Source organism: Taudactylus pleione, unplaced genomic scaffold, assembly GCF_031769625.1.
Source record: "Taudactylus pleione unplaced genomic scaffold, aTauple2 ptg001117l, whole genome shotgun sequence".
Taxonomy (NCBI): Eukaryota; Metazoa; Chordata; class Amphibia; order Anura; family Myobatrachidae; genus Taudactylus; species Taudactylus pleione.
Window position 1 is genome coordinate 687,534 of NW_028285518.1, and position 61,415 is coordinate 748,948.

Genomic DNA, 61,415 nt, shown 5'->3' on the forward strand with positions numbered 1-61,415 from the left:
TATCTGGTTTGGGTAGAATTCAACAAGGCAGATACTGCATGCGGTGTATAGACAGTTGTATCATGCCCTAATACTACATCCTCACTCTTATTTACCAGAAGAGTTGTTGCAGCTACACTTCTTAAACACATTGGGAGTGATCTTGCTACAGTGTCCATTTGTGCACTGTAGTATGCTACAAGTCTGCTAGCATAACCATGTTTTTGTGTGAGGACACCTGCTGTGCAGCCATCAGCCTCCGTACAAAATAACTCAAAGGGTTTTTTGTAATCTGGTATTCCCAGGGCAGGTACTCTTGTCAGACTATCCTTAATATTAAGGAAAGCCTGCTGTGTTTCCTCAATGTGTATGACACGGTCGGGTTTTGAGGATGAAACTAATTCCTGCAATGGTAAAGCCAAAATAGAAAAACCTGGGATCCACGTCCTGCAGTATCCACACATGCCCAAGAAGGTACGGATTTGCTGTTGGTTTTGCGGCAGTGTCTTCATCTGTATGGCGTGTATTCTGTCTGTTGTTAAGTGTCGTAGCCCCTGTGTTAGACAGTGTCCCAAGTATTGAACCTTAGTCTGGCATGGCTGTAATTTGTCCATTGCAACCTTGTGCCCTGTTTGTGAGAGATGAAGCAACAAAAGTTTAGTATCATTTAAACATGACATAAACAAATCAGAGCACAACAAATCATCTACACATTGCATGAGGACAGACCCATTGCTTGGTTGAAAAGATTGCAAACAGTCAAGTAAGGCCTGAGAGAAATTACCGAGGCTATGAAACCCTGGGGAAATCATGTCCATGTGTGTTGTGCCCCTCTGTAGGAAAATGTAAACAGATATTAACAGTCAAGGTGAAGAGAAACAGAGAAGAATGCAGAACATAAATAAATGACAGTAAAATGAGTACTTGACCCCTAGCATTGACTATCATCCTCCAGCAGAGCATTGGCTGTCACTATGTGAGTGGGTGACCGTTGGAAATTCCCTGAATCTTGTGAGTACCCTCTCTGAGTGTACCTGGGTGTTTCCTTCCTAGGTGGCCCCTGATTTCTCAATTTACAATCCCTTCTCATGTGTCCTACTTTATTACAATTATAACACCTTACCGTATAATTCCGCTGCTGATATGTGTTGTAAGACTGTAGCTGTGGCTGTGATTCCTCTAGAGCCTGAATGATCACTGCCATTAACTTCTCACACAGTGCCTCTTTCTTCCTGCCAATGTTCTTGTCATGTTCTATGGCTGACTCTCTAAGTGCATCTACAGTAATCCCTCTCCAGTTAGGTAGAGAGGTTTGCACTCTGGTTTTTAGATTGTCTTTGAGACCATCCATAAGTACCATAACAGCTACTTCCCTGTGGTGTACATCATCTTTAATATCTGCTACCCCTGTGCACTGGGTTATTGTTAGCAATGCTCTGGCAAAATAATCTGCTGCAGATTCACTATCCTTTTGTTTAATAGTGAAGGATTTACTCCAGTTAACTACCACTGGGAAATGTATAGCCAATTGTGTTATTATACACTTTATATTGTCCTGGTTATCCTCATCAGTTAAGGATTCATCCTCCTCCAGTACACAATCCTTTACAAACTTTTGCACATCAGTATTGGAGGTGAGACAGGCCCTTAACACCACTCGCCAATCCTTATTAGTTGGCTCATGAGCATTACCTAAATCTTTAATAAATTTCTGACATTTGGCTAACTCTTTCCTAGGGTCTGGAAAATCTGACATAATTGAATGTAATTCTGCTCTAGTCCATAGACAATGCATTTCTACATTCCTTATGGGAACTATGCCATCTTTGTCCGGTTTCCCATTGGGAACTGCAATTGTACGGACAGGATGTGTACCTACCACCTCACTTTGTTCAGTATTACCTCTCTTAGGGCCTGATTCAGACCCACTCGCGAGCGGCTGTCCGCTCGCAAGTGGGTCGATGTTATGGACTGAGCATGCGCACGACGGAGGGAGCTCCGTCGTGCGCATGCGCCAGACGCGACGAGCGAAGGAAAGTCCTTCGCTCGTTGTGTCCGATCAAAGGGGGCGTGCTGTCAATGTTGATTGACAGCACGCCCCCTTTGGTGGGCGTGCCGGGGGCGTGCCTCCCTGACGGGGGCGTTCCCACGGGAACGCCTCCCGTCAAAAGCCGGCCCACTGACATCACTAGTGATGTCAGTGGGAGTGATTTTGGCTCTGATAGAGCCAAAATCACTCCGGAGCTTGCGGTTGAAAACCTCAACCGCAGGCTCCGGCTCGCAATTTCGATGGTCGCGATGGTCTCGACCATCGCGGCCATCACAATGCACGCTCGTATAGCCTGTGGGTGGTGACCCACAGCTATACGAGCGTCCAGGAGGACGCTCCATGAAAATGGAGCCCGGCCCTCATTCAGAGCGTGCGCTCTGCTCAGAGCGTACGGCTCTGAATGAGGGCCTTAGTACGGTCTCCACTAGACTCACCCAATACAGCTGCTGGCCCTGCTGGTTGGATCACTGCCTTTGCTCTCTGTGGAACATCTAATATATTAACAGCATGTGTAATGGCTGAAATTATAGTAGGTTCATCATCTTCTACCAAAACATTTTCCTGGAGGGAACTTAAATCAGGATACAAGTTTCTTATTACGATTTTTTAATTATTTTTAGTATCGGCTGCACCTTCACCTACGGTCGCATATGGCAACTGAGGTGCACTTGCGCTGTCTCCTTTATGCATGATGACGCTACCTTGCAGCATGGGTACACTAAAGGGCGGCATCCTGCTTTGCAACATGAGTACGCTGTTTTTCGGCGTGCTACTATGCCATGTGTGTTGCATCATTTTGCAGCACGAACACGCTACTTTGCTGCATGTGCGCGATGCCTAGCGGTGTGCGCGATGCCTAGCGGTGTGCCATAACTTTAAACAGTCATTATACTTTACTCTTTTCTTTAGAGTTTGACTAAACATATGTTATCTCTAACAGTATTCAGTACCTCCAAATTGAAACTGCCAACTTTAGGAAAGGGTTTCACACATCCATTGGTCATTTTGACCCATATGTCACAGTAGGCAGTAGCATACGCGCCATACTTCTCATTTATTATATACCTTGCCGATGCAATCGGCCCATTCATAAGCAGCTCTCCCTCGACCATTCCCTGCGATTGCTTAGCACCCATTTGGGCACAAGCTTTCACCTCTCACTAGGGATTTCAGCATTGGTCAATTAAATAAGATGCGTCCACTCACTTCTTCCCACTGTGCTCAACCAACCGCTAATCGTTATGCCAGTTTTACACAATGAGGAACAGAAAACAGCCTATGATGTTCTCTGCCTTCTGTACAACTTCAACTTACCAAGCTATCAAGCTTCCTACTTTGAGTTACTCCCCACTGGTAGAATTTAAGTATTCCAATGCCACTTACCCTTTCCAGGGATTTCCTCCCACGACCCCCAAGTCACGGTTTCACTACCATGCGGTCCGATCGCATTGCCCAGAGACACTACCACTTATCAATGGACTTTGCGATTACTATTGGGGGTTTGGCTGAGAAACGCCTTCGCTCTCGCTCAGTATACCTGCTGTGTATACCTACCCGGTAGTAGTGGTGCCTCGTCAGACACCTACAGAGTCTCTCCTGTCACGCCCTTGTAAGTGAAGAAAAAACCTTTTTCGTTTTTTTCTTTTCCCTCTTTTCACATCACAAGCATACGTTCACATTCATATACCTTTGTTTTCTGGACAGAAAAATGCTTTCCCTAGTGGCAATACCAATTCAGAGGATTTTAACAAGTGATACAACAAGACTATCTATTACAACGATTGTTTACACATGTGGCATCAATACAGGGAAGACGCATACGCTATTTGTGAATCGCCTATTGCAGCGCAAAAGTGACAATAAAAGAAACAGACTTTTCTCTCTTGTCCCTGGATTTTAATCAGCGCTCCTTAGATCACCCAAAGAACGGATATTCGATTTCACAACACTGAGTACAAAACAGGTTTAAAACACATTGCGTTCTTACCCGTATGTGACGCGTCCAATTGTTGAGGAATCGAGATCTGGTCATCGCTTTGAGTAATTTCCAGTAGCATGACCTCAAGGCCGAGCCCCCATCTATTGATTCCTAATAGTCGCTATTTAGCGCTGCAAGTCGCTTAAGAAAGAATTGCTTTCCAGTCCAATCGTGTGGTTCCAAAGCACAAAAAGTTATTTATGTAAAGAAAAAGTAACAAGGTGAAAGATTAACAACTAGAGTAAAAAGCAATCAATAATAGTACAAGCCGATACAAACGCATGCGCACTGGTCCCAGTATACAGTCATCAATCCAGAAGTCTGTGATCATCAAAGAGGATGTCTGAACACTGGGATCGGTACGCCACTTATATACCTTACAGAGTACTACATTAACAAAGGAACTAGTTTATATAATGAGCGTCCATGTGTGAGTATGTGAGAATGCATATGAGCGTCTGTGTATATAAGTATATATACATTTATATATGTGTGCGTTATGTGCATCAGTGTATGTGTGTGTTGTGGATTCGCAGTTTAGCGCATCAGATTGTGTGACGCAAAATAGCGTCATGGAAACGCATGGTCAGACCATCGATGACCAGATCGTCAGATAACAATTGTGTGTGATCATAACCAATTATTTGACTTCAACAACACAGAATATGGCCCCCTGTTGAGAAAGCCTGACCGGTGAAATGCGCATACAGGACAGGAACTGGGAGAATCAGCGGTGCACAGCTGATCTCCCGGACAGCGTCTGACTATCCCGCTTACCACGTGCACAGTACATTGAGCTGTATCTTCTCGTGTTCCTGTGGCTTCACAGTGCTGACCGAGGTAGCGCTAATCTGCTATCACCAGCACAGGAGTATTACACAGGACGTATCAACAGCAAGTATATCTATCCCTTTCTCCTACCTGGTGTATTCATGCTAATACTACACAGGAGCACCGTTCATTGTTAGTACTAGCCGACTTTAAAACTACTTCAAACCTACAACCTATTAAGGAGAAACTCCCTGAGATTTATTATACTCAGGAAAGAGGCACATGTATAGGTTATCAGCAGGTCGAGTCTTACTAAACTTATTGGATTAAATACTGGGTACTGGACAAATTCTAAAAATGATACACAGTAATCCTTATTTTCCTATATATAGATGTGATGTCACTAATTCAGAAAGAACCTGTAAAGAATTACTACATAGGGAGTTCACATGATTAATTGCGCAATACTAGAACCGTGAACTTTACGAAAATTCCAGATGCTGTGTATATGATATAGCTTGTTATAATTAAGGTTTATTTGTGACACTAATATTGGCTATCTCAGCTACAAGCATATCCAGGTACTTCACCTTATCTTTCCCAAATTGTGTAAGGGGAACCAAAAAATAACAAAGACACTCAACACTATATTGTGAAATTGATACATGTCTGACTTTTTAAAGTAATACTAAATTACTTAATCTGCTGAGGTTAATTATTTGCTACCAAATATCACAGCATTTCAATTGCTCTATTTGTTTGTTTTTGTGTATTGTATGTGGCAAAATGACAACTTTTTTAGAGGTATAGCTAATAAAAGTTACATTTTAAAAGTAATATAATTCTTCCATTTTAACACAAAGAGTTCCCCCACGAAGGAGGTCTTTCTGTTGTCCTGCTATACAGGATAAATACAGGTATTAGATATACTCTACTGTCACTCCTGGGGAGCACCACCAACCGGGTTACTAACAGAGAGAGTTTTCCCTCTGAGTATTAATAATATGTTGGTTGTTACATAACATTAATTATCTATGCTGTCATCCTGTGCGGAGTCCCCCTTTTTCTATTATAATAATAATAATAATAATAATCTCACAGGCTGCGTTTGAAAAATGACAGTTGGGAGCTGGTTGTCTGGCACCTTATCACAGACTTATCACTCTGTCTCCTAACACTGCTTAGTATATAGACCCCCTAAAAGAACCCTCTGGAGTGTATCATTACTCTGCTATCACCATCACCAGTAGTACACCCAAATTCAAAAAGGTAACCCTTACCACTCATGGTTAGTATGTACAATGTCACTGTGTACAGTATTGTCCCAGCCCTGGGTGATACACAGAGAGGATGTTCCTGGCAGTGTGCTATGGGGTGAGTGATTAGATAAGTGACACCAGAGCCATTACTAGACTTTTTGGTGCCCTGTGCCAGAGAGAGCATCGGCGCCCCCCCCCCATTTTTTAAATAGGGTTATAGGATAGTACACCTGTAAAAAGGGTCATGGCCTTATGGGGAAGGGCCAGGGAAGAGATAGGGGAGGCCAGGAGATGCTGGGGATAAATAGGGACATAATATAGTGCACCTGAAAGAGGGCCATGGCTTCATGGGGAAGGGCCAGGGAAGAGATAGGGTAGACCAGGAGATGCTGGTGATAAATAGGGACATAATATAGTGCACATGAGAGAGGACCATGGCCTCATGGGGAAGGGCCAGGGAAGAGATAGGGGAGGCCAGGAGATGCTGGGGATAAATAGAGACATAATATAGTGCACCTGAGAGAGGGCCATGGCCACATGGGGAAGGGCCAGGGAAGAGATAGGGGAGGCCAGGAGATGCTGGGGATTAATAGGGACATAATATAGTGCACCTTAGAGAGGGACATTGCCTCATGGGGAAGGGCCAGGGAAGAGATAGGGGAGGCCAGGAGATGCTGGGGATAAATAGGGACATAATATAGTGCACCTGAGAGAGGGCCATGGCCTCATGGGGAAGGGCCAGGGAAGAGATAGGGGAGGCCAGGAGATGCTGGGGATAAAAGAAGAGGAAGCTACAAGTGAGAATAATAATAAACAGAAAAACTGACAGGTCCAAACAGCGCCCTCTGCCCTGCGGTGCCCTGTGCCATGGCACCGGTCGCACTACCCTAGTTACGGCCCTGAGTGACATAAACACTCTTGTGTTACTCAGTATGTGACAACTTTCTCAGTGACAGCCTCTATCACACCTTCCATTCATTCCTGAGTCCTCTACTGTACACCTCCTCTTGTGTGGCCTCCTCCCTTTTGTCCTCAGGGCATTTCCTCCCTATATATACAGTACAGATAGTGCATCTGTCACAGTGTACCCTCTACTCCTGTAGACAGTGCAGGCACACTATGGCGAGCATTGCTGCTAACCTAGCCAAGGACAAGATTGCAGCCCTGGGTTTTGGAACCAATAAGAACCCAGTAAAATATTTAAACCAGGACTATGAAGAGCTGAGGGCACGTTGTTTGGCATCTGGCACTTTATACGAAGATCTAACCTTCCCTGCCAGCCAGTCATCGCTGGGGGTCAAGGATCTGGGTCCAAATTCAGAAACAGTCCAAGGGCTTGTGTGGAAAAGACCCAAGGTAAGGCTGCGATTATTATTTCAGACAATAATACTAATATAATAATAACTATGATAATATTTCAGACAGCTACTAGTAACTGTAACTGTGCCGTTAAAATTTATACAAATGTTGATAACTGTAGATTGTGCTGTATACAAGCATTTTACTAAGCAGGGCTGGCAAACATGCCCGTACCAGGTGTGCTGTAAACTAAATTGCTCCAACTAATTAGGGGATATTTATCAAAGCCTGGAGAGAGATAAAGTACAAACCAATCAGTACCTGTCATTTTTTAAACCCGTAACATGACAGGTGTTAGCCGATTAGTGGGTATTTTATCTCTCTCCAAGATTTGATAAATCTCAGGTATGGTCTACACAATGATACAATAATGTCGGCTAATTCTTTGGGCTCAATCCATTTAGCAGCGAAGGGGGCGAGTTCCCGTTTTAATGGTGTACTATTAGCCCTCGCTCGCGGCGTTATCTTACCCTCTACGCGCACATTTTTGCTGTGCGAGTGCGGCGGTACCGTAAGTGCGGCATATGGCCTCACTTACTTGTGCTGCAAAGAATTCACTCCAAATAGGATCGAGCCCTATATTTACTAAACCTTTCTTTACATTATTAATTGAATATTTGGGCTTACATCAAGTATTTAAATATATGTTATGTGTGTGTGTATGTATGTATATATATAAATACTGTATGTGTAATCAAATTATTATTAATAATAAATATAATATATAATATTTTAGTGTATTTTAGGTGCTTGATTGGTGTTATAGAACATACTGTATTGCCTTTCAAACACTTTTAGAAACTTTTCGCATCATACAGTCACAATGTTATGGTACCAAATATTAAGACTGCGCAATACTAATCCTGCCAGTGTCGGCATTCTGATAAGTGTCGGGATTCCGGCGATGGTATTCTGATAAGTGTCGGGATTCCGGCGATGGTATTCTGATAAGTGTCGAGATTCTGGCGATGGCATTCTGATAAGTGTCGGGATTCCGGCGCCGGTATTCTAATAAGTGTCGCGATTCCGGCATTGGCATTCTGATAAGTGTCGGGATTCCGGCGCCGGTATTCTAATAAGTGTCGCGATTCCGGCGTTGGCATTCTGATAAGTGTTGGGATTCCAGCGTTGCCATTCTGATAAGTGTTGGGATGCCGGCGTTGTTATTCTGATAAGTGTCGGGATTCCGGCGTCGCCATTCTGATAAGTGTTGGGATGCCGGCGTTGTTATTAGGATAAGTGTCGGGATTCCGGCGTCGCCATTCTGATAAGTGTCGGGATTCCGGTGTCGCCATTCTGATAAGTGTTGCGATTCCGGCGTTGGCATTCTGATAAGTGTTGGGATTCCAGCGTCGCCATTCTGATAAGTGTTGGGATGCCGGCGTTGTTATTCTGATAAGTGTCGGGATTCCGGCGTCGCCATTCTGATAAGTGTCGGGATTCCGGTGTCGCCATTCTGATAAGTGTCGGGATTCTGGTGTCAGCATTCTGATAAGTGTCGGGATTCCGGCGTTGGCATTCTGATAAGTGTCGGGATTCCGGCGCCGGTATTCTGAACGTATCTCGTATTACACCCACCATCCTGACATGCTTACTGAGCCTGGTTATACTTGTTGCCATTTCACATAGCTGTCTTCCAATAAATATATACATAATAAGAAAATAAAAATAGACAGTGAAAGTTGCATAAATTAAACAGAATAATAGGAATTGCATTGTTCGGTTGGCTAATAATTAATATTGTAAACCAGGGACAGTCCTGGGGACATACGTATCTCTAAATCATGGGACTGTCCCTGGAAATCAGAGACACTTGGCAGGGGTGTATAGGCTGGATACTTATTGTCTGTCTTCGTGGTTAATCTCTTGCAGGAAATAAAACCCAATCCACAGTTCATTAACGAGGGCGCAAATCGTGCTGATGTACGGCAAGGATCTCTGGGTAAGTAATAATAGGGCTACTCCAGCCAGATCCAACTGTAATCATAAGGGGTGGGCAATAAGCGCCCCCCTCCACCCAGCAGTTGTAAAACTATAGATCCCAGCATGCCCTGCCACAGTTTTTCTATTTGATCATGTTAAAACTGTTGCAAGACAGCCATTTATTCCTCCCAATTGACCCCATTTAGGTCCCAATTTGGAGGTTTTTTATTTCTATTATCCACATCAGCAAAGCTGGGCAGGAAGGCTGAACTATTCATTTCTTACTGTGTTCCCAATTGTAAAGCATACAGAAATACGCTGGCACTATATAACTAAAGGTTAATAAAAGTAAATAATTTATAGCACTCCTGTTATATCACCCATGTTATATTATATCCCGGTTAGTAGGATAATATATGAAAGTTGGGTCCTTCCTCAGGTAGTGTACACAGGGCAGAGCCTCATTATCACCATTCATCCTGTGCATGAGGGAGGACTCTAGTCCTGATCGATGGCAGAACGGCGTCACCCTGATACCCTGTACTGTCTCTGTGTCCAGGTAACTGCTGGTTCCTGTGCTCTGTTGCGTCGCTCACCCTGAATGAGGACTTGCTGTATCGGGTCGTTCCCAATGATCAGAGCTTTGACACAAACTATGCAGGAATCTTCCACTTCAAGGTAATACGTGTAAGGCTTCCAATGTGCTGCACGTCAGACCTGACCATATCGCTTGCTGCTACATGCATGTTAATGACGAGACCGTTCCGCTGTTCATTACTTTGTTCTCATGTGTACCCAGGATCCAATATGTCAGCCCGTCAGGTCGTGTACCCAGCTTTAACATGCAAATTTGCTACAAAACTGTTTGACAGGACGCATGGCGTGGCTTACTAGCGAAACACCTTCCCCATCCATACAGCACGCCCATATACCTATCCCATCCATACACCCCCCATATACCTGTCCCATCCATACACCCCCCATACACCTGTCCCATTCATACAGCACCCCCCATATACCTATTCCATCCATACACCCCCCATATACCTGTCCCTTCCATACACCCCCCATATACCTGTCCCATCCATACACCCCCCATATATCTATCACATCCATACAGCACCCTCACATACCTGTCCCATCCATACAACACCCTCACATAACTGTCCCATCCATACAACACCCTCACATACCTGTCCCATCCATACAGCATCTCCATATACCTGTCCCATCCATACAGCACCCCCATATACCTGTCCCATCCTTACACCCCCATATACCTGTCCCATCCATACAGCATCCTCACATACCTGTCCCATCCATACAGCACCCCCATATACCTGTCCCATCCATACAGCACCCCCATGTACCTGTCCCATCCATACAGCACCCCCATATACCTGTCCCATCCATACAGCACCCTCACATACCTGTCCCATCCATACACCCCCCCATATACCTGTCCCATCCATACAGCACCCTCACATACCTGTCCCATCCATACTGCACCCCCATATACCTGTCCCATCCATACACCCCCCATATACCTGTCCCATCAAAATATAGCACCCTCATATACCTGTCCCATCACATACCTGTCCCATCCATACACCCCCCCATATACCTGTCCCATCCATACAGCACCCTCACATACCTGTCCCATCCATACTGCACCCCCATATACCTGTCCCATCCATACACCCCCCATATACCTGTCCCATCAAAATATAGCACCCTCATATACCTGTCCCATCCATACAGCACCCCCATATACCTGTCCCAACCATACAGCACCTCATATACCTGTCCCATCCATACAGCATCCCCATATACCTGTCCCATCCATACAGCAATCCAATATGCCTGTCCCATCCATACAGCACCCCCATATACCTGTCCCATCCATACAGCATCCCCATATACCTGTCCCATCCATACAGCATCCCCATATACCTGTCCCATCCATACAGCACCTCATATACCTGTCCCATCCATACAGCTCCCCCATATACCTGTCCCATCCATACAGCACCCCCATATACCTGTCCCATCCATACAGCATCCCCATATACCTGTCCCATCCATACAGCATCCCCATATACCTGTCCCATCCATACAGCATCCCCATATACTTGTCCCATCCATACATCACCCCATATACCTGTCCCATTCATACACCCCCCATATACCTGTCTCATCCATACAGCACTACCCATATACCTGTCCCATCCATACAGCACCCCCCCATATACCTGTCCCATCCATACAGCACCCCCATATATCTGTCCCATCCATACAGCACCCCCATATGCCTGTCCCATCCATACAGCACCCTCATATACCTGTCCCATCCATACAGCACCCTCACATACCTGTTCCATCGATACAGCCCCCCCATATACCTGTCCCATCCATACAGCACCCCCCATATACCTGTCCCATCCATACAGCACCCTCACATACCTGTCCCATCCATACAGCACCCCCATACACCTGTCCCATCCATACAGCTCCCCCATATACCTGTCCCATCCTTACAGCTTCCCCCATATACCTGTCCCATCCATACAGCACCCCCATATACCTGTCCCATCCATACAGCACCCTCACATACCTGTCCCATCCATACACCCCCATATACCTGTCCCATCCATACACCCCCATATACCTGTCCCATTCATACAGCACCCCCCATATACCTGTCCCATCCATACACCCCCCATATATCTATCCCATCCATACAGCACCCTCACATACCTGTCCCATCCATACAGCACCCTCACATACCTGTCCCATCCATACAGCACCTCCATATACCTGTCCCATCCATACAGCACCCCCATATACCTGTCCCATCCATACAGCAACCCCATATATCTATCCCATCCATACAGCACCCCCCCATATACCTGTCCCATCCATACAACACCCCCATATACCTGTCCCATCCATACAGCACCCCCCATATACCTGTCCCATCCATACAGCACCCTCACATACCTGTCCCATCTATACAGCACCCCCATGTACCTGTCCCATCCATACAGCTCCCCCATATACCTGTCCCATCCATACAGCACCCTCACATACCTGTCCCATCCATACAGCACCCTCACATACCTGTCCCATCCATACAGCACCCTCACATACCTGTCCCATCCATACAGCACATACATACAGCACCCTCATATACATACCTGTCCCATACATACAGCACCCTCATATACCTGTCTCATCCATACAGCTCCCACATATACCTGTCCCATCCATACAGCAACCCCATATACCTGTCCCATCCATACAGCACCCCCATATACCTGTCCCATCCTTACACCCCCCATATACCTGTCCCATCCATACAGCACTCCCCATACACCTGTCCCATTCATACAGCACCCTCACATACCTGTCCCATCCATACAGCACCCCATATACCTGTCCAATCCATACAGCAACCCCATATACCTGTCCCATCCATACAGCACCCCCATATACCTGTCCCATCCATACACCCCCCATATACCTGTCCCATCCATACAGCACTCCCCATACACCTGTCCCATTCATACAGCACCCCCATGTACCTGTCCCATCCATACAGCTCCCCCATATACCTGTTTCATCCATACAGCACCCCCACATACCTGTCCCATACAGCACCCCCATATACCTGCCCCATCCATACAGCACCCCCATGTACCTGTCCCATCCATACACCACCATATACCTGTCCCATCCATACAGCACCCCATATTATACCTGTCCCATCCATATAGCACCCCCATATACCTGTCCCATCCATACAGCACCCCCATATACCTCCAAAAATGACGTAGTTACTGGCCAAATTAAGCTAATTAAAGTATCTAATTAATCATTAGGGGGAAAAAAAAGGTATATGCAAAAATAGTGCATTTCTGCCCTTATCCAGAGCGCAGGATGCTTTCATGTCAGCAGCAGCGTCTCCATAGAGACACAATTGTCATATGCCAGGAAGTCGCTATAATAATAACATGTCACCTGCTTCTCCCAGTTCTGGCAGTACGGGGACTGGGTGGACGTGGTTGTGGACGATCGGTTGCCCACCCAGAAGGGGAAGCTGCTGTTTGTGAACTCTACGACTGCGAACGAATTCTGGAGCGCCCTCCTGGAAAAGGCCTACGCCAAGTAAGTCAGCGGAGAACGATGTCTCATTCTTAGAACTGGGGGCCTGATTCAGAGATGGACGCACATCCTGTCGCCACTGCCTCTTGTACGCAGTGGCTGTGCGAAAATATGCAAGCGATGCAGCCGCCGCGATTTGTATTGAGCTTCCCACCGACGCCCCGAGACGCAGCATTGGGCACAGATTAGTTGTTGATAGAAGTTGTGAGTAACCCTGTGGTTACACAGAACGGCCGCCGCAAGTAAGATGGCGGGCCTTCCCAACCGCTTATGAGATCGCAGTCGCAGGCTGAGATACGCCCTGAAAACTGTTGCCTGTGTTTGCGTCGCCACCTCCCCCAAGTGCCCCCTTGCTGTCAATCACTCTGCGTAGAAATCCTCACAGTGAGCGGCGACGGTACATCATTGTGATGCAGACGCAGTGCGAATACGACGCATGCGCAGAACAAAGAAAGCACCACCCTGCTGGAAATATCAGTACTGCACCCGTCTCTGAATCAGGCCCACAATGCTTAGCAAACCGCATCCATACTTGCCTTCACCTAAGCGCATCCCCCTGCGGCCGCCCACTTACAGAGCAAAGTAGGCAATCCGGGGGGGGGTCCAATGATTCAATTTGCGGTGCATCGCGTCACCATAGCACTGTATAGTGCGGGGTGGGGCCTCGATGACGCCATCGTGCCGCCATGTCCCCCACAACGCTCGCTTTCCCGGCTGTCATGCCCCCCTCTCTGCCAGGAGGAGGGGACAGCAAAGTCGGTAAGTATGACCGGATCTGATAGGACAGCAGTACCTGCGCTAGTCTGTGAAGAGCCGAAACTAGGATATCTGTCACCCGGTGCAAGGCAGTAATTTTGCGCCCCCTCCCCTTTCTGTACATGGATTTTATCCTTGCTCCTCCATAAGGCAGTGCACTACTCAGACGTCCCTGGTATAGTGACTTACATTATTCCACACACCATAATGCCCATTACACATTATGCCACACACTGTAATGCCTATTACCAAAGTGCCACTTACATATTTGCCCGACACCATTTTATACCCCACAGTAAGGCTTCCAATTACTTTAAAATTACCTGCTCGTTGTCAGAGGTTTTATGCTCATTACCATTTCCATGCTCGTAGCCAGGGGTTACATGCTAGTTGCCATGGGGTTTCATGCTTGTTGCCATGGGGTTTCATGCTCGTTGCCAGGGGTTACATGCTCGTTTCCAGGGGTTACATGCTCGTTGCCGGGGGTTACATGCTCATTGCCGGGGGTTTCATGCTCATTGCCATGGGGTTTCATGCTCATTGCCAGGGGGGTTTATGCTCATTGCCAGGGGATGTCACGGGAGAAGATGCAGCTTTCAGCATCTTCTCCTGGCAGCTCCAGCGTTCCCCGTGCTGGGAACGCTGTGTGCATTGCGCTGGCCTAACAGACACTATAGGTCCAGTAGGACCTCTAGCATCTGTCTCCTCCTAGTCGGCGGCCATTTTTGGATGGCCGTTTTCAGCAGAGGCCATGCGGATGTCTAGTCTGCATGGAATCTGCTGAAAACAGCCATCCAAAAATGTCCGCCGCCAAGGAGGAGACAGACACAAGAGGGCCAGTAAGGACCTCTATCATTTGTCTCCTCTTTGGCGGCGGCCATTTTTGGATGGCTGTTTTCTGAATCTGCAGCCTCCCAAGCCACCTCGAGTCAGCTTTTTTCACCCCCTGCAATACGGCACCCGGTGCACGTGCAACTCTAGCCCCCCCCTAGTTGCGACCCTGGTCTCTGTATATATATACGTGAACAGAATCAAGAATCAGATTAATTAGCACCTGGGGCGGGGTGCATTACGCATCGCATTCGCCAGTCTTTTCATGCATGCTAGCGTTAATTAATCTCTTGGTAAGAGCTGTGTGTCCTTTGCGAATGAGAGACTTCCGGGTCTATGGCCCAGAAGTCCCTCTGGCGACCATCTGCACATACACAGAAGGATGTGCGCCGCGGGGGGTGCTGGGAGAGATTCCATTGGATCCCTCCCGAGAGGGGGGAGGGGGGGGCGTCACGAATAGAAGCCCATAGACTTCTATTGGGCAAAGCCATTGGAAGATGGCGTTAACCATAGCATCAAAGCCCCGGAAAGTAGTGTATTCCGTTGCTTGATGCATATGAGAATGGAGTTTTCGGGGGTTTGACCGCATGTCTTTCTTTGCTGCTTCCCGCCCCCGGCCTTGTCTTTATACACTCTCAGTATCTGGGCCGCAGTCTGGATGAACCTTTAGCTGATACAGAACAATTAGATACAGTATAGTACGAGCAGCGCGTTTCCTGTAACCGTGCTTTTCTGGCTCCACAATTATATGTAAGGGGAGAACATCATCACAATTATAATGTATGATTTATATTTATATTTACTCACAGATTTAATGGGAATTTAGTGGTTGTTATTTCATGTGGATAAAATGTTCACTGTTTTATCTGTTGGGATAAACGCTCATCAGTGTTCTCAGGTTTACTGACACCCCAAACATGGGTCCCATCTGCTCCAGAGCCCAGCAGCTATGGTGACCCTTTTGCTGAGCCCCGTGTCGCTGCCACCTATGGTTTTCTGGACTCTCACCTCTCTGCCACCTCTTCTGGGCACTGTCCATCACAGGAACCTTTGGGACTTTTGCAACGAGGCCCCCAAAGTTTATTACATTACACCAGTGACTCTAGAATGTGTATTTCCCCACAGGCTCAATGGCTCATATGAAGCATTGAAGGGCGGGATCCCATTAAAGGCTCTGGAGGATTTCACAGGTGGCGTTGGTGAACTGTATAACTCTGGAAAGTGGCCGAATAATCTGTTCCATATAATCCAGAAAGCACTGATAGCGGGGTCCTTGGTCACCTCCTGCACGGTGAGTCATTTGTCATCTTCATTTCCCTCCTGATAGCCAACTTACATAGTATGTCTGAGTATAACTTCCAATAGATAAAAGAGGGTAAACACAATCTTCCAGGTCACATTCATTTAATGGATCTTTACTTTATAGACACAATACCACCAATATTACTGTACAGCTTTCCTAAACTATTCATCTTACAGAGTTATATTATATAGGGATATATTTACAACTAGCTGAAGTACCCGGCATTGCCCAGGTTTAAATCTTCAAGTTATTACGTTTTATTATGTGATGTCATCCAAATCCATCAGTGGAAGGCCCAGAACAGGCTCCCGGGGTCAAAGTTCTGCCCAGCATACACCAACAGGAGGTCTCAACGCCCTAGTATGTTTTTGGGATCCAATATTACCACTCTGTGAAGTTTTGGTCCAAATTATATGCTGTTGTCCAAATCTATCCATTGGTAAGGCCCAGAATAGGCTCACTAGGTCAAAATTCTGGCCAGCATCCCTGGATCAAAGTTCTGCCTAATGTACACCAACGGGTGGTCCGACTGGGGACCTCAACCCCCCTAGTATATCTTCTGAGATCCAATGTTACCACTCTGTGAAGTTTGCATCCAAATCCATCCAGTGGAAGGCTCAGAACAGGCTCCCGGATCAAAGTTCTGCCCAGTGTACACCAGCAGGGGGTCTGACTCGAACCTCAACCCCCTAGTATGTCTTCTGGGATCCAATGTTACCACTCTGTGAAGTTTTGGTCCAAATTATGTGATGTCATCCAAATCCATCCAGTGGAAGGTCCAGAGAAGACTGCCCGGGTAAAAGTTCTGTCCAATGTACACCAATGGGAGGTCCAACCGGGACCCTAACCCCCCTAAAAGGCTGCTAAAATGCCGGCTCCAAATGGCTCATTAGACCATTGTACCTGGTGGGTTCCCAGATAAGGCATTTTCCTCTATGTTTATGCTATAAATCTCCCCTACACCACTCACCTGCACCCCCCAACTACAGATCAGAAAACAATACTTTCTTATCAGACCCTTGTATAGTGGGGAGGCGGTTGAGAGTAGAAAACATTACAGTGGGCTCATGGCCGAATGCTGTTCTAGACCTGCTGTCTCTAACATAAAATGTCTGTATCCAGACATAGAACATACACCATGCTGGTCTGCTGTCCCATAATGTATGAGGGGCTGAAATTTGAGGGGTCCCAATGGACTCCATGGGAGAGTAGGTCACCCTCCTACATCAAGCCCACATCCTCAATCAGCTCCTATATGTCTCTGTTTATCACAAACCGCAATTATATTAATATTTTGATGGGAATTTAGAAAGAGTTAGGGCAGAGTGATAGTTTACAAGACCTCCAACCGCTAATGCGCATTCCGGAAGCTTGGTATAGCCGACAGCACAGCAGCCCTCACAGAGATCTATAGGGTCTACTATGCGGCCAGAATGGGAGACACCTGCTGAGGAGATATCTGCTACAGTCCCTCCATCGTAAATCCTCGGGAATCGGGATGCTGAGATTTTGCAGCAGGGATTTTCCTCAATTTCAACATATATATATATATATATATATATATATACATATATATATATACTAAGGATACTGAATTTGAACCTCTATACACTCCTGCCTGTACCTTCTAAAACCTGCCTATAAACCTCTAAAGTTGACGCTATTTGTGTACACAGACATTCAGTATAATAAAGACTTTAGACCTTGGACATGTGTTTCCGAAGCACAAAGTATTATTTCAAGAAAAGTACAGTCAGTTACACGCTATGATCTAAGTACAATTTAGCGCAAAGGAATTATACAGACCCAAGTACAGTTATACATACGCATGTGCTCTGGACCAGATATAGGCATCAGCAAGAAACCTCCGTCAATCAGCATTCAGCAAGAAGACTCCAGACTGGGGTCACAACATGCACATTTATACCCTCACAGAAACAGACAACACAATAGAGAGGCTTGTCGCTGATGCCCTTGGTTCCCAAGGAGGATGCATCTGTTACAGGCATTTAACAGGTTGATTCAAATGGACACAGAACAGCCTCTAACAGCTTGTTGCCTCTGTTTTCCCGCCTCATGCAAATCTAAACAGTTGGTCATACAATGTACATTCTGGTGCTTTAAGTCTCTGCGGTCCATAAGTTGAGAATGTATGTTGCGATCTTCACACAGATGATACCGGGGAGCTGTTGAGAGAGTGCAGATCAGTATAATACCAAACATGGCTTACTTATCATGTATTGAACCTTAGCTACCAAATATCCTTTAATTCCCAGCAATTATACTAAATGAACAGACTTGAATCTTATACCGAGCCTGCACATCCCTACTTTAAAGCTTATGCAACCTTTTGTGTGAATATGTAATGTGTAAGTATGCGGGGTTCATTAAGCTAATAAACAGCGTTTTCATTCAGGATCTTATGCATTCGCTAATGTGCGACTAGTTAACAGCGCAATTGTGCGTATTTATGTGTATGAGAAATGGTGAAAGATGCAATCGCATGATGCTAAAAGTAATATCACCATATGTACAAAAGTGTGAGTTTAGCTAAAATGGCGCTGAGCGGCCATTCGCAAAATGGCGTCTTGCAGATCTCATTTTCAAGATGGCGTCTTGCGGCCAGTCGCAAGATGGCGTCATTACGATCTAATTTTAAACTGACCTTGTCTCAGCCAATTATCCAGCTTCAAAAGTCCACCCTTTGATAGCGAACAACATGCTATCACACTCTGATTTTAAAAATTACTTTAGTCTTACATTTATATATTATTTAATGTTATTATGGGATGGCACAAGGTGCTTCTTAATCCATCAATAATGTGTCTCTGAGTGGCTACATAAAACTACTATTATACGCACACCGCGGATCTTGGAAGATCATGGGGGTGATGTGGGGATGCATCAATCCTATAAAGGCAGTCTTGAAGGGGAATTGAGACTTTACATTATCTGAGGTGTTTTAAAAGTAACATTTCAATAATACATTCTATGCACGTCTAAATAATACATTAAATGATGGTTGTAATGCAGTTCTATATTTACCTCAGTATTCATATTGTCATTACTTACCACCATCATAATTTCGTTCTTTCGTTTTACTCTATTTTTACATTTTCCACACTTCAACACAATAGGAACACACCGGACGCATATGCCAATTATTATGATGACAATCAGTATAAGGATCAAGAATTTGCCTATGCTGGCGATCACTTCCTGGACCCATTTCCCCTAGACCTGAGAACCATTTCACTGGGTTCAACCATGAGACCCATCCTTCTATCTTCTCCCCTAATTCAGCCACTGAAAGCATTATGGTTTTTACGAAACTCCCATTTTAGCTGCAGAATTTCATCCATCTTCCGGTCTATCACCTCCTTGGGGTTGCTGGTATCATTGGTGACATAGGTGCAACACTTTACTCCAAATTGGGTGGCCAAAGTTACGCAATACCCTCCAGTAACAACAGTTAAATAATTTAACACTAGCCTGTGTTGCACCAGTTCTTTCTTGTACGCTTGCAATTCTCTCCCTGTATACCTGAATGTGTCATCATATATCTCGGTGATATTATCTATCAATTTAGCAAGTTCCTGAATATATCTAAAATTTAATGTACCCCGAGCGATCCTGGTGGGATCCAGTGCGACTAAAACTTGGAAGCCAGTTGTCTCACTAATTAACTGAGTGGCTTTATGCACGTCACCAGGTATCATATTTTGTTTGCCTCTGTGTTCTTATTGCGTGTGAAGGTATGGTGATGGTGTGTTTTTATGGATACCAAGCATTTCAACATGTGTGAGGGTCATAACTTCTGGGACTACTCTTCCCAGATAACACAAACCTTCGGAACTCGGGGAGAGCCACTTATACGCTTTTCTTCCACATATAAAATATACATTATCGGGGAGAACATAAGGAATAGTAGAATAGTATGCATCATTATCATTAAACACATTTCCCTTGCAAACAATCCTATCTCAGGGTCTTCCATCTGGTATATGCAAGTCTCTGGTTGTATTATTTTAGCACAATAACCATGTGGTACCTTATCAATAATTTCTTTGTTGGAACTCAATGTATACCGGTACCTAAAATGTCTCCCACTAGATTTAATTGAGCGTAACAGATCATAATTTACGGACTCATTATCAGCTCTCTGTGAAAAGGTCATCATCAGATTATTCCCCATCACTTTCCAACTCCCGGGTTTATTGGGGTTGGTTATGTTCAAACACAAAAGTGATCTATCTACTTGGAATTGATAGAGTTTGAAATGAGGTGGTTTGGATGAGAGGAATTTTCCATCCAATGTTTTCCCTTTTTGCAATTCTAAAATTTCCGTGATATTCAGCGGAAATGGCACCAACCCTACGTTATGCTCTCCCTGTGGCACATGTGAACACACCCAGCAATCAGTTTGATTTAACACTTTGCCTACTATGCTATGATAATCCTCTAAAGGATACCGACCCCAGTATGGGTTATATTTAGGCTGGCACCGTTGAATACAGTTCTCATCAACTAGGGACCCACAAAGCCCACAAATACAGGAATCTTCAGACGATAAACTTCCACACTGTCCCCGAGTATCCGGAATAACAGCTCTCTTAACAATAACAGTACTAAGATTGGTCAGACACTCCCCTGATTGGCATTGCACTCCTCCTCCAGACTCCACTCCATCAGCACTGCCATCAGCTACCATCTCCTCAATCGGTCCCCCATCACAGAAACCGGATATCCCCGAACCAACCAGAATGGTGAAAACTCTGGAAAAGAATATGAAAATGAACACAGCAGGCCAGTCCATTGTCACAACAAGGACCTGCAAATTTCTTTTAGTTCAGGTATCTCGACAGGTCCACGTTATCAACCTTGTCTCCGACTTGTTTCTCCACTGGTTGATTGACCTTTTTGCAGTGAGTGGAATGGACCCAGGTATCTCTCTCAGCCACCTTCAAAGATGTAGTACTTGTCAGCAGCACCTGGTACGGACCTTCCCATCGATCAGTCAAACAACCTGAACGCAAAAAATGTCTGATCATAACATATTCTCCTGGTTCAACATCATGACAGTTAGTTTCAGACATATCATGGGACAACAATTTCAGTTTCTGCTGCTGCTGTTTTAACTGCTTACTCATTGATATAAGATACCTTACAGTTACCTCGTTGTTACCCTTCAAGTCTTCCTGTGGACTTATAATCAAATGAGGTTGTCTAATGAACAGTATTTCAAAGGGGGACAGATTTAGAGGGGGTCTTGGAGTGGTCCTTATACTATGCAGGACCAAAGGTAATGCTTCTGGCCATCCTAGTCCAGTCTCTGCCATGATTTTACTTAACTTATTTTTAATAGTCCCGTTCATCCTCTCTACCTTGGCGCTGGCTTGCGGTCGGTAGGGGGTGTGAAGTCAGCTATTAATATCCATCAGCTTACACATATTTTGAAAAACATCACCTGTGAAATGAGTACCCCTGTCACTCTCGATGATTTTAGGGATACCGTATCTGTATACAAATTCCTGAACTATTTTCTTGGCAGTAAACGCAGCAGTATTAGTGGCTGCTGGGTAGGCCTCAACCCAGTTGGAAAATACATCAGTGCACACTAACATATACTTAAGATTCCTGCAGGGTGGTAATTGGATGAAATCAATTTGTATTACCTGGAAAGGTCCGTCAGTCGGTGGAATGTGGGATCGCTTTCCCTATGTTCTTCCTCAAGCAGGTCAGACAGGAAATTGCTCTCTTTTCTGCTTGTGAAGAAAAACCTGGTGCACACTAGTATGCGCTCACCAATTTGCACATACCTTGCTTTCCCAGATGAGTCAGACCGTGTGCTGCTTCAGCCAGGCTGGGGTAATATGCCTTGGGGGCTACTGGCTTACCTTGTCCGTCCCTCCAGAGCCCAGAGGACTCTTGCCCACATCCCTTGGACTTCCAGACGGATTTTTCCTGAATTGAACACAAATTTTGCATCTCAATTAATTTCAGCATATCAATTGTTTGAAAAGACATAGGGCCTGATTCAGACCCACTCGCGAGCGGCTGTCCGCTCGCAAGTGGGTCGATGTTATGGACTGAGCATGCGCACGACGGAGGGAGCTCCATCGTGCGCATGCGCCAGACGCGACGAGCGAAGGAAAGTCCTTCGCTTGTTGTGTCCGATCAAAGGGGGCGTGCTGTCAATGTTGATTGACAGCACGCCCCCTTTGGTGGGCGTGCCGGGGGCATGCCTCCCTGACGGGGGCGTTCCCACGGGAACGCCTCCCGTCAAAAGCCGGCCCACTGACATCACTAGTGATGTCAGTGGGAGTGATTTTGGCTCTGATAGAGCCAAAATCACTCCGGAGCTTGCGGTTGAAAACCTCAACCGCAGGCTCCGGCTCGCAATTTCGATGGTCGCGATGGTCTCGACCATCGCGGCCATCACAATGCACGCTCGTATAGCCTGTGGGTGGTGACCCACAGCTATATGAGCCTCCAGGAGGACGCTCCATGAAAATGGAGCCCAGCCCTCATTCAGAGCGTGCGCTCTGCTCAGAGCGTACGGCTCTGAATGAGGGCCATAATTTGTTCAGTTGGGGAAAACATTTTTAACCCTGCTGCCCATTTTGCAGCTTCATCGGCTCTGTGGTTGCCCTGTGACAGATCATCCTCACATGTATGGGCTTTACATTTAATTACTGCCACCGTTTTGGGCAGTTGAATTGCTTTTAATAATTGTTTTATGCGTCTGGAGTGTGCAACTGGTGTGCCTGCTGCTGTCATAAAATTTCTCAGATGCCATAGAGCTCCGAAATCGTGCACCGCCCCGAACGCATACCTAAAGTCAGTGTAAATGTTAGCAGACTTTCCTGCTGCCAGTTCACACGCTCTTGTTAGTGCTACTAACTCTGCCACCTGGGCTGAGTGAGGAGGACCAAGAGGTTCAGCTTCTATGATGTCTGTGTCATTTACAACAGCATAACCTGTACATAATTCACCTGTGTCTGTTTGTCTATGACAACTCCCATCCGTGTAAAATGTCACATCTGCATTCTCTAAAGGTGTGTCACGTATATGTCAGGTCTAGCAGTAAAGGTCTGATTCAGATATTCCATACAATCGTGTGCATCATTATATCCGCTGAACTCACCTCCCGCCAGCAACTCGTCTCCTTCCACCCTTTGTACATCATGTTGTACATATGGTAAATATGTTGCTGGTTTCAGCGTACTGCATCGTTTAACAGTGATGTTTGCGGGTGCAATTAGAGCTAGTTCCCATTTGGTAATCCTACAGAAGAAATGTGTCTGGTTTGGGCAGAGTTCAGCAGAGCAGATACAGCGTGAGGAGTGTAGACAATCATATCATGGCCCAATACTACGTCCTCACTTTTACAATAGAGCAGTAGCTGCTACATTTCTCAAACAGGTGGGGAGTGATCTTGCCACAGTGTACAATTGGGCACTGTAGTATGCTATGGGCCTACTGGCATCACCATATTTTTGTGTGAGGACACCTGCAGCACAACCATCGGCTTCCGTACAATATTCGGGTATTCCCAATGCAGGTGCTTTTGTCAGACTATCCTTAAGATTAAGGAAAGCCTGCTCTGTTTCCTCTGTGTGTATGAAACGATCGGGCTTGGGGGAAGAGACTAAGGATCTTATTCAGAGGCGGCCGTACGGTCTATGACCGCACGGCCGCCTCGATGTTTTGCCAGTGTGCATGCGCACGAGAGAGCCGGCTCCCTTGTGCGCATGCGTGAGACCCGCTATGACCGACAGCGCCAGTCGTAGCGGGTCTCTTACCAAAGGGGGTGAGCTGTCGATGTTGAATGACAGCTCACCCCGTTTGGAAGGCGGGCCGGGGGGGTGGCAGCGCAAACGGAGGTGTTCCCATGGGAACGCCTACCATTTGGGGGAGGCCCCGCTGACATCACTAGTCATGTCAGTGGAGAGCTTCCGGCTCTGACAGAGCCAGAAGCTCTCCGGGGCTTACGACAAGTGAGACCCTACCCTAGGGTCTCGTCGTAAGCCCCGATGGTCGCGATGGTCTATGACCATCACGATCATCACCCGAGCGGTCGTTAGAGCTGTGGGTGTGAACCCACAGCCTAACGATCGAAACAGAGGCGGCCGGTCAGGATGCAAGCGGCCGCCCAGTTTCTGAGCGACCGCTTGCATCCTCCGACCGCCTCTGAATGAGGCCCTAAGGACCTTATTCAGAGGCGGCCGTACGGTCTACGACCACACGGCCGCCTCGATGTTTTGCCAGTGCGCATGCGCATGCGCGCGAGGGAGCCGGCTCCTACGTGCGCATGCGTGAGACCCGCTATGACCGACAGCGCTGGTCGTAGCGGGTCTCTTTCCAAAGGGGGCGAGCTGTCGATGTTGAATGACAGCTCGCCCCGTTTGGAAGGCGGGCCGGGGGGGGTGGCAGCCCAAACGGAGGCGTTCCCATGGGAACGCCTACCATTTGGGGGAGGCCCCACTGACATCACTAGTGATGTCAGTGGAGAGCTTCTGGCTCTGACAGAGCCAGAAGCTCTCCGGGGCTTACGACAAGTGAGACCCTACCCTAGGGTCTCGTCGTAAGCCCCGATGGTCGCGATGGTCTATGACCATCGCGACCATCACCCGAGCGGTCGTTAGAGCTGTGGGTGTTAACCCACAGCCTAACAACCGAAACAGAGGCGGCCAGTCAGGATGCAAGAGGCCACCCAGTTTCTGAGCGACCGCTTGCATCCTCCGACCGCCTCTGAATGAGGCGCTAAGTCCTGTAAAGGTAAGGCCAAAATAGAAAAACCTGGGATCCACATTCTACAGTATCCACACATTCCCAAGAAGGTACGAATTTGCTGTTGGTTCTGCGGCAGTGTCATGTTCTGTATGGCCTGGATTCTGTCATTTGTGAGATGTTAAAATAACCAAGGAAAGGGGGGATTGGAAATTAATCTTGAGCACTGGATAGAAGTTGTATATTGTATGTATTGTTTTAAATAGGATACACTATTTTACAAATACAACCCTCATTGGGTATAAGAATAACGTAATGTGTAGGTGCTCCCCTTGAGAGTAGGAATAATTGCAACGAACAGAGAAGGAAAAAAGAACTCTCACGTTGGGGTCAGACTATAGTAATCTTGATTCAATTAATAAGTAACTTTTAATCAATATGCATTAAAACGTCAGATCTGCCTTATTGTCAATACTGACACACAAAATATAAATATTAAAGACACCAAACAGCACACAACAAAACAATACAATACATAAAAATAAATATCACTGATGCTAAAAGCAGGGTGAAATATTGTTAGCTGGTGACATCAGAGAGTGAGAAATTGATGTGATCATCAAATTGATTCTCTGAGTACACCTCTCTTATAGTCAAAGTACTACATTGGTATTGGAATGTATTCCAACCTTAGCGAATATATAAATATTAAAGGTACAGTGATTCATTTACATACACATCAACACAAATGGAATAATGTGTTGAGAAGTTAATCCAATATGTATAAATAATGTGTTAGATCAAAAAGCAATCAATATTGGATCAATAAGTACAGTGACTAAATGGGTGAAACCGCAGGCACAGAAAGAATCACAGAGGTATTATATAGATATTCTAATAGGATAGAACAAAATTATGTATATGTACGGAACTCCCAATATTATATCCACAAAATTGTATATTTAAAGAGAAGCACAATCGTGCATCTGTCCTGTTAGTCGGATCACACAAGTAACTATGCAGATGTAATAAATGTGCACTTGTTGTTCCGCCAATAGCCGTGTATACAGTGTACTGGCAGGTACCTTGGAAATAGTGAGCTAGAGAAGATACAGATGTATATATGTAGGTGAATCCCTTTATTGGATATCAGAACGGCAGCTGCTGCCTGTCATTATGTAATCCAAACAGTGAATGACAAGTGAGCGTGCGGTTAAGTTTATCCAAGGGTAGGAATAAGTATAATGAGCATCTGCTTTTAGACCCAGTCTGGAAAAGGGACCTGGTATAAATAGCGCAGGAGCCTATTCGGACTGAGCTCTAATGAGAGTGCCCTGAAGAATAGATAATAGTGACATAAATAAGAAATTTATAAATAAATAAAGATTGACTCAAATGAGTGAGAAAAATAATAGAATAAGTAAAATTAACACAGTATAAATTCGAAAATGATGCTGCTGCCTCTCACATGCCACAAGGTATAGGTGAGTGGTGAGAAGCACAGATTCGTATACAGTGATAGAAATAAGATAGGAGGAGTAACACTATGACCCGTATATGGTGAGTAGATGCTCTGTCTACCTAATGGTTGTTGCAGAGAAAACGACTCACTCAAATAAAACGGTCTCTGTGTACACCTAGAAAAAGGGAAGGAAAGGTACCTGCTTGCTCAAAACCGAGCCGGCAAGAGGTGAGCAGGATCTATTGTGTGGGGAGTTCACGCGTGTGCTGCTGTGCGCAGTCCCGCCTGTACACAGCGGGAGTGCCCGGATCCAAGACGCGCGTTTCACAGCCTCCCACCACTCTTCTTCACCGGAAAGATGGGACTGTTGGCTACACTTGCTGTACGAACTAAAATTCCCTGTTGCAATAATCGCTCAATTATTGGAAAAACACCTAATTCTACCTCCTGTTTTAGTGGGTACTGGGGAATTTTTGGAGCTTGCCTACTGCCTTTTAAATTTACCATTACGGGGCTTACGTTTGCCATTAATCCAGTGTCCTGTCCATCCTTAGTCCAAAGGGAATCTGGAATTTGGGACAACATTTGATCTACCTGAGATGGATTTTCATTTAAACTGGTAGAGTGGTACATTATCCTTTGGGGAGTGTCCAACATATCCCGCACCTCGTGTGCGCAACTCTCTCTGGGATATCTAGAGACTAGAAATACACCATCAGGGGTGCAATATATGACACATCCCATCTTACATAACAAATCTCTACCCAGCAGGTTAGTAGGAGCCGCAGCAGCCAGAAGGAAAGAATACCTGGTATGCAACGGCCCAATAGTAACTTCTGTGGACTTTGTTAAAGGATAATGTTGCACTTTACCTGTTACACCCATTGTTGGTACTGTCTCGTTGGTCACCTGTAAATTAACGGGAGATTTTATCACTGACCTGGTCGCCCCTGTGTCTACAAGAAAAGGATATTTAGTACCAGCTACATCAACCATCAAGACCGGTTCTTCCCTAGTACTTCCCGTTAACCTGACTATCTGTAGACTACAGGTATGACCTGACCCCTAGCGTTGGCTTCCATTCTCCAATAAAGCATAACGGCCACAATTGGAGCTGATGCCTGTTGGACATTTGCTGGTCTCTGTGCATGACCTTTATGGGGATATCCAGGTACTCTCTGGTTTGGGGGTCCTACCCTTTTTACCGGACAGTTTCTATTTAAATGTCCTGTTTGTTTACAATTAAAACATGCTCGTGGATCAGATGAAGACACGGGTTGTTGTGAGGTTTGAGCAGGGGGGAAAGGTGATGGATATGGGTAGGGATATGGAGGATAAGGGTATTGTGAGGGGCATGAAGTTTGTGGGTATTATGGGACCTGTGGTTGTGTAGGGTAAGTGGGATAGAGCTGTGTTTGCTGTGGTGTGGGATTAGTGAGGGCGTATAACTGTTCAGGTGTAGGTGTGTGTGTGGGTGCAGGTGTGTCTGCTGGCTGTGATGTTACCGTCATTCCTTCCAGAGCTTGGATACTGACAGCCATTAGTTTCTCGCTCTGGGTCTCTCTCTTCTTCGAGATATTTTATCATGTTCTATGGCAGATTCTATGAGGGTATCCATTGTGACTCCCATCCAGCCAGGCTGTGAGGTCTGAACCCGGGTCTTTAGGTTCTCTTTAAGACCATCCATGAGTATGGTGACTATCATTCCCCTGTGGTGAGTGATATCTTTGATATCTTCTATCCCAGTGTACTGGGTGATAGCCTGCAGAGCCCGGGCGCAATAATCTTCTGCAGATTCACTTTCCTTTTGTTTTATTGTGAAAATTTTGTTCCAGTTAACTACTACTGGAAAATATATACCCAATTGAGTTATGATACGGGAAATGTTACCTTGATTCACTTCATCTGTTAAGGGAACGTCACCATCCAATACACAGTCCGTGATAAATTTTGTCACGTCGATATTGCGTGGTAGACAGACCCTTAACACCACACGCCAATCTTTGTTAGTTGGCTCATGAGAACTACCCAAATTCCTCAAAAATCTTTGACATTTGGCTAGTTCCTACCACTTCCCTAGTGGGCACTACACCGTTCGCATCCGCATTTCCTTTCGGAACAGTTATTGTCTGAATGGGATGCAGACTGGCAGCGCTGCTACCTTTGACCTTGTTACCTGGCTGGGCGGTCCGTCTGTTGCTGCAACGTATGGTATTAACAACTTCCTCTATGGGTGCAGAGGGTGTTAACACTTCCCTTGCTGTTGCCGATGGAGATGGCGGCACCACCCGTGATTGTGGTGATGCAGCATCTATCATCTGCACAGCATGGGAAATGGCAGACATTACAATAGGCTCATCATCCACATCATAAACATTTTCTTTATGGTTGCTTAAGAGAGGGTACAAATAGCTTGTTACATTTTTATGGGTTTTTTCGATAACTGTACTTGCACCCCCATCCACATAAGGTGGCACTGGTGCGCGTGAACTGCTGGCAATACCGTCCGCAACGCTACCTTGCTGCACGTGCGCACTATTTTGCGGCTCACACACATTGCAATCTAGCGCTGCGGGTGTATTTTCTGGCAATGTGTTCGCGATGCTAGTTTGCGTCGCTTGCACATTTTAAAGCCACGCATCCCCTTCATGCTGCCACAATTTTAAACATTCATAATATTTTACCTTTTTACCTCGAGACCGCATCAGACTGATGTGGTCCCGGACATTATTCAATACATCTTTGTCAAAGCTACCAATTCTGGGAAACGGTCTAGCACTCTTCATTGTTATCTTAAACCATACATCTCAATACCTTATTGCATAAGTACCGTACTTTGTGTGCATAATGCGACGGGCCGATCCAAGCGGCGCTTCCATTAGCAGCACATCATTGTCTAACATCTCTATTGTGTGCGTGGCTCCCATTCTGAGACAACTCCTACGTTTTTCAATAAAGATTTAAACTGGAGAAAGACAGTCAAGATACTTTCACTTACCTGCGGACGCCTTTGAAAAAGGGTGTATCCACCAAACCCTATGAAGGACTTCTAGGCGCCTACACTCACTTATGGAAGGAAGATGCTCCCATACAATAAATCCCTTTTTGACTATGTTTCAACTGCTAGTACCCTATGTTTTCCAGTTGATTTTGTCCACCCTCTCCCCACATCACAATCACAATCTAAGCAAGACTATGCGGTTCAATTATAATGTTCAAATAAGCCTAACAGATCACACACATTGATTACTGAACACTATAATCACGCTGGGAGCCGAACCCTAACAAAAATAACAAACCCATACACCTGCCTTGTGTAAAGTAAACGGTAAGCTGCTACCGAGTCACTAGGCCAACTTCCTGCGCCTAGCACTTAAGGGTCCTACGATACCCTTAACATTTAGGTCCCGTGTTACACCCTAAACAAACACTCACAGTTACACACTTTTTTCCTGCGCAGAAAAATACACGTTAACCCAGATATTGGCAACAGTTGAAAAATTTAAACCTCAACGGCTTTGTTTAAACACGTGGCAGCACAACCGGAAATATGTATATGCTATTGTGCGACTAGTCGCATACACAATAATGCGACTACCACACAACCGTATGACTCACCTTTAGCTGCGTACGCAAAGTGCATCTCTACTGCGAGCGCTAAACTGTGACTCAGCATACTGCGGCACGCCCCTTTAACGTGAAATACTATCAACAGAGGAAAACAAACTTTTTCCTCTCTTTTCCCTGGATTCTAGTCAGCGTACCTTGATTCACACGATAACGGATAGCGATCTTTCAGCACCGAGTGGTTGCAGGGAAAACTGCGTGTGGCCACTATCCACCCTTTGGTGAGCTATCGATTACCGTATTTTATCGTGTGAGCAGGTAAGTGACCTCACACTATGAGCCCCCAACTAAGGATACTGAATTTGAACCTCTATACACTCCTGCCTGTATCTTCTAAAACCTGCCTATAAACCTCTAAAGTTGACGCTATTTGTGTACGCAGACATTCAGTATAATAAAGACTTTAGACCTTGGACGTGTGTTTCCAAAGCACAAAGTATTATTTCAAGAAAAGTACAGATAGTTACACGCTATGATCTAAGTACAATTTAGCGCAAAGGAATTATACAGACCCAAGTACAGTTATACATACGCATGCGCTCTGGACCAGATACCGGCATCAGCAAGAAACCTCCGTCAATCAGCATTCAGCAAGAACACTCCAGACTGGGGTCACAACATGCACATTTATACCCTCACAGAAACAGACAACACAATAGAGAGGCTTGTTGCTGAGCGGCGATTCGCAAAATGGCATCTTGCAGATCTCATTTTCAAGATGGCGTCTTGCGGCCAGTCGCAAGATGGCGTCGTTATGATCTAATTTTAAACTGATCTTGTCTCAGCCAATTATCCAGCTTCGACTATATATATATATATATATATATATATATATAGTCCCCGCCATTCCTCGTACTGAAAAGGACAATGCTCTTCTTAACTTCCCTTAGGGTGGGACGTGAGGAATGCCATCACTTCCATTCCAGTGCTCGCAATATAAACAGACGTACTGTACAGTGCTCAATTTTCAAATAAACTTTCAACCCCTATAAAATCCTTTCTAGCCACATAAATATAAAATAAAGGTCCCGATTCTGAGTTGGACGCAGACTCGTCTTTTGCTTTATGCTAATGTCGCTGCAAAGCCCTCCCCTGGCGCACATCCCTGCATCTTCCCTAGGTATTTCCAGGACCTCCATTTTTTGACGTCATAACTTAGGGCCTGAATCAGTACAGATCGCAGATGCGATCGCGGTAGCAATAGCTCACGCAGTTCTGCTGCGAAAATATGCTAATGTCTGTGATAGCACTGCCTTCGCAGCCCAATATAAGGACGCCCACTTCCCCTCTCTCACATCCGTAATACCGTGCAAGTCTGCAAAAACATCGGTACCGTCAAGTATCATCGGAGCCTCACGCACAAGTACACAAGGTCAGACCTTACTCAGAAATCGCTAAACTTCCTGCACGCAGTGAGAGCTCAGGCTGTGTATGGCATCGCCGTGGCTAAATTATGCACGCCCCTCTAACGGCGTTCAAATGCACTGACATGCCTGCGTTTCGCCGAGCATCCCATCCCCCGTCAACTCCCCAAATGGTACTTCCTGTCAATCACTCTGCGATGGGTCTATGTACTCACTGCAGTCGCAGACCCGATCGTAGTGGAGTCTTTGTACACGAGCACTGCGATGCATACGCATGCGCAGTATGCAACAATCGCGGTCTGCGTGCGCCTTAGCACCTGAGATCCTTGCTGAATCCGGCCCTTAAACAGGTCATATCCCCGAACCACAAATTTATCAATGATTTTTGCAATTACTTTGTTGGACTGCAACGGATCGCTAGATATTCACCCTACCCTAAGCATCTATATCTGTCTATTATCTATATATCTCATATCTATCTATCTATCTATCTATCTATCTATCTATCTATATATCTCATATCTATCTATCTATCTATCTATCTATCTATCTAATATCTATCTATGTATCATCTATCTGTCTGTCTCATATCTATCTATCTCATATCTATCTATATCTATCTATCTATCTCTCATATCTATCTGTCTATCTATCTCATATCTATCTATATATCTATATATCTCATGTCTATATATCTATCTCTCTATTTATCTCATATCTATCTATCTATATATCTCATATCTATCTATCTATATATCTCATATCTATCTCTCTATTTATCTCATAACTACTGTATCTATCTATATATCTCATATTTATCTATCTATATATCTCATATCTATCTATCTCATATCTATCTATAACTAAAGTGGTGATCATGCGCTCCTGGGTGTTATAATAAGCAGCTTTCTTATAAATGGTCAGATACCTGGCCAAGTAAGGGTTAATTTATGTGAAAGAAGCGCTCTATATATAAATAACGAAATATGTTTACAATGTACCAGCGGAGGTGACAAACAACACTCAATACATATAATATGCAACAATAGATGTTTAAAGCGCTTTCTGTGAAAAGTTAAATGTCCTGGAAATCAGTGAAAACCCGTGACTGGCGCGGCGGTGAGACAGGGTGTGTAAACTGACCCTACCTTTCCCTATGTCCCTCCGTGCAGGGCTCGCTTGGTCCGGGCTCCTGATGTTGAATCAGCAGTGCGTCTGCTCCGTTTGCCGCTTGTAATATAAACGGTTCGTCGGGGCAGCGTTCTTCTGCAGTGTCCCTGTGACAGTCTGTTTGCTAACCACCGCTCTCCTGGGGGAGTCCAATCTCCGCGCTCACTGGCTGGTGACGTCAGTCAGGTTGTGAACACCAACGCGTTTCATCCTTTCGGACTTTATCTATCTATGTATCTATCTATCTCATATTTATCTATATATTTATCTCATATCTATCTATCTATATATCTCATATCTATCTCTCTATTTATCTATCTCATATCTATCTATCTCATATCTATCCTATCTATCTATCTATCTCATATCTATCTATCTATCTCAAATCTATCTATCGATCTATCTCTCATATCTATCTATCTATCTCATATCTATCTCATATCTATCTATCTATCTATCTATCTATCTATCTATCTATCTATCTATCTATCTATCTATCTATCTCATATCATCTATCTATCTCATATCTATCTTTCTATCTCATATCTATCTATCCATCTCATATCTACCTACCTATCTATCTATCTATCTATCTATCTCATATCTATCTATCTATCTTTCTATCTCATATCTATCTATCTAATATCTATCTATCTATTTAATATCTATCTGTCTATCCATCTCATATCTATCTATCTATCTATCTATCTATCTATCTATCTATCTATCTATCTATCTATCTATCTATCTATCTCATATCTTTCTATCCCATATCTATCTATCTATCTATCTATCTATCCCATATCTATCTATCTATCTATCTATCTATCTATCTATCTATCTATCTCATATCTATCTATCTACCTATCTATCTTTCTATCTATCTCATATCTATCTATCTCATATCTATCTATCTATCTATCTCATATCTATCTATCTATCTATCTATCTCATATCTATCTGTCTATCTATCTATCTATCTATCTATCTATCTCATATCTATCTAATATCTATCTATCCCATATCTATCTATCTCATATCTATCTATCTCAAATCTATCTATCTATCTCATATCTATCTGTCTATCTATCTCATATCTATCTTTCTATCTCATATCTATCTATCCATCTCATATCTATCTACCTATCTATCTCATATCTATCTATCTATCTATCTCATATCTATCTATCTTTCTATCTCATATCTATCTATCTATTTCATATCTATCTGTCTATCTATCTCATATCTATCTATCTATCTATATATCTCATATCTATCTATCTATCTCTCTATTTATCTCTCATATCTATCTATCTATCTCATATCTATCTATCTATATATCTCATATCTATCCTATCTATCTATCTATCTATCTATCTCATATCTATCTATCTGTCTATCTATCTCATATCTATCTATCTATCTGTCTATCTATTTAGCTATCTATCTATCTCAAATCTATCTATCGATCTATCTATCTCTAATATCTATCTATCTATCTCATATATATCTATCTGTCTATCTATCTCATATCATCTATCTATCTCATATCTATCTTTCTATCTCATATCTATCTATCCATCTCATATCTATCTACCTATCTATCTCATATCTATCTATCTATCTATCTCATATCTATCTATCTATCTATCTATCTATCTATCTTTCTATCTCATATCTATCTATCTATTTCATATCTATCTGTCTATCTATCTCATATCATCTATCTATCTCATATCTATCTTTCTATCTCATATCTATCTACCTATCTATCTCATATCTATCTATCTATCTATCTATCTATCTATCTATCTATCTCATATCTATCTATCTTTCTATCTCATATCTATCTATTTCATATCTATCTGTCTATCTCATATCTATCTATCTATATATCTCATATCTATCTATCTATCTATCTCTCTATTTATCTATCTCATATCTATCTATCTATCTATCTCATATCTATCTATCTATATATCTCATATCTATCCTATCTATCTATCTATCTATCTATCTATCTATCTATCTCATATCTATCTATCTGTCTATCTATCTCATATCTATCTATCTATCTGTCTATCTATTTAGCTATCTATCTATCTCAAATCTATCTATCTATCTATCTATCTCTAATATCTATCTATCTATCTATCTATCTATCTATCTCATATATATCTATCTGTCTATCTATCTCATATCATCTATCTATCTCATATCTATCTTTCTATCTCATATCTATCTATCCATCTCATATCTATCTACCTATCTATCTCATATCTATCTATCTCATATCTATCTATCTATCTATCTATCTATCTATCTATCTATCTATCTATCTATCTATCTCATATCTATCTATCTATTTCATATCTATCTGTCTATCTATCTCATATCTATCTATCTATCTTATATCTATCTATCTATCTATCTCATATCTATCTATCTCATATCTATCTATCCCATTTTCTAGCTATCTATAAAATAATAATAATAATAATAATAATATAAATAATGGTTTAATATTAACTCACATGACAAATGATTCCTGTATGTCCCTGTGTAGTGCTGGATGTGCTCGGATGACAGATGATATTTTACTTTCTCATCCTCCCAGAGATCTGAGACGGGCACAGGAGAAATAGTCATGAGCACCAATGTGGTGAAGAACCACGCGTATTCAGTGACCGCGGCGGAAGAGGTAAACAATTCATGGCGCTGCTCAGTAATCGCCAATCCTGCCTGGCTGGGGGAACGTAAATGATCAGCTCACACTCTTCGGTTTGTACCAGGTCTCTTACCGTGGGGATATCGCCCAGATCATCAGAGTGAGGAATCCGTGGGGCTGCATAGAGTGGAACGGAGAATGGAGTGATAAGTATGTCCTAAATATAACATTATTCAGGGTTTACTTAGTACAAAGGCTGGAAACCATTATTGCCGAATACCCCGCCAGCCATAGGAGCCAGGGGCCACATCCTTCCCCACCAACATAATGACAGGAAGGGTAATAATACGGCACCTGGCATATGAGCGGAACGTAGGAAGGGCGTAATACTATCTTCTGCGCATGCGCTAAATTCATGGCACGTCTGATTGCTACTTGGGAAAGACAGGGGGAGGCGTGGATTCAGGGGAGGGGGGGCACTGATGTCTCCAGGGGCCCCTCCTCTGAATTTGAACCTGACAGGAAAGCCAAAGACATATTATTACTGCAATTTCTGAATGCACAACTCATTACATAGCTGTATACATGTAGCCATATTGACATAAGGCTAAAATAGTACCTTGAGAGTGCTGTCTGGCACCTTGAATGTATATGACTTGGTTTTATGTAGTAATTAAAGATTCAGAAGAGCAAGAAACTGACAATGAGAGACAGATATACTTCTATATGGAGGACCCTCCTATACTAGAATACTCACCTGAGATTCCGCCAGAAGGGAGTAGGGATGTAGGGGATAGTATAACTTTATGTGAAACTGCTAACAAACTTTCTTTAGGGAATGATGGAGAAAGTTTAAGAGAAAGCTGCTCTGTCTACGAGGATGGTGACATGAATGAATTAGGGGATAGAGTAAGGCCCAGTAGGCAAAGAAAGCCATCAGTGATTTTGACATATGATCGTCTGGGGCAGCCTAGAAGGGTGGATAGAGTCATAGATCCCAGCATAGTACTTCATTGGCCCTATTTAGGGTACACAGAAATTGTGGGACAGAGATAACTAAAGTAGTCATGTATATATGTTTGGTTTACTGGATTTACATAGATTACCAGGGGGAGATTGTAGCCATATTGACATAAGGCTAAAACTAGAATAGGCTCATTTTAGGATGTGGTACAATAATACCTTGAGAGTGCTGTCTGGCACCTTGAATGTATATGACCTAGTTTTATGTAGTAATTAAATAATATATATATATGTATGTATTTAGGTAACTATATCTGTAAGGGGCATTTATGGTATTGTATATTTATGTTTGTACTCTGTGAGGGGGTGGGCAAGACCACAGCAGAGACAGTACATGATTTTTTAGCCCATGCGATTGGCTGCAGCAGGAGACAGGAGGGCTTGAGGACTGGAAGGCTCCAGAAGCAGCGCGAGCCGTTTAGTGGAAGGGAAGCTCGCGCTGTGAGCGGGAAGAAGGGAGCTCGCGCGGCGGCAGTTAGGATATATAGGGTTGCGCTAGTGCTTGGCGCCAATCTGCTATTCCCCCCTCCTGTGCCCACATCGAACTGACCTGTACGGAGCGGAGCGCTCTAGTCAGCGATCGTGGTGCCAGTGTGGGGCGCCGGTGATCCAGCTGGTCCCGGCTGCATATAGAGAGGATCGGGCTCCGGCGGTAGCGTGAGCCTAGCGGGTCCCCGCGATTCAGTGAGGCGCTTCCAGTTAGAGACAGCGGTAGCGCACGACTAGAATATTGATTTCCATACTAGATAGTAACCCAGAGACCATTTACAGAGTAAGGGTGGGTTACATACAATCACAGAATGTCCCCGTCCAAATGGAGCTTACAATCTAAATTTCTCTAACACAAGTACACACATGGTCATTAGGGAGTATAATGCGTGGGGGGCTGGGGGATTCTGAGAGACCGTCAGCAGAGCGGAGACGTTGCCCTGTCTGCCAGGGGAGTTGGGTAGTACGAGGAGATGTGTCTAACCTTCTAAAGAGGACTAGTGCATCAGGGGCAGAAGTATGGGAGACAATGGGGGCGCCTGCCGCCGGGCGCCAGCACTGAAGGGGCACCTCCTCCATCACCAACAATATATTCACCCCACTTAGGGCTGTAAATATGGGGGATAAGGGAGGCACTAAATGATAACTTGCCTCCGGGCGTCTGGGATGAACTTACACCACTGTAGTGGATGTAATGCCCACAGCAACCCAATTAGATTCTAGCTATCATTCTATGATGTTCTAGATAAGTGATATCCAGAATTTAATTGGTCACTGTAGGCAACGCCCCCATGGTTCCACTTTGTAAGGTTTGATAAATCCCCGCCCCCCCCCCCCCCAAATGTCCCTGTCATGCTGCTCTTCTAGAACAGTAATCAGTCATGGCCCCTGTGGGGGGGGGGGTTTTGGAGGCAGACTAGCGCTTGTTATGCTCCAGTGGAGTCTACGCCATGGGACTCCTACCCTACCTCCAAAATCTGCGTTTAGAAAACCTGTTCCGGCACATCTGCAGACCCCAGTCACCACCAGTGGGACAGCAGACCCCACGTGCAGTGCGCTGCGTAACTATATTGTATACATGAAATGAATAAATGCTTAGCAGATATGAGCATGGGGTCCCCCTGACATAGCGATAACCACCCCCAGGGCCCAGGCTGGCCATGAGCACAGGTCTGGTGCCTCTGTAGGGGGACCCAAAATCTTCTATCCTGACCCATCATGGAACCAGGTTTTCCATAAGCGACAGATGGGCAGTGGCTGGCGTTGTCCATTGATCATCGATGGTTTTGCACCTGGTGGGTCCTTTTTTTTCTGCATATGATCATTGATGTCCCCAGTGACACTTTTATAACAGGGTTATCAATGACAAATATCGTGTGAGTATAGTAATTACACAACACATTAAAAGCAATAAGCAACAGTTTATTAATAAGGATTATACATGTATATAAGCAGATAAAAGTTAACAAAAGATATACTCAGTACTTAATCAGCTGTATTCAGCAATTTATTCAGATAAGAGTCTCGGGGAGCCCCTCCCCCTTTCTCCAAGGCCCGGATAAGCAAAGTAACGTACGGGCAGCCAGTATATTGCAATCTCCACTCCTGTAAGAGGATACTGGGCCTAATTCAGACCCGCTCGCGAGCGCTCGCAAGCGGGTTGATGGTGCCCAAGTGCGCATGCGCACGACGGAGGGAGCTCCGTTGTGCGCATGCGCGAGACCCGAATAACGACAGCCTGGCCGTTGCTATGGGTCTCGCACCAAAGGGGGCGTGCTGTCGATGGTGAGTGACAGCACGCCCCCTTTGGTGGGTGTGCCGGGGGTGTGGCTGCCCAGACGGAGGCGTTGCCATGGGAACGCCTACCGTCTGGGTCCGTCCCCACTCACTAGTGATGTCAGTGGGAGTGTTTTTGGCTCTGATAGAGCCAAAAGCACTCCGGGCTTGCGGCAGACGAGACCCTACCACAAGGGTCTCGTCGCAAGCCCGATGGTCGCGATGGTCTTGATCTTTTTGGACGCTCGCATAAGCTGTGGGTGGTTACCCACAGCTATGTGAGCGGCCAGGAGGCCGCTCCAATTTCAGCTAGGACGGCCCTGATTCAGAGCGAGCGCTCTTGTCAGAGCGTCCGGCTCTGAATCAGGCCCACTGTTTGGTCTTTGCTAGCCTTATTTATTCCCTAGGAGAAGGGTGGGGGCAACAGTAACCTCCCGATTAATGTCTAAAAAATTATAACATACATACAATACCTGCATTAATCTTCTACTTTATTCCTCAGCAGGGGGCAGCATTGTCTCGAATATATGTATTAACAGAGTCACTAGTCCTTTTACATCACCGCAAAAACCTGGGTTATTGCCGGGCTAACCAGGGTCGCGGTTCATTGTAAAAGGGTTAACTGGGGTCCAGTGACCCGGGAATCCAACCCAGCTAGCTCCCCGGTTTGGTCAGAGAAGGACCCGGATTACAGGGCAGTGTGAACGGATAACCCAGGATGTCTGACCCATGTTCCGTTCACTGCATTGTGAAATCCACACCCCCAGCGCTTGTAGATTATGTCATCTCTAAGTGTCGGCATAGGTAAGCCCCGACAATAGCCCAGATCCAGCCTGCGGTGTAAACAGGTTGAAACCCGTGTTCAGTATCCCAGACTGGACCCAGGATTTAGGTGTAAAAGGGGTATAATAAAACTAATGTACCAAAGTGTATATTAGTTGACCCCGGCCACAGGGTTGGTGTATGTGAGCGTTTCCTTTGCTAGGGATCAGGGCCCTGGGGCTGGCATCATCACTGCCCTACAGCCCCTACACCTGGCTGTCTGGATGCCTAGAACGGTACCCTGTGGCCAATTGCGCTGTTTCAGTGCTGCTCATGCCCAGAAAGTCCAAAGTATGCTCTGGCCATGCAAACTGCCATGTGTATACCCACCCTGAGCGTCCGGGCAGCTCTCTAATTCTCCTGCCTACAGCCCCCGCCCATTCACATGACCTTGTGTGTTCGGGCGGGATGAGACTAATACCCCTCTTACACCGGAGCTAAAATCCGGGTTATTGCAGGGATAACCCGGGCAGCTCCCTGGTGTAAAAGGGGAGATGGTTGAATCGCCGGGTCGAGTGACCCGGCAATCCAACCCAGGTAAATAGCATTGTTTAACACGGACGTAGCCCGTGAAACCCTGCTGTGAGAACAGCGCACTCTGGGTCACGATGACCTGGAGTGCACTGCAAGCCGGCCGATTGGTCCGGCTTCAGTAGTGCAAGGAGATGACGTCATCTCCAAGTGTCCACTTTCACACCGGGAAAGCCGGGTCTATGCAGACCCGACTCCGATGTGAGCAGTGCCAACTCAGGAATATCCCGAGTCGGCGCCGGCTAAATTCCGGGTCTGATCCGGATAGGAACTCCGGGCCTGACAGCTATGCGAGCGGCCAGGAGGCCGCTCCATTTTCAGGTAGGAGGGCACTGATTCAGAGCGAGCGCTCTGGTCAGAGCGTTCAGCTCTGAATCAGGCCCTCTGTTCCAACTCTGGGTCAGACCCGGAATTTTGGTGGAAAAGGGGTATGACACAGGACGGCAGAGGACCGTGTTCCAGCACTGATTTTATTCTTAGGCTATAATAATATGCATACTTCCGTCAGCTTTAATCTGATCCCTTTGGGTGAGGAATCTCCACCTAAAATCTATTGGTCACCATTGAATTATATCGGATTGTCAGTTTGTCTACGATACACGTGGCCATTTTTTAAAAATCAGAATAATAAAAACTATCATACTGTAATGTATGTGGTCAGGGTATTATCTGTATAACATAAATAACAGCACCCAATGCGGGTTACAATACTGTAACGAATGTTATCTGCCGGTGAAACACAGGCAGACATGTTTGGCCAACACCTCCCCACACATGACCCCAAATACAGTGGCGTAACTAGGGTATTTGGAGCCCAGGGCAAATTTGAAAACGGAGCCCCCCCGTGGTCACTTAAAAATGGGGCGTGTCAACATGACACACCCCTTTATTTTCACGCTGACCATTCCTATCCATATGCACCTTAACCCCAGTCGTACCCCTTATACAGTACCCCCAGTATGCAGTTGTGGTCCCTCTTATGCAAGCCCATAGTAGTGCCCCTTATACAGTATCCCCAGTAGTGGTCCCTCTTATACAGCCCCCAATTAGTTCCCCTTACTCAGTACCCCCAGTAGTGGCCCCCCAAATGCAGTGCCCTAGTGTTCCCCCTTATGCAGTGCCCCCAGTAGCAGTCCCCACAATGCAGTGCGCCCAGTAGCAGTATCCCCTTATGCAGTGCCCTTTATATGGTGCCCCCAGTAGTAGTCCCTCCCCTATGCAGTGCCCTTTATATAGTGCCCCCAGCAGTAGTCCCCCCCATGCAGTTTTCCCAGTAGTGGTCCCCTTATGCAGGCACCCTGTAGTGATCTCCCCTATCCAGTGCCCCCTGTAGTGGCCCTTTCTATTATTGCCCCCAGTAGTGGTCCCCCGAGTGCAGTGCCTCTAGTAGGCCCCTTTTATAATGCCCCCAGTGGTAGTTCCCCCCCAAGTAGTAGTCCCCAGTAGAGTAGGTCCTCCCAATGGCGCCCCCAGTAGTAGCCACCCCTCCCCCAGTAGAGCTCCCCCCAGTAGTAGCCACCCCTCCCCCAGTAGAGGTCCCCCAGTAGTAGCCACCCCTCCCCCAGTAGAGGTCCCCCCAGTAGTAGCCACCCCTCCACCAGTAGAGGTCCCCCCAGTAGTAGCCACCCCCCTCCCCCGTTGTGCAGATAGGTTAAAAAAAAAAAATATATATATATATACATCTATAAAAATATACTTACCTGAATCTCTGCTCCTGCTCCTGGTCCAGCTCGCGACGCCGCTCCCGCCCGGGCGGGCGCGCTCAGCATTATGGGACAGACGTCATGACATCAGTCCCATTACCCACTGCAGGAGGCGGACGGAAGTCCGGCTCTTGCAGTGGGTGCTGCAGCAGTCAATGAGAGTCTATCTGACTCTCATTGGCTGCTGTTTAACACACGCATCGCCGCCAGCGCTGGCGGCGATGCGTGTGTAATGCACAGCCTGAGCCCGCCTCCTGGTGCTATTGGGCAAGCGCTCAGGGGAGGGAACGGGCTCAGGCGTGCAGCACAGGACAGGCGCTGGAAGCCTAGCGCCGGTCCTGTGTAAATGTGTAGCGCTGACCGCACTCATTGCAGTCGGCGCTACACTGGCTAACTAGGGCGGGCGGGCCGGTACCATGGCCGGCGGCGCCCCCCCACACCGCCGGTCCAACGGCGCCCAGGGCATGCACCCCGCCCGCCCTGCCCTAGTTACGCCACTGCCCAAATATCTATTTACCTATCTGTCTACATTATAATATTATTATGCTAGAATCCACAATATTATTCCCCCCTTCTTGTACTTGCAGTGCCCCGGAATGGGGTGAGGTTGATCCAAAAGTGAGAGCGGAGCTTAATTTCAAGTACGATGATGGAGAAACATGGTGAGTAAACACTGTTAGATTGTAAGCAACTCATTGCCCCAATTCCTTGGCCCCAGGCAGGGTTCAGGCTTGTACCACAGACACTAGACATGTGGCCTGATCCAGCTTTGGGAATAGAGTAAGATAGAGCAAGTCCTGGACAAACCACGTTGCAATGTAAGGGGTGCAGATACAAACATTTTTTTTTTGCATGCAGGGTAAATACTGGCTGCTTTTGCATGTAGCCCACAAATGTTGGATAGATTTATTTTTACACTGCAATTTAGATGTCAGTTTGGATGCACAGCTCCCAGATCTAACTCTGCACATTTTACATCTGCCCCCCCCCCCTTTTTCCACCCAAAACCCGGCTTCAACACGGGAAACTGAACACAGAGTGAGCATGGGACGGAGCCGAGTCTTACCCCTTTTACACCAGGGTCTGGACCTGGGTTATTTCCCAGGTCCAGCTGTTCACACTGGGCCAGTACCAGAGTCACACTGAGTCACCCAGTACCAGGGTCAGATTTCCGGGTCTTGAAAAAGAACCCGGGTCAAGTGACCCAGGTAGCTACCAGGGTCGGACCTATGATGAACCTAGGTAATGGTGCAGTGTAAACGGCGCAACCCGGGTTATCCGTCCTGGGTCATGCCTTAAATAAGCTGATTGGTGGTTGTGGAACAGACACCTCCCACTTTTTATAACCTCACAAGTTTAGCAGGGCAGAGCCAGGTTCAGTGTGAACGGGGCTGACCTGAGAATAACCCAGATCGATGGTGCTGTGTAAACGGTGTCTGACCTTGGTTGGAACCATGTCTGAAAACCCAGGTCGGACCCGGGTTTTTAGTGGAAAAGAGGTATTACTCTATTCCCAAATCTGCATGAGGCCCATGGTCCCTGTGGGAGCAGCGTGTGAATATTGAGAAATGATCAGATTATCAGGATGAATACAAATCTCTCTAGCAGCAAAACCCTTGTAGCTGGTCATTACGTTTCCAATTCAGATTGCAAATAAAACCACACAAACTATACGGCAATGATTCCATGTAGCACGTTATGTCCATGTAGTTGGGTGATTTTTTCTTTTGTACTGTGCATATGTCGCGCAGGGCATGTGTCCCGATTGTAGTCGTAGAGTCGCACCAAGCGGTATTTCAGCGCACAAAGTGGGTGTCTCAGTCCTTGCACATGCGGACGCACAGCTGTGCACCAGCAAAGGGCTTTGCAGCAGCGTTAGAATAAAGTCGCAGACACGACTGCAGCAACAGACGCTCACCAGCCTGCCGCTGTGTCTAACTCAGAATCAGGCCCTATTTGTGGATAAACCCTCATTCATTCCCTGTATCATTCATCAATCTTATTGCCTAATAAAGTCAGTTTTCTAATCTCCTAAATGATTTGTCGGCTTAGGACAGTAATCTCTCAGCTCTCGTTAGAGGGATTGTGGGGATAGTGACAGTGACGTGAATATACCTAGTAACAAGAGAACAGCACCAGGGAGCAGAGAAATAGAGGTTCTTACCTTGAGGTCGCCCACTGACTGCTCCCTGATTTTCCTCTTTTCTCTCGGCAGGCTGCCATTTTCCTCCTTCCTAGATGAGTTTTATCGAGTGGAAATCTGTCACCTGAACCTGGACACTGTCTGCAATGATGAGAATCACAGGTGGTGCCTAACAGAATTTAAGGGGAATTGGACAGCCGGATGCACTGCAGGAGGGAGCAACGGCAACCGTAAGAGAGATATTGTCTAACATTATTATTATTATTATTATATATATAAATAAACGCATGAAGGGGTTTTCCTCCTTTAACAATTTAATTCATACCTTTCCTCCTGCGACTTTTTCTAGATAGGCCAAATTTGAGTAATTATTTATTCACTTTGCCCTTGGATATGACACAGGAAAGCGGGGTTAAAGTGCACTGCCCAGTAAGCTCAGGATCCATTTGTATTTTCCATTTCTCATTATATTTTGGCCACTATAATCAGCAATATATTACTCAGACCAGACATTCTTAATCGCCTGAGGTCAGGAGATCAAGTCTAAGGGGTAAATTTACTAAGAATTGTGTTTGGCCCGAGTTTAAACACTCACAGCATGGTTGAAGCTCGGGTGACTTTTTCCAGCTGAATCAAGTTTTTCGATTGTGTATGTGTCATGTGAACGAGTTTATCCCCGAGTTCTGACCGCTGCCAAACTCACCCAAACATGCAGCCTGCACTTATCAGTGAGATACGTGCAGGCTGCTTGTGTGGGGATAAAAAATAAATAAAGGGTTAATGTTTTTTTTTTTTTTTTAAATGACATAGGGTCCCCGGGACTTGACAAAACACAAAAACGAGTTGCCTGTGCCATTTCGGACATGTAGAGATATATGTGTTACCACATATATCTCTACTCCGGTAAAAGAAAAAGACCGGCAGGTTTCTGTCATTCGCCGAGTCCGCCAGCCAATCAGAGGCCGCTCTACAGTTAGCGGCCGCTGATTGGCTGTGACCCACATGATGTCGACTGTCAGCCACGTGGGTCACGGCCAATCAGCGGCCGCTAACTGTAGTTCTGCCTCTGATTGGCTGGCGGGCCAGGCAAATGACAAAAACATCCCGGTCTCTGTCCAGGTGTTTCTCCTCTTGGAGGCTTATTCACTATCTGCCGCACATCTGCTCACTATCTGGTAAGCTTGCTGGAGCAAGCATTTCACCTACGGAGTCATCCAGTGTACAGAGCCCGTGTGCGGACCTATACCAGCAGTCAGGTGAGCACGACTGCGTGGAGTCGCCTCCCCGGATAACCCGCTTGCAGTCGGGCCAGCTTACCATACACAAAGTCGCAGGATCCACGATGCTGTATCTCCTAATTGAAGTTTGATACAGAGGACTATCCCGCAGTCTTCACGTTTTTCCTACAGACTGGAGTCTGACAGGGAACATCAGCGGGGTGAGTACTCAGAGCACATTGCTCATATATCTCTACCAATACTCAAAATTATATTCCATCTGCGGATTTATTCATTAGTGTGGAGACTTATCTTTATTCCAAATGAACATTGGATATTTCATCGCCATTTGTGACCTGTAGTTCCCACTTTCAGCTGTATGGATCAGAACTTTTTTATTTTTTATTTATTTTTTATATTAATTATCTATTCTTATTAATAACACCATTGTTTTTATGGTATATATGTGATATTATTTATGTACTCCCGGGAGTAATTGATATTGATATTAATTTATGATATTACTCCTTGTTTAATAAACACTGTACAATTTTCATTTTGGTCTGATAACATGCTCATGTTGGTTTAGCGCCTTTGCAGTATATCTCTGTTTTAGCTGCTTTTGTATTGGAGACAGGCAATCTCCAATTCTGCATATTGGCAGCCACACCCTCTGAGCTCTACTCAATACAGGTTCACTTGGGCGCCCAGGTTTTTCTTGTGTTATATATCTTTACATGCCTGAATTGGTCCGTGTAACACGTTTTTTTTTTGTTTTGTCAAGTCCTGGGGAGCCTACTGGACAAGTGCCACAGGGCAGGCACGCTGGCACCTGTAGTTCCACTGTAAAAAACAATAGTATAAATCTTTTTTTGACACTATTACCCATGCACCCACCGGCCAGGGGTGCAAGGAAGAGCCCCGGGCTTTAGCGTATGCCTGGGTTGCTCAGGAGAGGAGGGACCCCTTTATTTGGGGTACCCCACCTTCTCTGAGTTCCCTGGTTTGGGATGATCAGCTCGAGGTGTTAATGCTTTGGCTGGGGAGACCTGGTAGGAAGGGTCCCCTGGCTGTGGCATGACACCCCCATCTAGAAGTGAGTCCGGTGCTGGTTTTAAAAATAGGGGGAACCCCACAACATTTTTTCCCCTATTTTTAAAACTAGGACTGGCTCTGAGAGCCCAGTGCTGGTTAGAAAATACAGGTGAACCCTACTCATTTCCCCCCCCATATTTTTAGAATCGCTGGTTATGCTTTGGGGAAGGGGGGCTACGTATTTTTTTCTTAAATTAACCCTTTAGAGAGTAATAATTAGAGACAGAAATATGCACAGATCACACTGATGTGTGTATGTTTCTGCCAGACTGGCAGCTTAGGAGGGGGTCTATTTAAAACTTCTATTTAGGAGCGAGTTTGCTAAAATTACACCCGTGATTATAATCACGATTCTTGGTAAATTCCGGAGTTGTATCCCTGGCTATTAAAAGTACTTACGAGTTTGGCCGACAGAGTATTTATTTCTATCTATGTTCTCAACCAAGTTTTGTAGAAAGTTTCATGATTTATCGCCCTAGTTTTCCTTTAGTAACTTTGCAAGTTGAAAAAAATGGTCAAACACACCTGAGATTGCAATCTCGACCAAATACCATTCTTAGCAGATTTACCTCCTAGGAGTCTGCATCAAAATATGTCCTCCCGAACAATTACTTCACTGTGTAATAAATTATATTATTCATATTAATAACAGCACCCGGCATAAAGTATTTCAGCATAAAAATATGGCTTGGTCTTTGGGTCATTTTAACCACACTGACCAGTCATTGTAAAGCCAACCACATTGTATCAGATGAGATTTGAATTGATCCAGCAGGATAAATTACAGGTTTGCCAATAAACTTCACCACACTCATGTAAGGTCCTCAGCCGACCTCACAGTAACACAGTAATATGTGCAGATACTGTAGTTTCCATTGCAGTCCAATCTCATCAGGTCAGTACAATCATATCTGTGCAATTCTACCTACAGTATATGGGCGTATTGCTTACAGATCAAGCTTGCACTGCAACTTGTGTAGTCAGCCGTAGACAATACATAGGACTAAAGGTTTTTTGGGGAGATGTACTAAGCCTTGGGGAGAGATAAGGTGGATGGAGATAATGTCCCAACCAATCAGCTCCTAATTTTCACTTTACTGGGTTTGAAAAATGACAGTTAGGAGCTGGTTGGTTGGTACTTTATATCTCTCCACTCTCCCCTTAGTATATCTTGTGAGGCCAAGAGACCTCAATGCAGGAAGCCGACATGAGAATTATTTGGCTAATGGACAGATACACCCTGTTAATGGGAACGCAGACAACTGAAACGGACGTTCTTGTTAAGAGAGAACAAGTGCAATCAACAATATTCACTAATCTCCTGGTATTATTTATGTTATATTTTTATTTATACCTACAGTATATTAAATAACTGGTAATAAATAAAAAATATTAGCAACACTGGTGAATTATAACTATACCATTAATCACTCTTATAATTGTCTGTTACACACATGTCCTCTTCTCCTATTAATACTCGTCTTTCACAAATAGCAACGTTTTGGACCAACCCCCAGTTCCGCATCACCCTGGAGGACGCAGATGATGACCACAAAGGAAGCGCAGGCGCACCGCGCTGTGCGGTTGTCGTGAGTCTGATGCAGAAAGAGCGCAGGAGGAAGAAACCCCAAGGAGAGGATTTATTTATGATTGGTTACTATATATATAAGGTTAGTGTCAGGTTCTATTGGATTGGTTCAACAGGTATCAGTCCCTCCTGATCCCAATCTGTCAGGTGATCGACCACCTTAATTTGTCAGGTAAGCCGCTCGTCCCCATCTACTGTAGAAGGCCGATAATAGCCTGCGATGTAATTACCCAATTGCTCACACTGTGCATTCTGATAGATAAAAGAGTTAACATGTCACACACCATCATGTAAAGGGTTAACACAGCCAAGCAATCTGGACCTCATTCAGAGTCGGTCATTGCGGCTGCTCGGTCGTACGCAGCCGATGTTCGCTAAACTGCGCATGCGTAAAATTCGCAATGCGCGTGCGCAAACTAGCTGTTACGATCAGAAATTTCTCTCTCCTTGAACACAGCCAGGTCGGTAGTTTGAGTGACAGAATGAACCGTTTGTGGGTGGTAACAGGGGAAGGTGCTTGAAAACGGGGGAGTGGAGATCCGAACGCAGGCGTGCCTAACGGTCAAAACGGCGTTTAATGGGAGTGCATAATTAACAAAGTAGTGTCATGGCACACGTGACATGGTGGTTATTGCACTGACCTGATCGTAGTGCTTAAGAGAGGGTATGGTCTGCCTTAAGCTCTGCGATCAGCTCCAATGGGTCCCGGTGGTCGCGCTTAATCCTTATATCCCAGGAGATGACGTGTGTTGTGATCGAGAAGGGGGCGTGATTTAGCTTCTTACCCTCGGTCGTTAAGGTAACAATCTCATCTTAGAGACGCAACTTGCGATCGCTTCATTTGCATATCCGGCCCCTTTCCCCTACGACCGAGCGGCCGCAACGACCGACTCTGAATGAGGTCCTCTATCTCTTCTAAACAGGCTACATAACTATTTAGTGTAATAAGAACATCAACTTATTAAACTGAGGACCTGATTCAGAGCCGGATGCTATTTGCGGACGCTCGTTCATAAAAAGGGGCTGGCTATTTAAATTAAGCGCTCGCTCTTTGCGGTCTGTTGACGCCTCTATGTCTGAACGAGCGAACGATACATGCGCTCACTATTTTGGAAAAAACGCCCCCTGGCCGCTCGCATCCTACGTCATCTCCGTTATTTATTTGATTAATCGAGTACATCGAAAGGCGTCTGAACTGCTCGCAGTGCTTGTGGTTGGATTTTCCTACCGCAATCATGCGAGCAGTTCAGGCTAAAAGACAACCAAGTGACGTGGTCGATGACGCTGCTTTGTTAATTATACACACCCTTAAAACGCCCGTTTTGACCGTTTGGCACGCCTACGTTCGGATCTCCACTCCCTGTTTTCAAGCACCTTCCCCTGTTACCACCCACAAACGCCTCATTCTGTCACTCAAATTAGCAGGCATTCGCTATTTTGCGAGCACACGATTTTCGACCGCACTGACTGGTTCGCGCATGCGTACTAAAACCCATACGCATGCGCAGATGTGCGAACATCGCTCGGAGCGAACGAGCGGCCGCTTACGAGTGGCTCTGAATCAGGCCCAGAGATGTAATATATTAAATAAGTACAATCTTAGATAATATAAAACCAATGAATAAAGATGACTTATAGCATACGACAAAAACAACTATCTAACAAAAGCAGAAAATACATATGATCTAGAACTTACATACAGTACAAGCTTATACAAATACTGACACGTACCAGGTCCTTTATGTCGAGCATCATGACAAACCCAATTTCATCATTAATCAACCAAGTACAATTTTATCAATGTATAGGTATCAGACAGAACTGTGTATAGTTGAGCTTATATGAAAACTTTTTGTTTTACAATTAATATTAGATGTATTCTGCTACACAGTGGGGCTGATTCTGTGTTGGTCGGATCTCTGATAACGGACACAAATGGCGAGTTTTTGCAAAACGGCGCATGCACAGATATAAACTTTCGCATTTTTGCATATGTCCATCCTGTTCAGAGTCGATTGGAACTCGGACCGATCCTTCTTTCCCTGTAATAGGACGTTTTAGGTTAGCACCTGGACGGTGACAATGCGATCGCACGTCACCATGGGCGTGTATCTAAAGCTATGTGCGGTTTGTGCATAAAGGGGAGGACAGCCTGTTTCTGACGGATCTCTCGCACCTAGTATGGGGCCTGTGTAAGAGCTTATGCCAATGATGACAGTTGCGGCAGCCAGCGTCAAATCAGTGGGCAACATGGGTTTCCACTTGCAGATGCATGAACCCCCGCATTAGCGCTACAGATTCTCACATTAGCGTAAGGTAGTGAAACAGGCTTCCATGGCCGCCCGCGGCTTTACGTAGAACTCAGAATCAGTCTAATAAACTGAGAAACATGGGCATGGCGCTCGGTTTCCCAAAATTACTATTTGTATCATAAATATAGATTGGTATTAAAAAATAAGTCAATTCCTCCAAAATGCATACAGGGCTTCTGGATGTACCCCCGCGATTTGACAACACACACTGTATATGAAATGTAATATTTGTTATGAGGCTGATACTTAGTTCCTTCCTCGTCCTATTTTGCAGATCCCCAATGAGGTATGATGTTCCTGCTGTCCTGGTGTCCTCTACACTCCGGAATATACAGGACTTTCTCTGTCTCATTCCTTCTTTTCCCCTTTGTATGTACAGATGGAGCACGATTGTTTATAACTAAATGTGCGAGTTAGTGCCAGTCTCATGGCGATGTTCCCGCTGACCCTTAGCACTGACATAGAATGTTGGGGGCGAGGTTGCTTGGATCGATGGTCGCTTACACCAGATTGTGACATCAGGGCCTGATTCAGACCTGCTCGCTAAGATGCAAACGCTCGCTGCTGCCGATGGTATGCATTGTGCGCATGTGTATGCATCGCAGTGCGCATGTGCATACATTAGTGAAAGTTCACAATGCGTTCGCTCGCTGAACATAGACAGCCCAGCAGAGTGAGTGACAGGGGAAGCCATTTGTAGGTGGTAACAGGGGCTGGCCATCAATAACGGGGGAGTGGAGGTGCAAACGCAGGCGTGCCTGAGCATCTCAGCGGCATGTTAGAGGTGTACATAATTATAAGACAGCATCATAGTAGACGTCACCTGGCTTGTTCTTACACTGAAGTGCTCGCAGTGCCTGCGGCAGGGTATGGTCATCCTCAAGCGTTGCGATCGCCTCCGATGTTACCCGATGTACCGATGGTTGCATACACTTCCTGGACATGACATGCACAAGTGGGCGTCTTAGTACAGGCTGGTGGGTGTCTGCATACACTATGTGATCGCTCTCTAAGAAATACTGGGCGTGCTAATGCATTGCTGTGCGAGTGCACTGCCTACACAATTTGCATACACATCTAGCGAGCGGCTTTGAATCAGGCCCTCAGTCCTAAACAATCATGGTCCATCTGTATGTGTGTATCATAATAATTCCTAATTACTTAGTTGGTTCTGTTGTTTTTCCCTTGAGTGTATATGTACTAATATTGCCAATGTCTTAGTACATTTACAACGTAGAGTTATAACCCCCCCAGCATAACCAGATCACTGGAAGTCACCATATTAAATATGTATTTTATGCGCTAGTAAATTTAGCCTTAAATAAAGGACATGTCCATTGTTCTTCCCTGGCAACAATTATTTTAAGACTGGACGACACCTTTAGAGACTGGTCTACAATGTGGAAAGTTGGCCTCACTGGTGTATACTGTTGGGTCTAGATCTGCAAGTGTTATACAATTCCTAATGCATCTTTATGTGGCCAGAAATGTATTCAGTCATTGCCAATAATTACAGCGCTTGGGCGTTTACATCAGTGAGATGATGGTAGAATGATACATAAAGGCCCAACACTATGCACCATGGGTAACCCTGCACATAAGACATACATTACCGCTGGCAAACTTTAAAGGCTCAAGAAAACTTTATTGGTTCCCTAAGCTCTAAAACATGGAGGAGACAGACGAGGGACCCCCACCATTTAGATATGGGTTATGCACTGTATTATGGAAGGACAGGTCCAAAATGAAGCTTCTTTAAACGGTGCAGAAAATCACAAATACGGTAAATATACAATAAGAACAAGTAGCGGTTGTTTAAACTGTATAACTAAGCTGTGTATTTACATATCTGTGTCAGACTTTCTCAGAGTTCCCGGTGGGGAAGGATTTCTTCAAGAAAAATAAAGAGGTTCCTCGCGTAGACGTGTACAGAAAGTACCGGGAGGTGTCAGACCGGTTCCAGCTTCCTGTCGGGAAATACTTGATTGTCACAACAACCTACAATCCCAACGAAGAAGCCGGTTTTTGCCTTCGAATCTTCACAGAGAAAAACGTTTCAGCTCTGTAAGTGGAAGAAGCGTTTACTGTGAGCGGAAGTAACCAACCAATCACTAGCTTTCCTTACACCCATAATACCAGCTGTCACCTGGGAGAATGGGCTAGAACTGGGGGCTGAGTTAGGACCAAGGGTGTAGCTGACAATTCCCAGGTGGTCTAGGACACTTCTCCACCTACTGTACAACGAGAGAGATCTGCATCCAACATACAGAACTAGAGATATGTTACAGATCATATGTGTGCACCGGTATCCGGATAATATGTCTACAATACAAAGGTAGGCAATCAATAGGTCAACACCAGAAGGTCAACAGGGTCAATATTCCAACAGGGACATTAGGTCGACAGGTAATTGGTCGATAGTGACTTAGGACTACAAGGTTAATAGGTTGACAAGATTAAAAGGTCGACACTCAGATTGTCGACACACACACAAAAAAAGGTCAACATATGGTTATTCATGATTTTTACGGTTATTTTTAGGCTTAGGCTTGGGGTTATGACTAGGCGAAAATAACAAAAACAAGTTTACATTTTTTGTGTCAACCGTTTGAATGTCGACTTTTTAACCCTGTCGAACCTGTCACTGTCAACCAATTACCTGTTGACCTAATGTCCCTGTTAACACATTGACCCTGTTGACCTATAGACTTCTGTCTTCTTGTTTATTGAAGACCTATCAGTCCACACTGTTTGCATCAGGGACTCTAAGTTGATCATTTTCTGACTGACAGTCATTCAGGGAGCCGCTACAGTACATAGGGGCTGACGCAGAGGGAGGACTGCGCCGGTTGACGTACCTTGTGTGAATTTGCACTGTGCTCATCCTAAACAACGGGCCTGACGTAACACTGCATGTATGTGCAATGCCGAGCACAGATTCACGATTATCAGGAATCCGCGTGTGCGCAGGACCCGTCCTGCAAATGTTATCGCACGCAGGCCCCCGTATGCCTTTGCCTGATTGACAGGCAGAGGCAATTACAGGGCAGGGGTGGGGGCGTTCCCGGAAACTAGGGCGTGTCGTCCCCATTTTAAGGGAATGGCCGGCCAGCCTCAGGTGAGGCTTACTCAGCTGGCTGGCTCCATCCACCATCGTGACCCATGGTTGCAATGCTTATGCCAGCCTGTGACCTTGGATGGCAAGTGCAGCAGGGGGTATTATACGCCTGCATCCAGCTTTTTAATTCCCTCCACTAATGAATCACCCCCAGTGTGCGCATATGCGTCCATGCAGCTATGCCCGATACTGTCACCTTCTCATGTCAGTTATCATGAATTCACACAATTGTGGGCACGTATAGACTGGTGCAGACTGGTATCATCTGCAGGTAGTCAGGGACGGGTACAGATACTGGAGGTGATAATGATGGTCCCCAGCATTAGTGAGCTGATTGTGATTAGCTGCTTGTGAATGCTCTGCTGGAACTGATACATGATGCTATTCTGAGCTGGTTTATTATACAGATATTTTGTTTTGTTTTAGGCTTTTGCAAGTGCAACATGTGAAGCTGTTTTTTTTGTATTAGAAAGATTTTTGCAGTTTAATTGATTCCTCATAACAAATGTGTCTGTTGCGCACAATATAAATGTCTGACAATACGGGCACAAGTGGGACGTAAGTGTCTGGCGCATTAGCTGCTGTTGCCGACCAGAATTCTTTTTAAGTTGTGACAAAATGTGCACTAAATCTGCATCAGGCCCACAGTCGGCACATGGTCTATAAACTGGAGAAGGCATGACTGGTATACCATTGGTACTGTGGGCTTGATTCAGACCTGTTCGCAAAGCTGCGTTCGCACGTAGCTGGCCAATTTTCGCAATCTACGGATGCATATAAGACGCAATGCGCGAGCGCGAACCAGATGCTGCGGTCGCTTCCTGTACTCAGAGGCCCCGCAAGCATGAGTGACAGGATGTGGCGTTTGTGGGTGCTGACAGGAGATGGTCGATAGAGACGGGGGTGTGGTGCTGTGAACGCAGGTGTGCCTGAGCGTCAAAACGCCGTTTCAGGGGCGTGCATAATTAAGACGCAGCGTCATGGTACATGTCACGTGGCTGTATTACACACTGCAGTGCTCGCAGTGCTTGCGTTAGGGTATGGTCACCCACAAGTACTGCGTATTGGTCCGATGTTACTTGATGTTACCGATTGTTGCATTCACGTCCTGGAGATGACGTGTGTTACTATGGGAAAGTGTGCGTCTTATTACATGCTGGTGAGCGTTTAAATACACACCGCAATCACACGCTAAGGCATAGTGGGCGTGCCAATGTCTTGCTGTGCGATCGTGGGACTTGCATACTTTGGCAGCTGACAGCTGCATGCGAACGCATCTAGCGAATGGGTCTGAATCAGGCCCTATGTGCGATACAGTTCTTCCCTAGGTGGACTGCACCTCAATACAGGTGTCACCCTTTAAGGCAGATCTTCAGAGGAAGAACTCTCAACACAATTTCAAACTATGGTACTTAAAGGGTAACTCCACCCTCATACTGTGTGCTATTGTATCCAGTGCACTGAGCTGTATACTGTGTGCTATTGTATCCAGTGAACTGAGCTGTATACTGTGTGCTATTGTATCCAGTGCACGGACCTGAGCTGTATACTGTGTGCTATTGTATCCAGTGCACTGACCTGAGCTGTATACTGTGTGCTATTGTATCCAGTGCACTGACCTGAGCTGTACACTGTGTGCTATTGTATCCAGTGCACGGACCGGAGCTGTACACTGTGTGCTATTGTATCCAGTGCACGGACCTGAGCTGTATACTGTGTGCTATTGTATCCAGTGCACTGACCTGAGCTGTATACTGTGTGCTATTGTATCCAGTGCACTGACCTGAGCTGTATACTGTGTGCTATTGTATCCAGTGCACTGACCTGAGCTGTATACCGTGTGCTATTGTATCCAGTGCACTGACCTGAGCTGTACACTGTGTGCTATTGTATCCAGTGCACTGACCTGAGTTGTATACTGTGTGCTATTGTATCCAGTGCACGGACCTGAGCTGTATACTGTGTGCTATTGTATCCAGTGCACGGACCTGAGCTGTATACTGTGTGCTGTTGTATCCAGTGCACTGACCTGAGCTGTATACTGTGTGCTATTGTATCCAGTGCACTGACCTGAGCTGTATACTGTGTGCTATTGTATCCAGTGCACTGACCTGAGCTGTATACTGTGTGCTATTGTATCCAGTGCACTGACCTGAGCTGTATACCGTGTGCTATTGTATCCAGTGCACTGACCTGAGCTGTACACTGTGTGCTATTGTATCCAGTGCACTGACCTGAGTTGTATACTGTGTGCTATTGTATCCAGTGCACGGACCTGAGCTGTATACTGTGTGCTATTGTATCCAGTGCACGGACCTGAGCTGTATACTGTGTGCTGTTGTATCCAGTGCACTGACCTGAGCTGTATACCTGCTGTCGTATAATAGGACAATGCAAACAAACCAGTCTGTCTGGAAGATAAAACACTGAACGTGGGGTCCTCTTTATGTTAGGACCAGGGAATGGGGCAGCTGCCAGCAGCTGGGATCAGACATCACTCCCTACTGATAAATATCATGAGGGAGAAAAGTTTCATGCTTCAATATTCAGTTTATTAACAGGATAAATATTCTCACTAATGGACGTTTATTTTATTTTAGCGACGCTGGAAATGTGGTGGATACACGTCTATATGAGGTAAATTATTCATCTGGTATTATTTTATGCTTTCTCATACAATTACAGCATCTTATAATCATCAGTGTTATAAATCTATGGGCCTGATTCAGAGCCGCTCGTAAGCGTCCACTTGCTCGCTCTAAGCGATTTTCTCCTGTCTGCGCATGCGTGCGGTTCTGAATACGCATGCGTGAACCAGTCTGTGCGATGGGAAATCGTGCGCTCGTAAAACAATGGGTGAGCGGTACTTTGAGTGGCAGATAGTGGCGTTTGTGGGGGGTAACAGGGGAATGTACTTGTGAACGGGGGAGTGGTGCTGCTAACGCAGGTGTGTCTGACCGTCAAAACGGCATTTTAAGGGCGTCCACAATTATCATGGGTTCGTCATATGACGCGGCAGTAGGTGTAATTTGACAAGAAGCACTCGCACTGCTTGCGGTAGGGTAAGGTCTACCACAAGCAGTGCGTGTGCTTCCGATGGCTCTCGATGTTAACGATGGCTTTAAACACTTCCTGGAGATGACGTTAGCTGCGAGCGGCAAGGGGCGGTATTTCAATGAAATGCGATCACATTTTTCTCGCTCGCTGAGACATAGAGGGCAGGCGAGGAATTTGAATAGCCAGCCCGTCAGCAGCGAGTGTGCGGCCGCTTACAAGCGGCTCTGAATCAGGCCCTATGTCTGTCACAATTCCCAACATTTTATGTTATTATATTAATTATCATGGAGGACTACTAGTTCTAATAATCAATGGCGGGAGATCCCCAGATAATAGCCACCACCTGTTCTACAGTATAAAGCTACTACCCACACGCTATTATAAAGCATGATTTTTATGGGGTATTAAAAAAATATATATCCCTCCGGTCATTTGCTTTGTTATGACGCATATGGCAGCAGTGACCTTATACAAATAATAAGGAGGAGACAGATTCATGAGGACTCTCTAGTAGTTTAAAAAGACATAAGGCTGCTGACACTCACTTTTGGGAAGAGTAAAAGGTTCTCTTGTTTATCATATGGTCAGACAAATCTGTATTTGGTTTTCTCAGTTCCTAGTTTTTGTTACTCTTTTGTTTCTTTGTTTTTGGGTTCCTTGAAGCCTTTATTGAACTCAGCTCCAGATACAGAATCTCATGTTGGATTTGAGGATCAGGGTGAAGAGGTAACGTATGTTATTGTTATGTTAGATTGTCAGCTCTTGTGACTTGGGGCATCAGTTTTATTTTGTTGAAGTGATCTGCTGTAAAGGTGGGTACACACTAGGACGACGGATCGGCCGTACGTCGTATCTGACAATTGGTAAGTGCATACCCACTTACCAATCGTCGGCCCGATGTGTCATGCCTGACGGCACAACTGACTGGGCATTTACATGTGCCCACCCAGTTTTGATGTCTGTCACCCGCGGCCTCTGCAGTAAGTGTACGGGTGGTCAGCTGACGGCCCCTACACACAGCACGATATACAGATATATCTGCAGATACATCGGCCATCGGCAGAGCTGACACGATATGTCTGTGAATGGCCTCAATCACAGACATATCGTCTGTACACATTGGCCGATGCACAAACGATATATCGTCCATTCAATTTAACGGTCGATATGTCAGCCAGTGTGTACCCAGCATAATGCTTTCATGCAACATTGGCAGTATATTATATGGTGGACCTGTGCCTCATAGGACACGTTCCGTGGTTCCGTACAGGCGGAGAGTTTACATTGTGACTATCGGTAGCTATAAATCGAGATGAGCGATTCATCCTGCCGTGTGGTGTGACTGGGGTAGTATTGGGAACACTTGTTTAATGATAAGTAAGTAATACCTGACACCTCATCAGAGAAGGATAAACATTTAGTAGTTTTGCTGGACTAATCCATATGTAATCTAATATCTCCCACCACTCTCGCCCTTACATAGTCCTCATACCTCTTAGCAGGGGAATCAATCTGCGGCATTCCATCTGATGTGGAACTACGCATTTCAGCTGGCCCTGACAAAGTGCTGCTGTTAGGGCATGCTAAAACTGTGGCAGGGCATGCTGGGATGTGTAGTTCCACAGTAGCTAGAGTGCCACAAGTTGCCTACCCCTGCCTTGGAGTTTATTCAAAAATCACATTCTGCAATGTAAAATCTTTTTTATTCCATGGCGCGCAGAATCAGGCGCAGTAATGTGATTAGCCCGTATTCAGGATAGACGGCCCCTATTTGCCCAGCTGCGCACATCAGGCATAGTAACATTTTGCTGCAGGTTCCCATTTTCCCCGTTCATAAATCACCTTTTGCCGTCTTTCATTTTCCCCATATAAGTCACCAAAATGTTTGTCCTTTGCATCCACCCATTGTACAATACACAAATAAGTAATATAATCACAGAAACAGATTTTATAGCATTGTCAGCCCTGAGATTACAGCTGTATCATTTCCATATTAAATGCTGTGAATGATCTGTTACTTAGAGCATCTTCACTGCGCGTTTCTCCCATCAGAATGGTGAATACAATGTGGAGGATGTGCAGGGTTTCCTGAACCTGAGATTACTGCAGCGTAAGTTGTGTGTACAGTAGATGTATTATAACCCCGTATGTTTCTGATTATATTGTGTAAAATGTAAATACATTTCTAAAATCTATGTTTGGATTTCTCCCCAACGCGTTTCTATGTGCAGATCCTGATATCAAATCCAACGGATTCAGTCTGAGAACATGCAGAGAAATGATTAATCTGCTGGATGTATCCTTCCCCAGATACATGTGATACTGTCATTACTATAAGATGTCACTATATATATTATATTATAGCTTTATAATGTGTGGTGGGCCTCACGCCCTGTAATCCCATCTTTCCTCTATAATATCCACTCGGCAGCGTTGTTTGTATATAAGGAGGGCAGAGAGTTCTCATAGCCGGAGGACAGGGCATGGGGAATCAGAACGTGAACGTGGGACATAACTGGACAGCTCAGCAGCCACCCAATCAGTGGCCACGTGCAGTATACAGTCCTGCAGGCCTAGTGGTCTGAGGGGGAGATGTATCAAGCAGTGTAAAGAGTGGGGAAGTGGACTGGTGGAGAAGTTGCCCATAGCATCCAATCAGCCTCAAGGTAAGTTTTATCAGGTACATTCTATAAAATGATAAGTAGAAGCTGGTTGGCTGCTGTGGGCACTTCTCCCCGCTTGGCACTGCTCGATACATCTCCCCCTGAATCCCCAGATTTGATCGGATCCTCATTTTGCTGCCCATAGTGGGGAAACAACAATGTAGTGTCATGTGATCATTCAAAGCCAATCAGGAGCCGGCGTTGAGAGCTGGTGCTCTCACTAACATCATGTCATTCAGGTATATATAAAGGTGCAACATGTAACATGTTATATAGATGTATTCTCTGGTCAGAGATCTGGTTAATGTGTAATTGTCTGTCGCTGACTGGTAAAAAGTTAAATCTTAACTGGGGAAAGTAAAGGTGGACAATACCGGGACACTGAGTAACGAAGAGTTAAAGATCCTCTGGATGAAGCTGGAGAATTACATGGTAAGTGTACATGTTGTTACTATAGCTAATTCCTTTGTCTGAACATTTATTATGGATTCTTTGAATACTGTACAACATCTGTTAAGACCAGTGGTGTCAAACTCGGGCCCTTCAGCTTCAGTGGGACTACATATCCCAGCATGCCCTGCCACAGTTTTAGCATGCCCTAATAGCAAAACTGTGGCACTGCATGCTGGGATGTGTAGTTCCATTGCAGCTGGAGGGCCTGAGTTTGACACCACTGGTTAAGACTGAAGCCAGGGGGTAATAACAACCCCCCTTTCACTGACCATATGTTTTTAAAATAGCAATATTGTAGGCGTGCCACCTCTATTGGTAAATGAGGCTCCCCAGACATTCGCCTACCACTTGGCTTCACACTTATGCCAGACTGTAGCCTGGTACCCACCCATGCTTTCTCCACATGGGTAGTGTTGGACATTACAAGTTTACTTCCCTGGCTGCAATTGTGTCTATTACAGCTAGGGGGCGACCCTTACTAGCACATTCTCATCCTATGGCACATATCCCCGGCCAGACTGTAGCCTGGTACCCAACCATTCTTTCTCCACATGGGTAGTGTTGGACGTTACAAGGTCACTTCCCTGGCTGCAGTTGTGTATGCTACAGCTAGGGGGGGACCTTTGCTTGTAAATTCTCATCCTACTGTAGGGATGGCCATTGGTGGGGTGACCATCAATGTTTACCATTTATGGACCCATCGGTGATTACCATTGATGGCACAAAAACAGGTATTGCACCCCCTCTATGGTCACCTCTGCTGCGTATATGGCGGGCCAATCAAAAATGAGGTGGGGCTTAGTGCCCACCAGGGGGCAAGGCTTAGCTCATCCTGCCACAAAAAAAAAAACCCAACAGCTCCCACTCATCCATCGATGGCAGAGAACCACTAGTTAACATCAACAGCAGCCATTGATGTTTTGAAACCATCAATGGTTGATGGCCATCCCTATCCTTCCATTTATACTGTATCTCCTGCCAGATATGGGATCACTGCAAATTCCACCGTGACATCCCGGCCGTTCCCTCTCCCCGTACTCCACTTTGGGGCAATGTTGAGTCTGTTGCTGGTCCGTCCTCCCCTCCTTTCTCTCACTGGTGTTATATGGGTGTTATAGTGGTGCTAGAAGTCCCGGATAATGGTGGCCGCACCTCACTGCATCTACAGATTAAACCCTATGAGGCTCATTCTAAATCAGATTCATCCGCGTGTGACACAGAATCAGCCCCTATATTTCCTCACTTGTCACAACGCACATCGCCAGATCCTTCATGCAGCTCCAGTTTTCTAACACTTGGACGGCTGTCTCCGAGCCGCATCATCTCTCCCATCAGATTATGGGCCATATCCAATTAGCAGCGGTAAATTACCGTGGCTAATTAGCTCGCCAGGGGCTCGCTCGGGGCTATCTGATTAGCCCCGAAGTCCGCCTGACAATGGCACTTATCAGGGTTTTTTTCGGGACCTGATGTGTCCCGAAAAATAATCCACGATAAGTGCCGTTTTTTAGCCCAAAAAAGGGCGAGAACACATAGGTCCGCGAGCTTATCGCGGCTCCTATGTGTTAACGGGCAAACTATCCTATTATTTGGCTCGAAATAATAGGATAGGGAGAAAAAAAAAGCGGCGAAAATTGGCGAAAAATCCCCGTTTTTCGCTGGTCGCGGGGATCAATTAGCACCCGGACAGTGTTCGGGGCTAATTGGATCTGGCCCTATGTCATCAGTACAGTATGAGGTATGTTTATTGGGCTCAGTAGTTCTATGATAAGGGGGATGTCACTGTATAAGCTGCTTACATGCATATTATTATGTGTATTTTTGTATGTTTTTGTCTTTTCAAAACCAAAATGAATGTATGGCGCACTAGTCACTTAACAAACATCAATATAAACACTTCTAACCAAAATATCAAATATAATAGGAAATAAATGTAGCAACCTCTTATACGGTGCTACTAAAACCTTCTATAAAGATTTCCCAAATAGATGCGCAGATATTAAGTGACTGGGGGTACACAATATGCGA

The 61,415-nt window shown here is 45.3% G+C and overlaps 1 protein-coding gene across 1 annotated transcript; it reads left to right on the forward strand.

Moving 5' to 3' along the window:
* Positions 1–7,156: 7,156 nt before the first annotated feature.
* Positions 7,157–59,366, forward strand: LOC148453686 (calpain-8-like; the record flags this gene model as incomplete). Its single annotated transcript, XM_088461860.1, has 17 exons — positions 7,157–7,393; positions 9,269–9,338; positions 9,879–9,997; positions 13,353–13,486; positions 16,196–16,361; positions 35,347–35,430; positions 35,522–35,607; positions 42,329–42,403; positions 43,957–44,114; positions 47,691–47,866; positions 50,371–50,382; positions 51,955–52,160; positions 55,815–55,851; positions 56,935–56,997; positions 58,324–58,381; positions 58,503–58,567; positions 59,298–59,366. Coding segments are annotated over exons 1-17 (1,815 nt in total), but the record flags the coding sequence as incomplete, so codon positions are not given.
* Between the last annotated feature and the right edge of the window lie 2,049 nt (positions 59,367–61,415).